Source organism: Macrotis lagotis, chromosome 8 (assembly GCF_037893015.1).
Source record: "Macrotis lagotis isolate mMagLag1 chromosome 8, bilby.v1.9.chrom.fasta, whole genome shotgun sequence".
Lineage (NCBI taxonomy): Eukaryota > Metazoa > Chordata > Mammalia > Peramelemorphia > Peramelidae > Macrotis > Macrotis lagotis.
The window spans coordinates 187,772,625-187,826,494 of NC_133665.1; the positions used below are offsets into that span (position 1 = coordinate 187,772,625).

Consider the following 53,870-nt stretch of genomic DNA (forward strand, 5'->3'; position numbering starts at 1 on the left):
CAATTCAACGTGTAGGAGATATCTTGGAGATATGAGATTAGAGACCAACAACAAAGTTGGGACAGGATAGGAATAGTAGAGAATCATCAGCATAGAGTTGGTAATTATATCCATGAGAGCTGATGAGATCACCAAATGAAATAGTAGAGTGAGAACCTCCTTGAGTTTGGCCTTAAAAACAATAATTAGATTAAATATGCATTTGAGTTTGTCCTAATAGGGTACAAACATGGACCTCCAGAGTTTGGCCTCAATAAAAAACAAAACAGAATTAGGCTAACATAATGTTTATTAATGTTGATTATGCAGGTGTACATGGAGGGCCCAGCTGGAAAACCAGACCCCCAACATGGAGTCTTGGAAAGGGGTTCTTAATACATTTGACTATCAGAAAGTGGGATCTGAGAAGCTACTTCTGACTTGACCATAATGGAAGACAGTAGCCCTCAACTCAGGATGGAGTAGAGGATCTGGATAGAAGGATGCCTTATCAGTTATGCTACTGACCTCCACAAAGCAATACGACCCTTGGTACAATGGGATTTGTTGTTAGGGATCAACAATATTAAATCAAGAGGAAAGGACCCAGCACAGAGGGTCACCATGATTGAGAAGAATGGTCAAACAGGAGAAAGAAAACTGGCAGTAGAGTCCCAATGACCCAGAGGGAAGAGAGAATTATGGAGTGATCTACAATGTCAAAGGCTACAAGGAGAATGAGGATTGAGAAAAGACCAGTGAAAGGACTAGTGACTACATTGAGGGCTGAGGGGCAAATATAGAAGAAATACATGCAAAAATACTAACTTCATAAATGCACATACCTCATTTGATCTTCTTTTACAGATGAAAAAATTAAGGTAACAAAGGCAAGATGACTTACCTAGAGACACACAGAGAGTAAGTGTCTAAGACCAATCCATTGTACACCAGCTACTTCGAGATACTGATTTATCAAACTCAGGTATAGGCAATGTTTGGATGAGAACTTTGGATGATAAGCCAGGTCTGATGTTCTCTGCATAATGTCACACTCTTGATCAAATAGCTATGGAGAGGCGTCATGACTTGGACCCAGTTTGTAAACACAGTTTTCGACTTGGAGTCAGGAAGACTTGAATTCAAATCCCTCCTCTGATTATTGCTAGCTGGGTGACAGCTGAGTGAACTCCTTCTTCAGTCTATACCTCAATTTCCTTACCTGTAAAGTGATAATATTTATACTTACCTCCCTGAACTCTTGCTTAGATTTAATTATAACATGCATGGGTTAAAATTAAATTTTGTTCTGCTCCTTCTGGTCACCTTCCCCTTTCTAGATAAGTCCTTTGATAAGTAGCCAGCATCAAGGTACAAAAGCAGGAAGTAAGATCTCAGAGGGGAAAGGTAGAAGCCCCTCACACTGTCCCATAGATCAAAGGAACACAATTTGCAGAACATGTGATTAGTTATAAGTTCCATCCTGAGACTGTGCTGAATCAGAGTCTGTCATCTAGGTCTTGCCATCAGATACTTTTGATCCCGATTAACTGCATCTGCCATGCTCTGGAAGCTTCAATCGAGCTCCAAAACCACATGCAGTAAGACCAGAAGAACACGAAACGGTGTTGAGAACTTTGAGATGATGTAGCTATGTTGCCTTCCCCACTTAATAATTTCATAAATTAATTTATTAGGTAATGCATTTGGAAATAGTGATGAAAAATTATTTTAATGTTCCTGTTCTCCAGGTCAAGAATTCCTAATCTTCTCAATACCCATCATTTATAGACGATGAAAGAGAGATTGAGAGGGGTTAAAGAGAAGAGATAGCAGAGCTTAAATTTCAATTTCAATTATGATAACAAGGCTCCTCTCTCATCTGGAGACATTTTGGAGCTTTCTAGAATGGGAGTTGAGACAGCTAGGGGATGAAGCAGATGGAGTGCTGAGTTGGAAGTCATGAAGATTGTTCTTTCTGAGTTCAAATCTGGTTTCCGACATTTATCTGCTGTGTGACCCTGGATAAGATACTTCACTCTATCTGCCTCAGTTCCTCATCTATAAAATAAGCTGGAGAAGGAAATGTTTGTGCCTCAATAAAGTAATTGAGAGAAGGAAATGGTGGGGTGGCTAGGTGGCGCAGTGGATAAAGCACCAGCCCTTGAGTCAGGAGTACCTGGGTTCAAATCCGGTCTCAGACACTTAATAATGACCTAGCTGTGTGGCCTTGGGAAAGCCACTTAACCCCATTTGCCTTGGAAAAAACCTAAAAAAAATATAAAGTTGAGAAGGAAATAGCAAAATCACAAATGGGGTCATGAAGAGTTGGACATAATTGAAATGACTGTACAACCACAACCAGAAGGGATTTGACTCCAGTTCCCATCCCTTTTCTAAGTGAGAAAACTACTTGTCTTTGCATGCTTTTTCTTCTCCCTGAGAAGCCAAGTATGGCCAGAGGGTTCTCCTGGTGTCACCAGTTTTAGGTGGAGTCCTGGCTCTGGTCCCAGAGCCCAGGATCTCAATTTGCAAACCATGATGACTAGGCATTACAGGTTGGGCTAGGTAGAAGGGGGCCAAAAATGAAAGAGGATCTCCTTGTGCTAAGATGTCTTATAAGGAGGTAGGGTTTCTATAAGAGGGAGAATTCCTGGTGCATCTCAATGAAGATGCATGTTCAGACAATTGACTTCTTCTGGTGGTGCACAATCGGGCACCATGGCAGGGCTTACCTCAAAAATGGCTGCTTTCAAAAATAAATCAACTTCTCAGCTGCCTGCCCAGATGTGCCTTTATCCCTGTATGCTTTGACATGGGCGGTTGAGATGTTTACCTAATCTTAATATTTTATGGCAGCATTCCCCTCTTCCAAGGTGCTCGGAGAATGGGGAGGGGTAGACTGTTCAATGGATTTGCAGGCTAGAAGTTAGAGCTTCTAGCTCCTTCATTTTACAGAAGAGGAACCTGAGGCTCAGAGAAGTATGACTGACCCAAATTCTACAATAAATCAAACTATGGAACTGAACTTGAACCCATGTCCTCTAAGCACTGATCTGATGCTCTTTCCATCCAACCACAGCTTCATCAGACGGCTAAGATATCTTGCCTCTCAAAATCCCAATTTCTTTCTCTGTCAAATGAGGGAAATAATTCATATTTCATCTACTTTGCAGTGTTATTGGGTGTAGTAGAATCTTTAAAGGAATATGAACTATTATGCTTCATGGAAAGAGAAAAGATAAGACCTGGGGTTGAATTGTGATCCTATAGATATTGGATTACTATTTTGTTGGGAGATATGTGGGTACCAACAATCAAAAAGTGAGAGCAAAGGGATATCTTTAGACTTACTAAGGGACTAGGTAGAGGAACGTAAAGCAGTGTTTTTTATTGTTTTTGTTTGGTTGGTTCTGTCACGTCTGACTCTCCATGACCTCATTCAGGGATTTCTTTGGAATGATACTGGAGGTTTTTGCTATTACCTTCTCCAGCTCATTTTGTAGATGAGGAAATTGAGGCAAATAGGGTAAACTGATGGATCACACAGCTAGAATGCAAGCTAGTAAGGCCAAATTTGAACTCAGGTCTTGTGACTCCAGGCCCAGGATTCTATCCACCCAGAATCCCACTCTTTAATGATAAGAGTTGTTATTTACTAGTGCTCTATAAACAAGATGTTTGGTGTAGATGATGAATAATAATGGGCTTCAAGGACTGAAGTCTCTCCACTTTTTAAGGGACATTATATAGACCACTCTTGTAGGGACAGAAGATAGAGAAGCAGATTGGCCTTTGTGTAGACACAGAGCCCAGACAAAACATGAAAGTCCTCAGAACAGGAGGATCAAACCTGGGGTCCCAATCACTTCCTTTTTTTATATATTCTATCAGATAGCCCATCAGGAACATACCACCTTCTATACATCCTTCCTTATGTATGGACCAAGGGGTCCAAGGACAGATGCGGAGAAGGGCACAATGAGCTCCAGTCAAGAAACAACATTTCTAGTTTTATGAGCTTCAGGTTGCTTTGAAACACCATGGAGTTCATTTTCTGTATTTCAAATTCAGAGAAGAGGTCCATGGGTGTTACCAGACTGCTGCCCAAGGAAATCTAGAACACAAAAACAGAAGAGCCCTTGACCAAAAACAATCAGTTCTTGTCTTCCAGACTTTCTTTGGTTTGACATTTTCAAGGCAGAAGGGAGGATGTCCTAATTATTCCAGTGGTGTACCACAGTTAGACTAAAATGCACAAGCCACAGTGGATCAAATCATCAAGCAGCAATAAAAATAAATGAATCTGACATTTGGCTCTTGTGTGTGTGTGTGTGTGTGTGTGTGTGTGTGCACATGTGGGAGAAGGACAGGATCTACCCATCCTGCTTTCCACATGCATTGGCAATCATCTTTGCCTAGTGAATTGTCCCTGAGCATTGGGCATACTCCCAATGATGGGACTGCAAGTTGCAATCTGTTTGTTTTTTTTTTAAATGTGAATATTCAATTTATTTGTTTTTCCAATTACATGCAATGGTAGTTTTTAACCAATCATTTTTTTTTAGTGAGGTTTTCTCTATTTAGTTTTAACTAACTATCCTTTATGTTAAACTCAGCTGGACCCATTTTACCAATGTAGAAACGGAAACTAAAGAAGTAGTAATTTTTTTGGGGAGAGGTGGGGGTGGTTTATTATGCAACAGATCCAAAAGCCCCTTTCTTTTTTTTTTTTAAGGCTTTTGCAATGCAATGGGGTTAAGTGGCTTGCCCAAGGCCACACAGCTAGGTCATTATTAAGGGTCTGAGGCTAGATTTGAACTCAGAATCATGAGTTTACTCATGATTTCTTATAAAAGATTTCTCATTTCTTATAAAAAATAATATTCCATTGCATTCATTTACCACAACTTCTTCAGCCATTCCCCAATTGATGTGGATCCCCTCAATTTCTAATTCTTTGCTACCACAAAAAAACTGCTATGATTATTTTTGTACAGGTGGGTCCTTTTCCCTTTTTTATGAGCTCTTTGGACTATAGACCAAACAATGGTATTGCTAAATCAAAGGATATGCATAGTTTTATTGTCCTCTGGGCATGGTTCCAAATTGTTCTCCAGAATGGTTGGATCAGTGCATTAGTATCCCAGTCTTCCCACATCCCCCCTGACACTGATCATTTCCCTTTCTGTCATTGTAGCCTATCTGATAGGTATGAGATGCTACCTCAAAATTGTTTTAATTTGCATTTCTCTAATCAATAATCAATTTTTCACATAACTATAAATAGTTTTAATTTTTTCATCTGAAAACTACCTCTTCATATCCTTTGACTGTTTATCAGTTGGGGAGTGATGTGTTTCCTTATAAATTTGACTTGGTTCTCTCCATATTTAGAAATGAGGTCTTTAGGTAAAAACATCACTTGTACAAAAATATTCACAGTAGCCCTGTTTGTGGTGGCAAAGAATTGGAAATTGGGTAAATGGCTTAACAAACACTACTGTTCTATTAGAAATTAGGAGGGATGGGAATTCAGGGAAGCTTGGAAGGATTTGCGTGAACTGATGCTGACCAAGATGAGCAGAACCAGGCAAACATTGTACACCCTAGCAGCAACATGGGGGCGATGATCAACCTTGATGGACTTGCTCATTCCGTCAGTGCAACAAATCAGGGACAATTTGGGGCTGTCTTCAATGGAGAATAGCATCTGTGTCCAGAGAAAGAACTGTGGAGTTTGAACAAAGACCAAAGACTATTTGTTACCTTCAATGTAGGAAAAAACTGTTATCTTATTATGTAATTTCGCTATCTCTTATACTTTATGTTTCTTTCTTAAGGATATGATTTCTCTCATCACATTCAACTGAGATCAATGTGTACTGAGGAAACAATGCAAAGACTAATAGACTGTCTTCTGTGGGGGGTGGGGGGAAGGAAGCAAGAATGGGGGAAATATTGTAAAACTCAAAATAAATAAAATCTTTCCTAAAAAAAAAACCTGGTCTTAATTCAAAGATTAGTACTCAAATTCCAAAAAAAAAGAAAAAGAAAAAGAAAAAGAAAGAAGAAAAAAGAAAAGAAAAGCTTTTTATTGGAAACACTAGCTGAGAAAAATGTTTCCCATCTTTCTGCATACCTTGTGTTCTTAGTTGTGTTGGTTTTATTTGTGCAAACCTTTTTAAATTTAATGTAATCAAAATTATCCATTTTGCATTTCATTATGTTCTTTGTCTCTTGTTTGGTCATAAACTCCTTCCCATACTAGAGTTCCGACAGATGAATTATTCCTTGTTTTTCTAATTGGTTTCTGGTATCACTGTTTACGTCTAAATCCTATATTCATTTCAGTCTTAGCTTGATCTTTCTCTAATTTCTGCCAAACTATTTTCCAGTTTTCCCAGAAGTTTTTGTCAATGGGTGAGTTCTTATTCCAGAAGCTGGAGTCTTTGGGTTTATCAAAGAGTAGATTTTTATAGTCATTTACCACTGTTTCTTTTGCTATCTAATCTGTTTCACCAATACACCATTCTGTATAGAATCCAAACAATTTTGAAGACTGCTGCTTTATAATATAGTTTTAGATCTGGCTGGCTAAGCCACATGCCTTAGCATTTTTTTTTCGTTAATTCCCTTGATAGTTTTGATCTTTTCTTCTTCCAGATAGATTTTGTTATTTTTTTTTTAGCTTTATAAACTTTTTTGGTAATTCCATTGGTATGGCACTCTTTTTTTTTTGTAGGTTTTTGCGAGGCAAATGGGGTTAAGTGGCTTGCCCAAGGCCACACAGCTAGGTCATTATTAAGTGTCTGAGACTGGATTTGAAACCAGGTACTCCTGACTCCAGGGCTGGTGCTTTATCCACTATGCCACCTAGCCGCCCCAGTGTGGCACTCTTAAGTTAGGTAGAATGGTCATTTTTATTATATTGGCTGAACCAAACCATGAGCAATTGATATTTTTCCAGTTATTTAGATCTGGCCTATTTGTGTGAAAAGTGCAATTAACTGTATTCATATAATTCTTTGTCCTGATAGGTAGATTTAATATTTTATATTATCTGTAGTTAGTTTGAATGGAATTTCTCTTTTTATCTCTTGCTGCTGAACTTTGTTGGTAAGATAGAGAAATGTCAATGATTTATGTGGATTTGTTTTATATACTGTAACTTTTCTAAAGGTCATTGTTTCAAATAGTTTTTTAATTGATTCTCTACCATTCTCTCAATATGCATTATAATATTTATGGAGAGTAAGAGTTTTGCTTCATCTATTTTAATTTTTTTAATTTCTTCTCTTATTACTAATGTTTATAGTTCTAATACAATATTGAATAATAGTGGTGATAATAGGCATTCTTTTCTTTACCCCTGATCTTATTGGAAATTGCATATAATGTAACACATCAGAATACATCCTTTCCTTCTTAGCAGGAACTATCTTTTGCCTCTTTTTGTAGTGATTGCTTGATAGCAGAACACATTCCTCTCTTACATGCTTTCCCCATTCCATCCAAACTGTCCCAATTGATGTTTCCCATACATGACTTGATATATCCCACCTTATGTCTTTGCACAGGCTCTGTCTAGTGTCTGGAATGTTCTTTCTCTTCTCCAACTTAGATCCCTTCCAACTCTAAATGAAAACTTCTCTGTGATGCCTTTCCTGATGGCCTAAATTTTTTGTATCTCCAAACTCCCATCACCCCTCAATTATTTTGTATTACTTATTTCTATGGAAAGAAAGGGTCTCCTCACATACCTTTATGTGTGTCGTCTATGTAGTCATAAAATGTAATAATAATAACAATAATAAAGACCTAGCATTTGCATAGTTCTTTTAAGATTTACAAAGTGGGCCAGCTAGGTAGCACAGTGGATAGGGCTCTGGCCCTGGAGTCAGGAGTACCTGGGTTCAAATCCAGCCTCAGACACTTCATAATGACTTAGCTGTGTGGCCTTGGGCAAGTCACTTAACCCCATTGCCTTGCAAAAACCAAAATAAATAAATAATGAAATTTAAGGAAGATTTACAAAGTGCTTCAGATTTATTATCTTATTTGATCTCCAGGAAAACTCTGTGAGGTAAGCGCTATTATCCTCATTTTCCAGATGAGAAAGCATCAGCTTGCAAAAATCAATTGAATTAATGGTTAATAATAATGCACATTTATAAAGTGGGTTGCAAAGTATAGTGCCCTTGAATATGGGAGGATTTGAACTCAGGACTTCCTGATTCTGGTGTTCTATCCTCTGGGCCACTTAAAAGCAATGAGGCAGCATCAATACCTGCTGATCCCTTTATGATACCCCAAATACTTTTCTCTGATGGAATTAAAGGAAGCAGACTTTCTCCTCTATTGACCATGAGCAAACACCATATCTAGCAATTTTAGAATTTGTGGGGTTGAGAACTTGAAACATAGTTGAGGGAATCAGAGAGTGGTACAGAGAAACACCTGAGGGAGGAAGAAACATCGAGGAACAGAAGTCCTGATAGCCAAAAAGAAATCCAAATATGAGTTTAAGAGAGAACTAACCCTGGCCATCAAGAATTGGACCCCAAAGATGAGTTCTCAAAGGGAGAAAAGATTTCCAGGCCCTTTAATCCTTGAGTGGTGAATTTCCATGATAGATGGTTCCCTGGAGGCAGCTGGGTGGCACAATGGACAGAGCATTGGGTCTGGACTTAGGAAAACGTGAGAGAAGGAAAAGTTAAACCATTCCAGTGTCTTAGCTAAGAAAATCCCATGGACGGTATAGTCCATGGGGTCATGAAGAGTCAGACATAGGGCAACTAGGTGGCGAAATGGACAGAGCACCCATCCTGGGGTCAGGAAGACCTGAGTCCAAATCCAACCTCAGTCACTTCATAATGACCTAGCTGTGGGATCCTGGACAAGTTACTTAACCCCAGGGTCTTGCAAAAAACAAACAAACAAAAGAAATATCTAATCCTATATATATGTATACATTATACACAATTTGTTTACATTATATATAATTTGTATGCAATATATATAATGTATATCTGTTTAATGATACATTATACATAATTTATATTTGTTTAAATATACTATATGTGAATATTATTGGGAAATATATTTATATATTCAGTATATAAAACAGCCATAAACACAAAGCAATCATGATTTAGTTTTGTGAAGCACTTTCATATCTATATCTATATAAATATATATATATGATATCACTGGATATTCATGACTTTCTAAGGACCTAGGTTTCAATCAATGATCACCATGATCAATTTTTTTTTACAGTGACAGGATATTTATTAGTGTTTACAACAAACAAGCTACAGCCACTAACTCCAAAATTAAATTTTAATTCCAACAAGGATGCATTTTTCAAAAGGATCATACCTGGCTAGAAATTCCATAGAAATGAACAGACACTACCTTGACAAAACAGGAAAGCAAGAAACGATTACATAATACAGAATAGACATTCAGTTGGTTCAATCAAGATAAGATATCCCTTGAACAAAAACTTTATTTCCAATATTATGAGTGTTTCAGTCAGTCCAGTATAACATTTGGTGGTAGTGTGTGGCTCTTTTGACTGTTCCAGAAGGGATGTCTGATGTCACCTTTACTGTGGGAGGCTACTGCCGGCTCTTAGAGGTCTCTACTAACCATTCCATTGCCTCATCAAGGCCAGTGCCTTTAGTTGCTGATGTTTTGAAAATCTGCCATTTTCGGTCCTTCAAGTCAGGGAGCCCAAGTGAATTTGCCATCTCTGTGGGGGTCATGGCCTGTTCCATGTCCTGTTTGTTTGCAAACACCACTAAAATCGCTTTCCTTAGCTCTTCTTCCTCTAACATAGCGACTAACTCTGACTTGGAAACTCCAATGCGATCTCGATCACAGCTGTCTTCTACATAAATGACTGCGTCTGTGTTTGAATAATAACATCGCCAGTATGGCCTGATGCTTGTCTGTCCTCCTAAATCCCAGGCTTGAAATTTAAGATTTTTGTATGTTACTGTCTCAACATTGAAACCAATGGTGGGAATAGTAGTAACAACTTCTCCAACTTGTAAACTATACAAAATGGTTGTTTTTCCAGCTCCATCTGATTCCCAAAATTAAAATTCTCATCTCCCGAGTTCCAAACAGACTGGAAAAAATAGTTGAGAAAAAGCCACCCATGGCACCGCTACGGCTGCTGCGGCCTCCCCAGGCCGGGTCCCCGGCAAAGCCTCCCCGGCGGTGGCCACTTCCACGTCAGACTCCTGGCTCCCACCATGATCAATTTAAAGGGATCAGATGCAATGCTAGATTCTGAGCTTACAAAGACAACAATGCAAGAGTTTTGCTCTTGAGGTCTTCCCATACGCGAGGAGGGGAAGCAAGACAACATCTACACATATTAGAAATATAGAAAAAGAAATGGGATGTAGGGGCGGCTAGGTGGCGTAGTGGATAAAGCACCGGCTGGGTTCAAATCCGGTCTCAGACACTTAATAATGACCTAGCTGTGTGGCCTTGGGCAAGCCACTTAACCCCATTTGCCTTGCAAAAAACCTAAAAAAAAAATGGGATGTGTCGAGGTCCTAGTAGCTGGGGTTTGGGGAAAGGAATCATGTTGGAGGGACTTTTTAGATTCATTTGACAGATGGGGAAACTGGGGCTCCAAGAAGTGATGTGATAGCCCAAGGCCAAGTTTACTAGTGATACAGCTGGAACCACAATGAGTTGAGAATCTTTATTCCACAACACAGAAAAGAGAAATAATCTGTCATCCTATGAACAGTTATATTTAAGGACATTTCTGAACTGAAGTCTACCACTTTTGAGGGCAAGAGATAGATCACAAGAAATGTGGGTCCAGCCTACTGTCCTACCTTGCAACCTTGCCTGGGCAGTGGCCTCTACCCCCTGACTGAAGGCTGGAGTCTGAATTGGAAAACTTCTGTTTAAGGAGGGGGCTCAGACCTTCCTCTTCATTTTGCTCTCAGGCTCTACATCTTTTGGAAAGACTAAAGATTCTCAGATTTCCAAAGGTGAGAATGAACCATCTCATGGTCTCCCAGCTGTTCTCCAACGGCAACCCAATGAACTTTCCAGAAACATGGCCCTCTCCTGCCCTATCAATTTCAAGGGCTTACTATGGTCTTCAGAAGGAAATATCAACTTGTCCCAAGTTGGTCTCAAACCGATCTTTTCAGCTTCACTGGTCACCAGCCTCCCTCACTTTGAACAGGCCAGATAGGCCTTTTCTCTCTCCTTACTTAGGCCTCTCTCTATTTACTGTTTCTTTGTCTTTGCTAGGGCCCCCCCAAGTGCTGAACCACTCTTCTCCCTGCCCCAGTGCAGAGCCCTTGTACCTTCTCATGCAGGAGGCTTTTCCTGATGCTCCCATTGACTCATTCTCTCCCATCCAAACTATGTCATATTTCACAACTTTATGTACAATCTGTCTGTATTAACTACTTTATGTGTGATTGGTTGGATACAGTAACTTTGTGCTGTCTATACTCCAGGGGCTTTAAAATATAAGGAGGGAGCTGTTCATTCTTTGTTTGTCTAATTCCCTGTCTAGGGCTTAGGCCCTACTAAGTGGGTTTAAGAAATACTTGCTCCAAAGCAGCTAGGTGGGGCAGTGGCTAAAGCCCTGGAGTCAGGAGGACCTCAGTTCAAATTCAGACCTCAGACATTTAATAGTTTTATGATCCTAGGCAAGTCATTAAAAAAAAAGAACAAGAGGAAATCAAAGCGATCCATAGTCATATGAAAATTGCTCTAAGTCACTACTTCAGAGGAAATGGAAATTAAAGCTTCTCTGAGGTGCCACCTCACACCTCTCAGACTGGCCAGTATGACCAGAAAGGACAATGATCCATGTTGGAAGGGATGTGGGAAATCTGGGACACTGATACATTGGTGGTGGAGCTGTGAACTCATCCAACCTTTCTGGAGAGAAATTTGGAATTACAGCCCAAAGGGCAACAAAAATATGCATCCCCTTTGATCCTGTAATACCACTCCTGGATCTATGCCTTGAGGAGATGATGAAAAAGAGTAAAACATCACTTGTACAAACATTCATAGCAGCCCTGTTTGTGGTGGCAAAGAACTGGAAACTGAGTGAATGTCCTTCAGTTGGGGAATGGCTGAACAAATTGTGGTATATGAATGTCATGGAACACTATTGTTCTATTAGAAACCAGGAGGGATGGGAATTTGGGGAAGCCTGGAGGAATTTGCATGAACTGATGCTGAGCGAGATGAGCAGAACCAGAAAAACACTGTCCACCCTAACAGCAACATAGGGGTGATGATCAACCTTGATGGATTTGCTCATTCCATCAGTGCAACAATCAGGGACAATTTGGGTTTGTCTGCAATGGAGAATCCCATCTGTATCCAGAGAAAGAACTGTGGAGTTTGAACAAAGACCAAAGACTATGACTTTTAATTTAAAAAAAAAAACCTCACTATCTTATCATGGAATTTTGCTATCTCTTATACTTTATTTTTCTTCCTTAAGGATATGATTTCTCTCTCAACACATTCCATTTACATTAATGCATACCATGGAAACAATGAAAAGGCTAACAGACTGGAGGGTGGGTGGAGGGAAGCAAGATTAGGGGGAAAATTGTAAAATGCAAAAATGATTAAATAAATTTTTAAAAAGAAAGAAAAAGCAAGCAAGAAAGAGAAAGAAAGAAAGAAAGAAAGAAAGAAAGAAAGAAAGAAAGAAAGAAAGAAAGAAAGGAAGGAAGGAAGAAATACTTGTTCCAGAGCAGCTAGGTGGGGCAGTGGCCAGAGCCCTGGAGTCAGGAGGACCGGAGTTCAAATCAGATCTCAGCCACTTACTGGTTGTATGACCCCGGGGCAAGTCATTTTAAAAAAAGAAAGAGGAGCCAGATGCCCGGCCTTGGGAGCTGGGGCCTTCCGCGCCTCCTCCGGGACTGGCTGCGGTGGTGGCCAGGAGTCTGTGCGCGTCGCGGGCTGGATGAGGGCACTGAGCGAGCTCTGCGACCTGGCCATCAGGGGCAACCACTGAGAAAGAAAGAATGCAGAAATCAGAGGGTCATGGAAGCCTACACTTGAGAAACAGAGTGACAGGGCCCTGTGAACAAAGAACCTCATCAGCTAGATGTGTAGCACAACAAAACAAGTCATTGTCCTCCAACCATTCTCCAGATGTTGTGAAGAAACCTCGCCCTCCGCCGAGTGATAAACTCAATCCTGAAACTATTGACCCGTATGGAGATCAACCACGTGCCCCTTCTGCTTCTGCTGCTATTTGCTCCAAAGGAGGTATTGCTTGCAGGCTGGTACGTGGTTCAGAACAGCACAAAGGACAGTGCGACTGTCTTCCTGACTCTTCCATTTGATCCTCTTATTACTTTAGCAGAGGGTTTAAGAGAGACTAAACGTCCATATACATTGGTATCCAAAGAAGGTTTTAAAGAATTGCTTTTGGGTGAAGGTGCTACTGAAAAAACTGCCTTTGCTACCTAGACTGATTCCTGTCTGGAAGGCAGCTCTGACTCATCCACACGAAGTATTTGAAAGGGGATTGAATGCTCTCGTACAGCTGAGTGGTATTGTTGGGCCTTCTCTAAATGATCAACTGAAGCATGTCTTTCCAAGAGACTAACGAGAAGAAATTCAAAGAGCCAATCACCAGTGCTTTAGAAAAGCTAGAACACCATGGTGGAAGTGGCCGCCTAAGGATCATCAAAGCTAAAATTCCAACTTAATTGTTCCATCTGCTCTTAAAAGGAATGATAAAACCATTTGACATGGTGAGAGACGTCAGAAGTCTGTTGGTGAACATCACAGGATCCCTTTTGAACATGTTTCATATTTTTTATCACAGCTACTGATTTGTTATTTACATTATAAAAATTAATACACAAAATTGATTCTACTGAATCATAGCAAATAAGCATTTATCAGCCTGGGAAAATGGTTAATTATGGAAAACAATTGAAAAGACTTCTTTAGTGCAATTTTGTAAGGTTTATCAAACAATTCTTTTTCTGCTACAGCTGGTCTGTATTAAGAACCACGGTTTTGTTTACAGATTTAATATTTATATTTTAGTGCCTGTTGGTTATAACATCACTTACGTGATTCACTAATTTTTCATAATTACTGTCATACTTTTGAGTCTTTAGACTTATCAGAGTCATAGAAATTAGTAAGTGTTGTTAAACTGTTTAGTAATTCACTGATAAATTATTGCTTATAAAGAGGTATTTTTGTAATATGGAATACTTGGTAAAACATCCAGAACATTTAAAAGAATGAGTTTTTCAATAGTACATGTAAATTATTATTATAATTTGCTAAAGCTGTACATGAGTTTAGGTGTTGTAATATATAAGTAAATGTTATTTTTTATATTTCCTTACCTAAAAGAAATATACATTGTAAATTGAGATATTAAAGAATTAAATGCTTGAAAAAAAAAGAAAAAGAAAAAGAAGTATTTGTTTCTTGATTGAACTTCCAGAGAATCTCAGTGTAGCCTTGCAACTCTCTTAGAATCTATTTATTCCTCTAAAAATAGGGGGCCTAATGGCACCTCACCCTAAGTATTAGCTGGGAATAAGAAGCCTGTGCTTTCTAGAGAAACTGCTGATAAATATGACTTTGTTCCCTCTTTTTTAGTTTCTGAAGCTCTTCATCTCATTCATGAATGGCAGTCATTCCTTCACATGTAATAATTAACCAGATCATAGCTTCCTTTAGCTTTATTTTAGATGATCATTTCTCAGATGGGACTTTAGGAGATGCTCAGGTCTCAGCAGCAACTCCTTTTTCTCCTCTCTTTTTTTTCTTTCCATGTTGTACACTGATCCAAATTGAGTGTGATGAGAGAGAAATCCGATCCTTAAGGAGGAAACGAGAAGTATAAGAGATAGCAAGGTCAGACAATAAGATAACAGATTAAAGGGAATTAAAGGGAATAGTCCTTGAACTTTGCTCAAACTCCCCAGTTCTTTCTCTGGATACAGATGCTATTCTCCATTGCAGACAGCCCCAAATTGTCCCTGATTGTTGCACTGATGGAATGAGTGAGTCCTTCAAGGTTGATCATCGCCCCCATGTTGCTGTTAGGGTGTGCAGTGTTTTTCTGGTTCTGCTCATCTCACTCAGCACCAGCTCATGCAGATCCTTCCAGGCTTCCCTGAATTCCCATCCCTCCTGGTTTCTAATAGAACAATAGTGTTCCATGACATACATATACCACAATTTGTTAAGCCATTCCCCAATTGAAGGACATTTAATTGATTTCCAATTCTTTTCCACCACAAACAGGGCTGCTATGAAGACTTTTGTACAACAGATGTTTTTACCCTTTTTCATCATCTCTTCAGGGTATATACCCAGGAGTGGCATTGCTGGGTCAAAAGGTATGCACATTTTTGTTGCCCTTTGGGTGTAGTTCCAAATAGCTCTCCAGAAAGGTTGGATGAGTTCACAGCTCCACCAACAGTGTAATAGTGTCCCAGATTTCCCACAACCCTTCCAAAGATCATTATCCTTTCTAGTCATATTTTTCCCCTCTTTTTTCTTTTTCATTTTTTTTTTAGGTTTTTGCAAGGCAAATGGGTTTAAGTGGCTTGCCCAAGGCCACACAGCTAGGTCATTACTAAGTGCATGAGAGGGGATTTGAACCCAGGTACTCCTGACTCCAGGGCTGGTGCTTTATCTACTCCAACACCTAGCCCCTCTATTTTAAAGCATTTATTTTTGGGATTTTTTTTTGGGGGGGTTACAGGGCGATGGGGGTCACACAGCTAGGAAATTTTAAGTGTCTGAGCTCAGATTCACTCAGGTCCTACTGACTCCAGGGCCGGTGCTTTATTCACTGAAACACCTAGCTGCCCCCTTTTTTTTCACTTTTTCAAATATTTTATATACTCAGAATTTTTCAAATGAATGGTAAAAACAAATGTAAGGGGCAGCTCAGAGGTGCAGGGCAGAGGTACAGGTCCTGAGTTCAAGTCCCTAGCTGTGTGACCTTGGGGAAGTCACTTATCCCACTCCCTTCACCCCCCCAAAAGGCCCCCAAATATTTTATTGATGCTCTTTTTTATGATAATCCTTATCAATTCCCATTGACTTTCCTATATAGTCACAGAGCCTGTCATAAATAAGTATGATGAAGCAAATCTAATCAATGTACATATGAAAAGGGGCAAGGCAGCTCCTGTTCAGGCCCTCTGGAGTCCTGCTGTGAGGCTAGGCAGCCTGGGTGTCCTCTCCAGGGTTTTCATTTAACCCTCAGCTAGACCTTTCTGAGTAACTCTCTTCTGGGAAATGAGGCTTTTGCTTGGACAAGTCCCTCCCAGAGTGCCAGCTAGGGGCTTCTTGGGCAGCTCATTCATCTCCTCCAGCTAAGGCCCATTGCTTTTTCAGAAGGGAGGAATAGTGTAACCTTGCTCCAGATGGAGTGGGAGCCTTCAGATGGCAGTGGGATGGCTGATATGGCTTCTGCTGCCCTGGCTAGCCCCCACACAGGGGAGCAGCAACTGGAGATCCTAGCTAACCAAAAAGCAAGGGCTTTTAGTTAGGAGGAGCCTCAGCGTTTTGCTAGGGAGCACAGTGGAGAGAGCCCAGGCCCTGGAGTAGGTGAGATCTGAAGCTGTGTGACCTTAGGCAACTCACTTACCCTTGTTCGCCTCAGTTTCCTTACCTGTAAAATGAGCTGGAGAAGACAATGGGCAACCCCTTCCATGTCTCTGCCAAGAAAATCTCCCCCGAGGGGTCCTGAAGAGTCAGACTTGGCTCGCCCTGCCAGTCCAGGTGGTAACTGAGTAATCACTTCGGTTTGGAGATCCCTCAGGGCCGGGGAGCCTGCCTCCTTGTGGGGTCTGGGAATTTTTAAAAAAATTCTGTATCTGGGGCGGCTAGGTGGCGCAGTGCATAAAGCACCCGCCCTGGAGTCACGAGGACCTGGGTTCAAATCCGGACCCAGACGCCTAGCTGGGTGACCTTGAGCAAGTCACTTGACCCATTGCCTTGTTTTAAAAAAAGAACAATTCTGTATCTCACTATAGATGTTTTGCTTCTTAATCTGTCCTGTTTTTGGCTTGTAAAAACATGGCGGGGAGCAGGGCCGCCCCCCGTGGCTTCAGCAAACCCCGGTCTGGGGGCAGTTGTGCAAAAATGAAAACACAAGGGTGGCGCCTGCACCCCGGCCTATCCGGCTGTTGTAGGCAGGGAGACTGAGGCTGAGTCCCAGCTCTCCCGGGCGCTCTTTGAATGGTCTTGGCCCGGTGACTTCCCTGGTCCAGGACTCGATTTCCCCTTCTGTAAAAAGTAATGCGCAAGAGCCTGGGAGGCTTCTGAGGGTCCCTCCCTCCGGGGGACGGGCGGACATGGGGGTGCTGCACTCGGGGCCAGGCCTCCCCTCCCCCCAGGGTGGCCCGATGGGGCGGGGCGGGCCTGGGGGCTGGCCCCGCCTCCTGGCAGCCTTCCTCCTCCTCCTCCTCGTCCGGCTCCTCCCGCAGGTAGGCCCGGTCATAAGAGGGCGCGCGGAGGCCGGCCTCCCCCTCTCGCAGCGCTCGGCCTCCCCGCTCGGGCCCCCGGCCAAGCTCGCTTCGCCATGGAGGATTACCACAAGCCGGACCAGCAGAAGCTGCAGGCCCTGAAGGACAGTGCCAACCGGCTGCGCCTCGGCTCCATCCGCGCCACCAGCGCCGCGGGCTCCGGGTGAGCGCCGGGGGCCCGGGGCCGGGGCTCCGATCGGGGTGCGGTGGGGTGTTCCGTCCTCCGGGGCCCCCGGGCGCTGGAAGCGCAGAGTTGGGGCGCGGGGCGGGGAGGGGGGCAAGGGTGGGTGCAGGGTTCGGGCAGTGGGTCCCGGGCCGGGGCTCCGATCGGGGTGCGGTGGGGTGTTCCGTCCTCCGGGGCCCCCGGGCGCTGGAAGCGCAGAGTTGGGGCGCGGGGCGGGGGGGGGGCGAGAGTGGGTGCAGGGTTCGGGCAGTGGGTCCCGGGCCGGGGCTCCGATCGGGCTGAGCCGGGGGACGGCCGTGCGGGGGGCCCGGATCGGGAGGAGGTGGGGTGTCCTGGCGCCCTCCCAGGGGTGCCCGGCTGTGGCACTCCGGGCCTGCAGCTGCCGGGGCTGCCCAGAGGGGAGGCTCTCGGGGTGCCCCGGCGGCCACGCGAGCGCGCCCGGGCCTTCCCGAGCCTGAGATCCCCGACCGGAACCCGAGGCTGGCCCCGCCCCTCCTCCTCCTAGTCCCGGGTCACCCCGCCTTGGGGCCGAGGAGCCCCCCCCCCCCCCGTCTGATTCCTCGCCGGCCCCGGCCCGGGGTCCCCCGCTCCGCTTCAGGGGCGCCCATGCGGTCCCCCGGCTCGGGATCCCGGCTTGGCCCGCGCAGGCGCGCTCCAGCCTGCGCCCTCCTGGGGCTGAGGTGGCAAGTTGGGGGTGCGGAGGCCAGCCCAGCCGCCCCCGGGGTGCCCAGGTGGAAGCAGACTTCCCGGGGCTAGGGAGGGCATCACTCCTCTCCTGGGGGAGGAGGGCAAGAGGTGTAGACCAGGAGCGTGGAGCCTTGGCGAGGCTCCGGGCCGGATGCAGATGCGATGGGGCCATGAAGCGGACTGCAGAGGCCCGAGAGCACTGGCATGGCTTCCATCTGGGCAAGCGAGGGACTGCCGAGTAGTTCGTGTTGATTAAAAATGCACACACGTGGCCCGAGGGGCACCCGAAGCCAGGGGCACCGCCGTAGGCAAGGAGCTTACAGACCCCAAGCTAAATGAGTTCTCCAAAGCTCCAAGGCAATGAAAGGCCGAAGGGATCCCCACCCCACTCCAGAACCACCCACGAGGGAGTGGCAAAGAATTTGCCGGGGTGGAACCCAACTATCCCTTCAGTTTCTTTTGTAGTGTTCTTTTCCAGCTACTAACGTTTGCTCCTTCCCTTTCTCTGCTTTGGAAAACATCAAAAGAATAACAAAGCCCTCCAGCAAACTTAGAACTTCCTCGTTCCTTGTTCTGGAACCTGGGCTCCAAATGATGAAAGCATTTAGGCTGGTGGGACCTTGATGGAAAGGAGCTGTCCTCTGAAGAGGTTACCCAGGATCAGGGTGGTGCCAGCCTCAGGCTGGAGGGGCACGGGCTTCAAACACTTAATTAGCCAGCTGTGTGACCTTGGGCAAGTCCCTTCACCCCACTGCCTTGCCAAAACCAAACCAAACCAAATTCAGGCTGGGCCATACCCCTTTGCCCTTAGCTTTTCTTTTCTTATTTCTTGCAAGGCAATAGGGATAAATGGCTTGTTGGAGGGTCATGCTGCAGGTCTCTCAGGGCAGCGCAAAGGGGAAGATAATCCAGCTCATGTCTAGGGGCCAAGGAATGCATTCCCTTGGGGCCTAAGCGATCCTGCTTTTTTGTGTGTGTCCAACAGTCAGAACTAATTATCCACAGGATTTCTAAGCAATGCAGGGGGAGATGTTCAGTAGAATGTAGGTCAGTCCCTCAGGTCGGTGGTGAGTTACTCATTTATGAGCTGTGCCCTCACCTGCTCCTCAGGGAATCTGAGCTGACCTCCAACATTAAAGAGAATGTCTGTCTGGGAAGTGAAAAGGAAATAGAAAAATGATCTCCACCTAGCTCCAATTTGTGTGAAATGGTCTTGAGGACTCTTGGACTTCGAATCAGGATGACCTGAGCTCCCTTGTAGCTGTATGATCTTGGATAAGTCACTGAGATTCATGGATTGTTAAGACGAAGTTAGAATGACTCATGGAAATAGTATGATTGAACATCTAAGAATCTATGTCAAATGACCATTTTACGAAGGAGGGAGGGAAAGGATGGAGAGGAAAAATTTGGAACTCAAAATGAATTAAAAATTGCTGGGGTGACTAGGTGGTGCAGTGGATAAAGCACCTGCCCTGGAGTCAGGAGGACCTGGGTTCAAATGTGACTTAATAATGACCTAGCTGTGTGGCCTTGGGCAAGCCACTTAACCCCGTTTGTCTTGCAAAAACCTAAAAAAAAATTGCTGTTACACATAGTTGGACAAAATAAAATACTATTTTAAAAATAAGTTATGGTGGGGCAGCTAGGTGATGCAGTGAGTCAAGAGGACCTGAGTGCAAATTTGACCTCAGGCACTTAATAATCACTTAGCTGTGTGGCCTTGAGCAAGTCACTTAACCCCATTTGCCTTGCAAAAACCTAAAGAAGTTATGGTTTAGCTCTCCCAGAGTTCTTATACCTGGGAGATTGACTTGGGTGACCTGGGCTAATGCAGAGGGCAGCCAGGAAGAGCTGGGCTTCAATTTTATCTTTTGGGGATTCTGGGCAAATTTGTTTTAACCTCTCTGAGGCAAAGCTCCTGGGAATTTTGGGGTTTTGGAGGAGTTCCCCAGGACCATGAGAATCTCGAAGTTCTTATGGCATTTGATTGGCCTCAGAAGATTTTCTTAGCTCCAATTTTCTACTGAAAGATTTGAACCTCAGGGGGACCTTCGAGGTCCCTAATTTTTTCTACACTGTCTTCTGGTGCAAAGTCCAGAGGGCTTGTACTTCTGCTATCTGGCCTCGCTTGGGAGGAATGGACCAGCTCTTGTTTATTTAGGTCTCATTGTGTGAGAGCTGATCAACACCCAAAAGATGAAGGGTCCTTTTTGCCTCCTTGGGCCGTAAGGTCTCTCAAAGGTTGAGAATAGCCTCTGTCCTTGATCTGCAATGGTCTCTGTGTGACCTTGGTCAAGTCACTTGCATCCAGGACCATCTTGTCTTAGATCCTACTGGTCTTAAATGGCTCCAGAGAAGAAATTGGGGCTGGCGGCTTAGCACAGGTCCCCCAAATCCAACTCACCTGCATGCCATGGCGTCACCTCCCTGATGTCAGGTTTTGAGAAGGACAGACCATGACTATCCCCTCTGTCCTAAGTGATGGGGTCTAAGAAAAGGCAAAAGACTACTTTGTTCTCAGGGACAGCATAGTCCAAAAAGAGTGTGGCTCCAGGGGAAGAGGGAGTGACCTGCTCAAAGTCATCCAGTCAGACCAGAGGTTCATTAAGTGTCTGAGACTGCATTTGAACCCAGGTCCTCCTGACTCCAAGGCCTGTGCTTTAGCCACTGCGCCACCTAGCCGCCCCTATCCATTACCTTTAACTGCTAACAAGTGAAGGAAAAGAATGAGGCATTAAGTCCTTGGATGTTGAGTGTCAGATCTGTTAGCTAGAACCAGGCTATGGTGTAGATAGATTTATCCCAGAGGCAGGAAGACCTGAGTTTGAATTCTGCCTCACCCCCATACCAGCTGGGGGAGTCACTTAACATCTTTAGGCTTCAGTTTTAGGAGGCTGGTTCCTTCTGCTTCTAAATCTAGGATTCTATTTCCTAGTGAAGTGTTTCACTAGGCCGCACTGTCCTCCACACAGTGCTCTGAGGATGACAGTGGCCCAGGAGAATTAGGCGGGTCCAACACAGATGGTTTAGACACACACAGGGCCTGGTAACAACAGATCCACATTGCAAGCACCGGCTCTTCACTCTTTCTTAAATCCCAGCTCTTTGGCCAGATACTTTTTCCTACTTTGTCTTGCAACTACGAGTTGTGCCAAGGGACCCAGAGAACAGAACTCTTAATGGACCCTGCCCAAAGGCAGTCTGGATGCAGGAGAGAACTGGGGTCCTGCCCAAGTGGAGGGCATTTTATATTATTGTAAAATTTTTGTATTTTCAGCAGTCTATTTTCAGATCTCTCTGGGCCCAGATGGTATTGTTCATCCTAAATCCCTCAGACTGCACATTTTTCAGAGGAAGCCTTTCCCAATCCCTCTTAAATGAAGTCTTCTCATTTGATGTCTGAATCATTTGTGCATGGTTACTGGCTTGTTAGATTGTTCCAGTAACCCCAGACTGAACACCTTTTTGGAAGGGATGTCTTTACTAGTCTTTTTATCCCCAACACTAAGCACAGTGTTTGGCAGATAAGGGGTGCTTAAGACACCGGTTTGGGATGAATTATTAATTATTATCTAGCCCTTTGCTAAGTGCTCATGTCTTACTCGATCCTCTCAACAACCTTGAGGTAGATGCTACAATCCCCCCCTCCATTTTGTAGATGATGAAATGGATTCTACAACTAGTAAGAACCCAGTTTGATTTGAACTCAGATCTTCCTGATTCCAGGTCCAGTTCCCTAACCACTGTGCTATGGATCATGTATGAAGCACTTGGCCAGGTTGGAGGGCTTTGGTTTGGGGTACGTGCATTGAGGCAACTCCAGGTAGACCCTTTACCAATGCAGATGGGCATCTCTGGATTCATTTCAGAGTTAAAATAAGGGGCATCAAAGTCCAGCTAGTCCAAGTCTGAGGATTTTTTAGAGTCAGCGACAATGACTTACCCAAGGACACAGGAGTGAATTTGAGCCCACATCTTCTGACTGCAGAACCAGTGTTTTCACAATGCCAGAGGCAGGACTTGAACCCACCTCTTTCTGATTTTGCTGCCTCTCTTGATGGGATGATCAAAACACCAAAAAGTCCTCAGAGCTTGCCATTCTAGTAGGAAATGCAATTTATATAGATTAGGGAATACAAAGCATTTCCAGGAGGAATTGGTCACCAGACCCTAGAGTCTTTATTCCCCTGGATGGTGAGGACTGTGTGTGATCTCAGAACTGAGCTTAGTCAGGTTGAAGATTTCCAAGAATCAAAGCCATCAACCAACATCCAAGCGGACCAATCACGTGCCAGTTTGAGCTGCAGATTCCTAATCCATGAAGGAAAAAATTCGAGGTAAACTGTGAGGGACAAGAGAAAGACAGGAAATGGAAACAGTTCAGTTGGAAAGCTGCCGCATAGAAAGGGAGAGAAGAAATGACTTGAGGAAAATCTGAACTTGGAACTTTGCAGAAGGAAGGAGCATTGCTAATTAGTTGCTAACTGATGTTGTAAGCTACATTAGGAAATGCAACTGGTCATTAATGGATCTTTTTTCCCCCCAAGAGAACTGGAAAAAAGTAATGCTTGCCAAGTCCTCTGTACCCATGTCCCTGTAAGATGTTTTTATTTGGGGTCTAGTTACCCAGCCTGTGAATCCTCAGCTGTTACATGAATTAAATTTGAACCCACGCAGGTGGACTCTTGGTTAGAGTAATTCAGAAATCTACCTCTGAGGAGTTTTCTCAGTCATAATTTATGTAATGCTCTGGGAGAGATGGCAACTGCCATGCCTCAGTTTACATCTTTATATTCTGACCACTGAAAGCCAGCAATTATGGTTAAACGTAAACCTTGATACTGACTTTCAAGTTCCAGCTAATAGTTTCTCAAAATAAAAAATGGGCAGGAGGCCATAAAGAGATGACTGAGGGTGTAATCAGGCTTAACTTGGTATTTGCCTGTAGTGGTTGACTCTAGTTGATGCATTTCTTCTGCATCCGTCATCTTTTAGGGTTGAAATAATTTTTTTTTAAGTTTTATTTTCGGTCCATTTCTGTCAACTTTTAGTGTCCTAACCCTTGAAGTTTGGATACAGAGGACTTGTACTTGAATCTAGGCTTTACAATTTGGCCAAATCACTTAAGTTTCCCCATCTGTAAAATGTGTTTTGGGGAAGAATGAAGTTTCCAAGCTCTCTGGGATACCTTCTAGTCCTAAGTCTTTGGATCCAGGATTGCATAATGTTATAACAAATAAAATACTTTAAAAAATGGTGGCACAGTGGCTAGAGAGCTGGCCTTGAAGCCAAGATTTGGATTTAAATCTCACCTCTGACACCTACTGGCTAGGTAACCATGACAAATCATTAACTTATCTCTCAGGGCTCCAGATAACTCTTTAAGACTAAATTACAATGGGATAGCTAAGTGATAGTGGATAGATCACTGGCCCTAAATTTAAGAGTACCCAAGTTCAATTTTCCTAGCCTCAGACACCTAACACTAGGTGTGTGACTCTGGGCAAATCACTTAACCCTGATTATCTTGCAAAAATTTTTTTAAAAGGACTAAATTTGAGGTGAGGTGGCAATGTGCCACTAATAGTAAAATTAGTCTATCCCAAGCCTATTGGTGCTTGAGTCTAAAATGGGACAGATTTGGATGTTGCATTTCCTCTGCCACCCCACCAAATAGTTCTTGAAGGCAAAGTCTTTTGGAGGCGGGTGTCTGACTTTGTATCCCTCACCCCTTTTCATAAGGGAGGAGGGGAGTAGAACCTCCATTCACTAAATAAAGACCAGAAACTTCTCCAACTAAGTCTGGAATTTGGTTAAATGACTTAAACCAGTTTCTTCCAATAAGTCCAGAATCTCCACTTGACCACAGCCTTTTTGGCCTATAGAAGATGCTTAATAAATATTCCTTGGAGATAAGAAAAATTATCACTAAGGAGCAGCTAGGTGGCACAGTGGATAGAACATTGGCCCTGGACTCAGGAGGACTTGAGTACAAATCTGGTTAACCCTGCTGCCTTAATAAAAATAAAATCAAGGGGCGGCTAGGTGGCGCAGTGGATAAAGCACCAGCCCTGGAGTCAGGAATACCTGGGTTCAATTCCGGTCTCAGAAATCAGGACTCCTGCTTCTCCCATTGTGCCTGGGATGGGATTGGCAGGGGGGAGACATGTAAGAGTTTCTGTGCTCTGGAGAATGGAGGCCAGTATTTGGATGTTTCACTCGGGCATAAACACTCCAAAAATTGCTACTGAGGAAATGACCATCTTCGGTTCTCCATACCTCCACATCAAAGCAGATTGTGGTGGTGTCTACACTAGCAGCAGCCCACAGAGGACAGAAACAAATTCAATATTAATTTGTCCTGATGGGTCCTAGGCACCCTCTTGCACATCTTGTTGAATTTTTCTTATTCCCAAGGCTTACTTGGCTTAAATCAAAATGAGGGAAGGGTGAACTTGCCCAGATTTCTTCCAAATAGGTGAGAGTTCATTTCTTCTTGCGAATGGAGCAAGAGTGATTATCTGTCCAAACGTTTATTGGTCAGACCTTGGTGAACTGACTTGGCTGGGTAAGAGATAAGGGATCATCCTGAATGCACCCTCTCCTGGGATGAGAAGCTGCCGTGAACCCATTTGAAATCACAACCACAAAACATGGAAGGTTTTTTGTGAGGGTGTCAGAATCCAAATCATGTTTTTATTGCTTCTGTTCACTGACTTCCCTGGTACTAAGTCCTCACTCCACCCCCACCTGGGGTAGGGATATATCCAAAGGGAGCAGGTAGGGAAGGTAGTCAGTCACTGGCTCTGGATATGGGGTGGGGTGGGGGGCTTGGTAACAAATCTATTTCTGTTTTGATCTCCCTATAATAAACTTTGAAACACTTCCTCATCTGTTAATAAATGAGGGGGTTGGTTTTATTTGGTTTTGTGTCTTAAAACTGACCCCAAGAATATATTGAGGGAGTCCATTCTTCCTCACCCATAATTCTCTGGACAGGATCTCAATGAAGTTAACTCCTTCCCCAGCCAAAAAAAACACGCCCACTCAAGGTCACTGATACATGCACAGCCGCACACATAGTCTTCTTTCCTGTCCTGTTATAGACCCAATGTGAACACTCTGGTGGACTATAAGTCTCTTTTCTGTCCTTTTAAAATTCCTGAGCCCGGTGGGTCAATGTCATACTCTTTGGTACACAACACTTCTCTTTTAACACAGAGCCTATGTGTTGGCTTATCTTTCCTGCAGACAGGACTCTGCAGAGTCCCACATAGAAAGTAGACACCCTGGGGTGTGCAGCCACATTGCTGCCCCTACAGTATGGCTCTATTAGTAGTTCTTTTTTCCTACTTCTTCAGTTTCCATTGCTCTGAGTCTGACTTGGGTAATGACCCAAACCTCAATATTTAAACCTTCACACCTAAGGCTTGTTGAAGTGTCCAGGCTTCTCTCCAAGCAGTCTTCCAATTTGTGGAAATGTCAGCTCTTCCAGAAAACACGCAAATCAACTCCTTGACCTGTCACTCAGCTTTGTGGGAACTTGAACAATTCTGGGACTTAGTTTCCTCATCTGTAAAATGAAGGAATTGTGCTCATTTGATACCATCTGGCTATGCTATGATTCCATGCTGGAGAAATGGAAGGAAGGAAACAAAAAGTCCACCAACTATTATGGTATGCACCTTCGGGAGGCTCAGCCTCAACCTCAACCTTAGCCTTGGGAACTATAATTGCTTTGGCCATATTTCCCTACCAGGAGCTTTGAAAACACTGGGTCAGAGCATGTGGTGGTGATAGAATAACAGAATGGTCAAGAATAATATATAGTATTGTGGGACCAGAAGTCTTTGTATTCCCAACTGGAAATTTTTTCCAACTAGTCTAACTGTTCTCCCCCCCCACACACTGTTGGAGCTTAAATGCTGAGTTTCATATTCTAATCCGGAGTCATATGTAAGCAACCTGATAACCCTCTCCTGATGTGCTGGAGCCTTCCTCCCAACCCTAAGAGGTTCCTCTATTTTCCTCTTGCTCAAGAGAATGGGGTTGGATTTGCAGAACAGACACCAATGCAATAGCTTTTGTAAATGATATGTGGGCTAACTGGTCTGTTTCCTCCTTTGAGCTCTGGGGTAATTACTTCAGATTTTTGAAGTAATAAGATAGTTCCTTCTGCCACCAAATAGCTGAATGGCCTTGACTGAGTCTCTGTACCAAATCTGAAACAAGGGGTTTGACTCAGTGATTTTTTAGACTTCTTGCTGCTTAAATAGATCCTTTCTGTGCTTAATACCAGAGATACTTTCTTTTTTGGTGTATTCCTCAGGCATTTCCTGATTCTGGTGGTTACAGATGGTCCTTCCCAGTTGGCCTGCCCTCTGGTACCTTTTAGGGTAAACTTGGGGTTAGGATGGATTAGAGACATCTGGATAATTTCCGAGGAAAGACTTTATAAAAATTGCATCTACTGTCTTGGGAAAGGAAGGAGTGGATTCAGAGATGGAGCCATCCATATTCCTGTCCAGAAATAAGGAATTTCATTTATTATTCCCATCACTAAACTTTAAAATTTATAACATCATATAGAGAATCTTGTCACACATGTCTATGAGGGGAAGCATTCTTTTGTCTTCATGTTTAGTGTGTCTCATAGATGGTTATTTGCAGATTTTTTTTACTTTGGGTTTAAGAAGGGGAAGATACATGGCAAATCTTACATTCTAGTTAGGATAGCCCTGAGTTCAAATCCTACCTCAGACATTTCATAGATTTGTCCAAGACTTACCCTTTGAGTGTCAATTTTCTCATCTCAGAAGTGAGGGAGGTTGGTCTCTAAGGCTCCTTTCAACTTTAAATCAATGGGAACTTGGCAGTTGACTGCCAGGTTTTCTCCAGGATCATTGCCTCGGATAAGGGAAAGGCTTGATTCTTTTCCCCATTTTTCCCCTTGGAGAATTTTCATAATATTTTAAATTCTTCATTGGAATGCTGCCAAGTTGGAAGACTTTATTAGCTGAAAAAGTCTTCAGGGGCCCATCTAGACCCACCTTTAGCCCCTTACACACTGGTCACTGTCTGATCCTGCTGGAAAGGTAGGGCATTCTCTGCAGTTGAGAAGCACTTTCCCTCTCACAGTTTGGGGGCTCTTACTTTGTTCGTATGTGTTATAATTTGGGGAAATGACCCATCTAGCCAAATCATTTCACTGGAACACCTGTTTACTCTTTTCAGGTTAAGCTTGTTTCCCCCCCAAGACCAGGAATTCATAGAGAACGGTTAAGTATAAAGTGATGTGATGACAACATTAAACACGCATGTGCTTGGGTTTTGTAAATTAACCCCCATGAGAGTGTTACCCCCACTAATACCTGTTGACCCAATAGTAGTAACTCAGACCTCTTATTTTGTGGGGTTCCTATGGGGTGAGGACTGACCAGAGAGGGAAAGGATCCCAGCTTCCATTATCTGTAAGAAGGAAGTAGTTGGCATTTCTCTCAGATATGGAAACTCTTTTGTATGTTAGAAGGAAATGAGCAGTGTTTCCCTCCAAGGACCAGTCACCCAAGTGCTAACATGCATGGAGAGTGGGGGGGGGGACTTGTGTGCTGGGTTGTGCTCAGAAACAAATTGTTGCCATGTGGCAAACAAGGCTTTGGGTCTTGGTCAAGAATGACTCACATTGAAGCAGCAAAGAGATCGATGAAACCCAGAATTGTTGGAATCTGTCCTGGAGGAAGATGGAAAATAGTGGAAGATTGAGTAGAAATCTTGGGCACAGTGGGGAAGTGTATTGGAGCCCGTCCTGGAGGAATCCAATGACTGAAGACAACCGTGAGAATAAACTTGGGGAATCCAAAGCCATGGTTCAGGTCAGGTTGTTGGGCCTTGGTTCCCCTGTGGGTCCAGGGAATCTTAAAAGTGGAGAATCTTGGGCAATTAAAAAGTTTCAGGCTCTTGATAGTAACTGCCCTTTTGCTCTTGCCTCTATTCCCTGCTCACCCACATAAACACCTCTAGCGCCACCAAAACAAAAGTTATCCTAGAAAGGCAAAGAAGGAAAAACTAAGAACACTTATTTCTTGATGACAATTGGCTTTCCAGTCTAGTGAGGAGCAGCAACTGCTGTGATGGTGGAGAAGATTCTGATTCTCTTGGAGTGGTCCTCAAATGAGAGAATCTCACCACTACCTTCCTTGGTTTTATTGATTTTGTTTTTGCATCACTTGCATCTATTAAATTTCTCTCCCACCTACCCTTCCCAGCCCCCCAGCTATTTCTTGTAATAAAAAATTATTTTCATCACTTTTATTTCTCTTGTTAGCCTTCCTCAGCAGATCTAGGTCTCTTAACCAAAGAGAGGAGGGGAAAATGTTTCAACAAAACCTGAGTCTCATATGTTCCTTACCCTAGGTTCCTATCTCTGCATGCAAAGGAGGAAGGGACAATGCATTATCTTACTATCCTGTTTTTTCTTAGAAATTTGGAGGCATTTCTTCTAGAGCCCTGTGGAGGGCAGAACCCCAGCTTTGGGGCAGCCAATCATCTTTGGATAGTTGAGCTCCCCTGACATCTTTGGAGAGTCATTTTGGCTCCCCTGATAAAGCCCTGTCAGGGGCCTCCACCATCCTCAGGTCATGATTCAAACATTTCCTTGGCGTCAGGGTAAAAAGAATGGTTCTGAAGGTTGGCTGGACTACCAGGTTGGGGCTCCATGAGTTGGGAGCAGCTCATTGACCTCTGGGTTTCTTTTGCCTGCAGTCACCCCACATCATGCTGCAGTGCGGCCGAGGTCATGGCAGTTCTCTTTTTCCACACGATGAAATACAAACCCCAGGATCCCAGAGACCCCAGTAATGACCGCTTTGTGCTCTCCAAGGTAAGAACCAGCTGCTCCAAAGCAGATGGATCAATGATACTCCTCCAGTATTCTGTCACCCATCACCCTCATCTCTGATGGATCCACACTGTAGTATCTCTTCCCAGTTTCTCTTCTATGAAGCATAGTAAGTCATATTTGGATTGTCTGTCTCCTTTTCCCAATTATCACTCACCTAGTCTCTGTGGGTCGTAACTCCTCAAGAAGCTACTCCACGAATTGTAGATGGAAAACAGCCCCAGGGAAACCTGAGTTCAAGCCATGCCTCTGACATAGACTGTGTGACCCTGGGCAAATTAGAAAAGTGACTCACTTGCCTTGGAGGGAGTTTCCATCCCAGCAGTTCTGATGCCAGTGAAACCATGGGATTGCCCTTCTTTGCCCCAAAGTATGCCTGTGGTGGTGGGCCCTTTCTCCTAAAGAATGACTCAGTTGGGTCAGTGTGATTCCTTGGCAGGCCTAAAGACAGGTTGAGAGGGTCTTCAGTGACATACTGTAGTTTGAAGGTGGCCTTGCATTCCCCTGACACCTCCCCAGAGGAAGACTCAAAGGCTTCAGAGTCTTGCTCGGAAAACAGGATTAGAACTCAGTTTGTGCAGAGGGTTAGAGGCACTTCCTTGGTATTCCCTTCCTTGGCATGGCCCTGAAGACTCCCTTCCCCTTGAAAGAAGTCTGCCCTGAGTGTGACCCTTCCCTCCCCTTTTATCTCCCTCCTTTCCCCTCTCCCCACCTCCTCCCTCTTCTGCCCTCACTCGTTCTTTTCCTTCCCAGGGTCATGCGGCTCCCATCCTCTACGCGGCCTGGGCTGAGGCTGGCTTCCTGCCAGAGGCTGAACTCTTGAACCTCAGGAAGATCACTTCCGATCTAGATGGTCACCCAGTCCCAGTAAGTGGGGAGGGGCAGTGTCGTGGGGGTGGGGGGTGGGGGGGAATGAGTGGCCCACTGACTTCTGTTGAAATGTCCCATTTCCCATGGTGCACTCGATGGCATTGCCATTAGTTTGAAGGCTACTATCCATGGCTACTGGCTACACTTACTCAGGCTGGATCTTACCTTTTTCTTTTTTTAAGAAAGATTTTATTAATTTTGACTTTTATAATTTCCCCCCCTAGTCTTGCTTCCCTCCCCCCACCCCCCCAACAGAAGGCAGTCTGTTGGGCTTTCCATTGTTTCCATGGTTTACATTGATCTCAGTTGAATGTGATGAGAGAAAGCATACCCTGGGTCTTATCTTTTAAAGGAAAAGGTTAAAAATCCCGAATCTAGTAGTTTAATGTTGCTGTTTGCCTTGCACCTCTACTTCCAAGGGCTCATAGTCTTCTCCTTGCTACTAAGCCATGCAAGGTCCCTTAAACAGATCTCTGGGACTCTCTTCTGTCAAATGAGGAGAATGAGCCAAGTTGAGGGCTCCCAACTTCCTTTCTAGTGTCAGTCCATGATCTTTGATTCCCATTGTCATGTGGTCATCATAGAGGTGATCTTTTCACTAGAGAATGCTAAGACCTGGATTCGAATGCTGGTGCTCTTCCTCACTGAACTGAGAATCTTTGCATCTGCCAAGAGGTGAGAGGAGCTTGAAGATGACTCAGATTCTTTATACAGGACAAGTTTTTATTCTTGGGAAATGGGAAAGTTTCAGTGTTTCAAAGGTGAGGCCATTGGGGAGCAAAAAACTATGCTGGGTCAGGGTACCATGTTTGCTGCAGGTGGCTCCTGCCAGAACTCCAAATGCTTGGATTCCTAGTTCATTGTTCTATTTCCGCCATTTGTTATCCATGCCAAGTCCCCATGGGCAACTCTTAGCTACTGCAGGCACATGTCATCTCTTGGAGTTGAATGGTGTTTTCACTCCTGCCAATAAACACCAACCATATGCAACTACCTGCCACTAAGGGGGCTGATGAATGGAGCACTGGGTTGGGAACCAGGGCATTTTCTAACTGTTTGACCTTGGATGAGTCTCTTAACCCTGCTTACCTCAGTTTCCTCATCTGTAAAGTGAGCTGGGGAAGAAAATCTCAAATCACTCCAGCATCTTTCCTAAGAGTCAAGATGACTGAAAGGATTGAGCAATAAATATGCAGGATCTAAAGAAAATGAAAAAACTTCCCATTGTAAGGGGAATAGTTGCCCTGAAGAAATCCAAGTTCTATTCTTTCCAGTTCACAGATTATAACCTTGATTAGCATCCAGATCTGGGCTATCAGAGGTACCATTTTAACATTTTTGGTGATGCCCTTGTTTTTTCCTTCTAGAAAACAAAAAAAGGGGAAAATTCCCATGTTCCAAAATATTTACAGCAGCTCTTAGTGGCAAAGAATTGGAAATTGAGGGAATGTCCATCCATTGCAGAATGGCTGAACAAGCTAAGGTCGAGGAATGTTATGGAGTGCTATTGTTCTGTAAGAGCTCCTGAATGTCAGGCTTTAAAGCAGCATGATGAGAATTACATGAACTGATGCCAAGTGAGGGGAGCAGAACCTAGAGTGCATGGGACCCATTTAAACATTGTGAACTGGTCAGCTGTGTTGGCTACAGCTCCTCAGCAGTTCAGAGATTACAAACAACCCTGAGAGATCTGCTAGGGACAAGGTCATCCACATTGAGAGGGGAAAACATCCTGTCTATTACGTTCACTTTTTCCCTTCCTATCTCATGGTGTTCTTTCCTCCCCTAGTCCTAAAGCCTCTTCCCCAAAATGACTAATTTGTACAACTTTGACCAGACTGTTCAGAATTGGGCTCCAGTCCCACATCTGATACACTGGCTGGGTGATTCTGGGCAAGTCACTCTGTGACTACCAGTCAAGAGATAGAAGGGAGGTTCCTTTACCTCCGTTTTTCTGTATTGAGGATTTTGGACAAAAAGCAATGCCATCTGACCCCTTGGAGATGACGACTACTGGTTGTAGTCCTTGGATGCCATCGCGATTCTTGGGACTCCCTTTAGTCAGGATAAGGTAAAATATAAAGGCGGTGCCCCATGCTTGGGTGTTTACCTGCTTCTCAGGTTGAATGGAAGTTGATGGCACTTGATAAGTGATCATGGTATCAACCAAGGCAGTGGTGCTAGGCTGGGGCAGAGTCAGTATTTGGAACGCAAGTAAGCATCTAGTCCAACCAAAATCCATTGTAGACCCAGTGCCATTTCCAATGCACCACACTGCTTCTACCACTTCTTATAGCCTGTTGCCTTTTCTAATTGTAGAAACAAGCCTTTACAGATGTGGCTACTGGATCCCTGGGTCAAGGGCTTGGAGCAGCTTGTGGAATGGCCTACACCGGCAAATACTTCGACAAAGCCAGGTAATATGCTAGTCTCTTTCTGGGGTGAATGGGTCAAAATTCTTTCCCTTCCCCTTTTCCTGAGGCTCCCAATTCCTGAGTCCTTCTGAAGCCAAATATTCTTCACCTGAGGTCACAGGCTAGATTGACAGCAATATTAATTCTCTGTCCAGATTGACAAAGACAGGTTGGGCCACCTGGAGATCTCTTCTCCAGTGGGCCCCTCACTAATTCCTGCAATCTGAGGTCAGTAACTGATGAGCTTTTCCATTGGCTGGCGTCAGTCCGAGAAGTGACTACAGATCATAGCTGCATTGCCAGAAGTAGGCAAGGTCGCTGTCTCTGGGATGGTGACAGCATCCATTAGCCATCTCTTATCAGTGCAGAGAAAAATGACACATTTTTCCATACTCTTACCCCTGAGCATGGAGAACATGGGTACCAGGGAAGAAGCATTATATGCTCTAGTTTCACAATGGGGAAGTTAACTTAACCCACTCTTTTTTTTTAGGCTTTTGGAAGGCAAATGGGGTTAAGTGGCCTCCCAAGGCCACACAGCTAGGTAATGATTAAGCGTCTTGAGGCCGGATTTGAACCCAGGGACTCCTGACTCCAGGGCTGGTGTTCTAGCCATCCCTGGGGAAGTTATTTTAAAGAAAAACTAAACTGCAAATTGGTAAACTCAAGATCAGTCACTGAGTGAATAGATAGCATGAGGTACCTTGGACCATGTACAGTTATGATGCTCATGGGCTAGAAGTGGCAGGGTTATAGGAGAGAGAGGGCCAGCTTTGAGGGCCTGGACCCATAAATGCCTGTCCTGTCTCTCTGTTCATTAGTTGCAGGATCTCACTGTCCCAGACAACTCTTAAGATTTTTGAATTGCTGATCTGAAGAAGAGAGATGAATGAATGATATTCCTCTTCCCCCCCCCCCCCCCCAAAGTACACTGGTAGTAAATGGGAGAGTAAGAAGACTAGGCCAGGCTCTTACACTTCTTGTTCAGTCCTTTTCTCACTCAACCAAGCTGGAGTGTCTTAGCTACTGAGCTAACAAACCTCAATGGTCTGAAACTGGCAGTCAGTGGATGGTGTATGGGCATGGCAAGTAGTGTGACCATTATAGAGTAGGTACTTAACCCACAAGTGACTCGGTTGGTCAGGCCAGGGGACAAGGAGTTGGCAGATTGATTTGTGTTTATGTGGGAGGTGCCTTTTGCTGCCCCTAAGTTCTCCCCATTCTATACTTATATCAACCCAGGCTTGAGCTTTTAATTTTCTGCTGTCTTCCTGGGAATTTTCCATGAAGGATAGCTGACTTTGAAACTCAAACAAGAGACCTTTGAAAGGTGTGTCAAAGAAACGATCAGCAAGTGTGACATTGCACAAAATGGTGGCAACTGGCCAGACCTGGGATTGCACCTGGATCCAGAGGCCACTCAAGTTCAGACAGGAGATCTCCTGGGACATCTGGACCCTTTGCAATCGCCCTGGGACAGTTCTGACTCTTAGAGTTACTTTTCTGTTCAGGGAGTGACTGTATGCCTCCAGGAAAGGGGGTGGGGGCTTGGGGGCTCATGTGGAAAGGGCGGGCATGGCCATCTCACAGTAGCCTCTGATAGAGACTTCCATTGGTCCCTTTCTCAGACACTCCACTTTTGGGTTGAGCCCATGTCCTGGGAGTGGGGGCAGCTGTCTATCAGTGAGTTTGAGCAGAGCCCGAGCTGCCCCTTCAGTCCCTCTCCACCATGAAAGGGCACTTATGGCTTCTTATCAGGGCCCCCATTAAGAGGAAGCTGTTGGCACTGGAACCAACTCCTGATAAGAGGATTCTTAGTTAATGGATTGGAGATAATGGAGGCTGAGCTGTTACTGGGTGTGCCAGTGGGTGGGATTAGGGCTTCCCTGCTTGCCCTGGCCTGTTCCTGGACCCTGAACCTGCTCTTGAGAAAAGAGAACGTCCCAATGGGTTTCCTGAAGTTTGTGTGAAGGACACACCCATGAGTCAACTGGCCCCTAACCCAGCCAGTACTTGCTGAATCACCGTGACTGTTGAGAGTTGTGTCTAGGCCTTTTCCCTTTCCTTGAGTCCATCCCAGGGCTCAGCCGGCCTTCACAGGGTTTGACCATCTTCCTAAACAGGACAAGGACTCAGAATGTCTCCTTTGGGATTCCAGACAAGCTTATCTGGGTCTCAGTTTCCTCATCTGTAAAATGAAATGATGGGACTTGAGCCACTCTGGAATCACCTCCTTCCAGCTCCCATATATAGATATAGATATAGAGCCCTTCTGATTCTGGGCATTATTAGCTTCAAGAGAGACAGAAAAGAGCTGTTCTTACTGGCTCCTGCTTAGCTGGTAGAGGAGCCTTGGAACCAGGTAGACCATTAAGGCTGTCTCCCTGGGGACTCCTGGGCCTTGGTCCAGGCTAACTGAAGGAGAAGGTGGCTTTTCCTTGGGAAGGAGCTAGTTCGATTTAATTAGTCTCATATCCCAGGCCTTGGCTGGGCCTTTATGTAATGAAGGAAATAGTTAGGCTGCTTTCTCCTAGAGCCTCCTCCTCCCCGGCCTGGTCGGGCATACCATCAATTCCTCAGTTTGTTTCAGCAGGTTTCTCTGTGGTTTCATTAGGACAGAGGATCAACTTTATTCCTTTGGCTAAAGAGCAGGTATTCTGTCTAGTCTCTTCTAGCTCCAATGTCCAGTTACTCAGCTGCATGTGAAAATGTTGCACCCTGGGGGGGCTAACACATTCTCAGGAATTGTGATCTCATGGAGGTGGGGGGGGGCGAAGGGGGTTATTTTAGATCATTTCCTGAAAATCTGTTCTAATAGCCAAGAAGGAAGAGAGCATGAAGGCACTGAAAAAGTGGTTATTAGAAGGCTATTTATACTCAAATCCGGCCTCACTTAATTACCTAGCTGTGTGGCCTTGGGCAAGCCACTCAACCCCATGGCCTTGCAAAAATCTAAAAAAAAAAGAATGTCATTTATAATAAAGGAAATAAATAAGAAAAAAGTGGCCTCACTCGGGGGGGGGGGGGTATATTTATATTGGATTGAATCAGGAAGAGCAGAATTCACCTGGCCTGTGACCAACGTGTTGTCAGGAGGCCATTGAGCAAGTCACCATCTCTGAGTTCCCTTTCCTTCCTCTGTGAAATAGTGATGGCAACATCCCCTGACCAGAGTCTCAGTGGTATTTGCTTTGTAATTTTGAGGTTCTATCATTCCTTCTGTAGAATGATGAGGGCTTGGGCTGGGTGAACCCTGAACTTTCTTTACGCTTATCTATTATGCCACAGCTTGGTCCTGCCTGGGAGAGCCTGGCTCTGGATCAGAAAAGAGGGGCAATGTGTTGACCTGGCAGTGGATTCCTTATCCACCCCCCTTCCTCTGGGCTATGATGGCTCCATCCTTTTGTTTTCCAGCTACCGCGTCTACTGTTTGCTGGGCGATGGGGAGGTGTCTGAAGGCTCCGTGTGGGAGGCCATGGCCTTCGCAGGATTCTACAAGTTGGACAACCTAGTCGCCATCTTTGATGTTAACCGGCTGGCTCAGAGCGACCCTGCCCCATTGCAGCACCAAATGGAAGTATACCAGAAGCGATGTGAAGCCTTTGGGTGTGTGCAAAATACCATCTGCTGGGGACCTGGGATGAGGGCGGAGGGGGCGCTCCGAGTCACAAGTCTCACCTCCATGTCAAGTGCTATAAAGAGCAAAAATTAGATTCAGGATGAATTTGAAGAGGGTTGGGCACTCAGGAAACTAAAAGACCCTCTCCTATTTCTCTTGGGGGGGGGTGAAAAAACATGCTCTGGGGCTGGGAAAGATATTTTCAGGGCTCCCCTTTTCTCATGCTTGGTCAATGAAGCTGTGAACCAGAGAATCAAGTGGGGGCCAGATCATATCACTCATCTATGAAATAACAATACTGAATGGCTTCTTTCCCAGAAGCATTAGGGAGAGTCCTCAGGCTCCAAATTCTGTTGCTGCTATTCTTATCCCACTGGCTGTTGGCCTGTCCAGGTCTTCTGTTCCAACTCGGGTCCTTTAGAGAGTCTAGAATAAAGGTACCAGAAGGATGGGAGTAGAGAGCCCATTGTCTGAGGTTACATTTGGGCAGGTTTGAGTCTTTCCTGGGCTTCTTAAGAGAGACTATTTGGTCACATTCCCTCAGGGGAACCGTTGGTACATAAGCTTCTTAGGGAAGAAACATCTTTTTCTTGTAGTTTCATGTCCTGCTCCTCCATTTGCATCATGGGCCTCCACTCTCTGCTTTTCTAGGTGGAACGCAATCGTCGTGGATGGCCACAGTGTGGAAGAGCTTTGCAAGGCCTTTGACCAGGGCAAGCATAAACCACTGGCTGTCATTGCAAAGACATATAAGGGCAGAGGAATCTCAGGTGAGGGACAAGCTCTTTCCCTGTGCCAATGGCTTCCTTTCCCTTGGGGATCTCTGGGAAGTCAAGATTCCTCTGGGTGGGCAAAGATCCTCTTTTTTTTTTTTTGTGGTTTTTGCAAGGCAATGAGGTTAAGTGCCCATGGTCACACAGCTAGGTCATTATTAAGTGTTGAAGTCAAATTTCAACTCGGGTCCTCCTGACTCCACTGGGTCACTGAGCTGCCCTGGCAAAGATTCTCTTGGTAGAGAAGAGTAAGTGGGATTCCCTCAGGGAACTCATAGGTCTAGTTCTCATCCCATAAACACATTCTGGAGTGTGCGTGTACCCACATGTTCCACCTTTCCCTACCCACAAGCCCAAGCAGTTTGTGATCAGGCACCAGGAGACTTGGGGTTTTAGTCTGAACTAACTGGCTATGGGATGCTGACCATTACATTGTCTGGACTTGTTTTCTCTTCTGCACAAGGAGAGGGTTGAATGATATTTTGAAAGTCACAACTCTCAGTCAAAGAACCGCAGCAGATACAGAGAATGGCATGGAATTTCTCCTGGCCACTAGACTGCATGTTTAGTTGACTATGACTTGGGTTCCCACAACTCTTATTGTACCAAGTCAACTGGGTGATGGAGTAGATAGAATGCTGGGCTTGGATCTGAAAGACAAGAGTCCTGTCTCAAACATTCCCTTTTTTCTGAGCCTCAGTTTCCTTGTCTGTAAAATAGTGACAATAAAACACTTAGGGCTGCTGAGAGGACCAAATTGAATACTATGAGACAAAGTACTTTGCAAAATCTTCCCATACTATTGTTATTTCCAAGAGGCCACAGTTGTCTCCTTGTGTTGGAATTCTCTAGCTTCCCCTTCATCTGGTCTTAGCAATGCAGACTAGGAGTCTCCCTCCTCATTGTTCCTTTGAATTCCTGCCCAGCTCCTTGGCCAGCCCCCTCAGGCCATGCCCATTGGGCTGTTACCTAAGCTTCATCTAGAAGGTGACCATGTAAACCAAAATTCAAACCAGAGATTGCAAGAGAATGTGATCCAGGCAGGAGTGCCCACCTGTTCAAAGGCCCAGAGGTGAGAGATGAGAATCTCCAGGTTAGAGTTTTGTTGATTTGCTTGTAGGGTCTCTGGGCCAATAAAATGCACCCTCTTCACCACCTACACACCATTAAGCAGAACGCCCTAAGCAGAGCTAGAACAAGTGTGCTCTCTTTGCTGTTTTTTAAAACGTGAATTGATTTATACCCACAAGAATTTTCAGTGAATTTAGATGAACAATTTTCATGTATCAGAATGCAAATGCCATTTGGAGACTTGCCATTTCCCTCTCATTTATAACATTTTTGGTAGAGATGTTTCTTGAGCTGACTGGGAGCCAGAACAATGGGGTGCCAGCCTTGAACCCCTGACTCAGCTCTATTCTTTGAAAAATTCCTGAAGCTTCCCAGGTCTTCCCTAGGGAACCAGGGTCTTCCAGGCTTCCCAGGCCATTAGCCTTCCTGGGGCTTTGCTTTGCCAGCTCAGCCTTGGACTTGTTCTTGAGGCTGGCATCATTCGCCAGGCCATGGCAATAATAGGAACAGCATTATGTCCCATCTTGATTAGCAAGCAAATGGTCCAAGTGAGAGGAAGCCATGTGCTCACTGAGCACATGGGAAGCTGTCCAGTAGTGAGTGGGGCCTGGGATCTGGGAAGGAGTTGATTTCTGTGTTTGAGCAGGCCATTTACCAGTTCCAGTTTCCTCTAAATGAAGAGGGATGGTGATTCTCAAACTCTTGGGTCTTTTCTAGTTTTCAGTCCTCTCATTCAAGGCCACTTTCTCCCCCATCCCGTTGCCCAGGGCAGCTTCTATAACTGCAGCAATCATTGTCCTTTCTAATTTTTAAAAATTGGTTTTCAAGCTCCATAACTGATTTCTTGTGCTCCATGTTATCAGATGCAGACTGATGCCCATCCTCACTGGAGCTAATTTTCTCAATAGTTTGTTTTGAGTAATGAACCCTTTCCCTATTTTTCTATCATCAAGGAATTTAGCACACAATCTATCCTGGGCTTTGGGCCCTTGTTCTGAATTGTCTTATTTTTCTCATTAATCTAATTAGAACCTAGTGGATAAAGGTCTGGGTTGGAGTTAGCAGTCCTGTGTTCAAATCCCAGCCCTGCCATGGGTTACCTGGGTAAGCTTGGACAAGTCACAACTACTCTGGGCCTCAATTTCCTCATCTTTGATAATGTCCAGCTTTAAATTTACCTATTAAGCTGATGCCATAGAGTTCTGAAACAGCTTAGTTTGACATCTAGGAGTTCGAGGCTACCTTTTCATAATTCCCCTCATCCATTTTATGACATTTTCAAGTATCCTGTTAGTGTTTTAGCAGATCAGGGCATAAGCTGGTGATTTCACTGATATCCAGGTGAATAAAGACCCTTCATAGGGGCAGGTCCGGCATTTTCTCTGAAACCTACTCTTGCTGAGTTGGCACAGTGGACAGACCACCGGCCCTGGAGTCAGGAAGACCTGAGCTCAAATCCGGCCTGAAGACACTAAAGATATTCTTAGCTGTGTGACTATGGGCAAGTCACTTAACCTCATTGACTTGCCAAAAAAAAGGACTTATATTGAGTTAGTTTCCTGGGGTGCTCCTACTCTATCCTTCCCTATCCCCTAATCCACATTGATTTCTCTCTGCTGAATTCCTAGAATAGCATGTTGAGATTCTCATCTCTCACCTGGGCCTTTGAACAGGTGGGCACTCCCGCCTGGATCACATTCTCTTGGAATCTCTGGTTCTAATTTTGGTTTACATGGTCACCTTTTAGATGAAGCTTTCTTTGACACCCCCCCCCCCCAAGTGCTTCTATTCCTCCCACACCACCCCCCTGAACCCCAGACTATCCCTGATTGGGTGATTGATGTGTCTGTCTGTCTTTCTGTCGTTTATTGTTTCCTAAGCCCTTCTGGAAGCTCTTTGAAGGCAGGTAGACATCTCTCTCTTTCTTCCTGTCCTTCCTCAGGAGAGTGCTATCTAATCCACCAAATGTTTATTAAGGGAGCAGCTAGGTGGTACAGTGAATAGAGCACTGGCCCTGGAGTCAGGGGTTGAGTTCAAATTCGACCTCAGATAATTAATAATAAAGTGGCTGTGTGACCTTGGGCAAGTCACAAACCGATTACCTTAAATTCCAGGCTCTGGGGTTATAATGAGACCTTCAATAATGTTTTGGTTGATGATGACCATGCTCCACAAATCTGGAGTGTAAAAGCACAATTCTGACTATATCTCTTATTTATCCTTAATCACAGGTGTGGAAGATAAGGAATCCTGGCATGGGAAGGCCCTTCCCAAAAACATGGCAGATCAGGTCATTGAGGAAATCTCTTCCCTAATCCAAAACAAGAAGAAGATTCCAGCTACCCTCCCCAAAGAGGATGCCCCTGCAGTTAACATCACCAACATCCGGATGCCATCTCCCCCAAGTTACAAACTCGGGGACAAGGTACATAGGGAAGCCTAATTTATAGTAGAGGAATATAGAGTCCAAATCTAGTTCAGAGATAGTGCACCTGCCAGTATGGTGCATCTACCAAGTGGGAGGGTCCTAAATTGGCCATTCAATGTAACCCCACAAACAACTGATCCTATATGAGCTGAAGACAACTTAAAACAGTCTCTACCCTTAGAGGGCTTTCATGCTACTGTCTTGGCAGAATAATGTAACTGCATTTCTGCTCTCAGAACTCTGCCTTCAGAGAATGAATAGTCAGGGTCACCCAAGCTAGGTAACTGGAGGAGATGCAAATATTAGAGAGAAAGCGAGGATTTGGCAGAGGATAAAACTGAACAGAGAAGATGGGTTGACTCATCATGTCTCTGGGTCTTCTCATGTACAATGGAGATGATTATTGCTGCCATCTTCCTCCTTGTACCATAGGGATCAAATGAGGCCATGGATAAGAGACCAGTTAGGGCTCTTTTGAGTGCCATCAGTCCTCCCCAAACATTTTTCTTGTAGACTGGCTTGGACACCTTCCTTACACTAACAGACTGGAACATTCCTCAAGGTAGATCATAATAACCACTCTGTATTCTTAACCTCCTACCAGCTAGCCACCCGGAAAGCCTATGGCATGGCCCTGGCTAAACTGGGAAAGGCTTGTGACCGTGTGATTGCCTTGGATGGGGACACCAAGAATTCCACCTTTTCAGATCTATTCAAGAAGGAGCATCCTGATCGTTTCATTGAGTGTTTCATTGCAGAACAGAACATGGTAGGTCTGGGGAACAGCAAAGAGCAACCAAGGAACCCAAGATTGCTCTGGGGAGAGAATGACTCAGGGAAGGTCATGGGCCATAGTCTGAAGGTCTGGGAAACTGAGGAAAGGGTGGAGGAAAAGCACAGGGGAAGTGAATGAGGTTGGATGGAAAGAAGCTATTAAGTGTCTGAAGCTGGATTTGAACTCAGGTACTCCTGACTCCAGGGCTGGTGCTCTATCCACTGTGCCGCCTAGCTACCCCCTTTTTTTAAAGAAAGATTTTATTTTGAGTTTTACAATTTTTTTCTCCCTATTCTTGCTTCCCTCCCCCCACCCCCCCACAGAAGGCACTCTGTCTTAACATTGTTTCATGGTTATATACTGATCTAAGTTAAATGTGATGAGAGAGAAAACATACCCTTAAGGAAGAAAAATAAAGTATAAGAGATAGCAAAATTACATAATAACATGAATTTTCTAAATTTAATGTAATAGTCCTCAGTCTTGTTCAAACTCCAGTTCTTTCTGTGGATTCAGATGGCATTCTCCATCCCAGACAGCCCCAAATTATCCCTGATTGTTGCACTGATGGAATGAGTAAGTCCATCAAGGTTGAACATCAGCCCCACATAGCTGTTAGGGTGGACAATGTTATTCTGGTTCTGCTCATCTCACTCAGCATCAGTTCATGCAAATCCTTGAATTCCTGTCCCTCCTGGTTTCTTTTTAATTTTTATTAAAAATATTATTTGAGTTTTACAGTTTCCCCCAATCTTGCTTCCCTCCCCCACCCCCACCCCACAGATAGCACTCTGTCAGTCTTTACTTTGTTTCCATGTTGTATCTCGATCCAAATTGGGTGTGATGAGAGAAATCATAAAGAGAACAGAATTCTCAGAGGTAACCAGATCAAACCATAAGACATCTGGGTTTTTTTTCCTGAATTAAAGGGAATAGTCCTTGTACTTTGTTCAAACTCCACAGCTCCTTATCTGGATACAGATGGCACTCTCCTTTGCAGACAGCCAAAAATTGTTCCCAATTGTTGTGCTGATGGAATGAGCAAGTCCTTCAAGGTTGAACATCACTCCCATGTTGCTGTTAGGGTGTAAGGTGTTTTTCTGGTTCTGCTCATCTCACTCAGCATCAGTTCATGCAAATCCCTCCAGGTTTCCCTGAATTCTCATCCCTCCTGGTTTCTAATAGAACAATAGTGTTCCATGTCATACATAGACCACAGTTTGCTAAGCCATTCCCCAACTGAAGGACATTTACTGGATTTCCAATTCTTTGCCACCACAAACAGGGCTGCTATGAATAGTTTTGTACAAGTGATGTTTTTACCCTTTTTCATCATCTCTTCAGGGTAGGATATACCCAGTAGTGATATTGGTAGATGAAAGGGGATGCACATTTCTGTTGCCCTTTGGGCGTAGTTCCAAATTGCTCTCCAGTTAGGTATGATGACTAATGTCCCAAGAATACAAGTAGTAAGTGGCAAAGCCAGGATTTAAACTACATAGGCAAGACAGACATGCATGTCCACATGCATGCTAATACATGTGTGTAGGTGCATTGGAGCACATGACTAATTATATAGTCTTAGTGGTATTTTATTTTTCCCCAATGAAATGCAGAGTTTGAACATTTCATTTTTGTTTCGATTTTTTTCTGCCTTTCCCTCCATCTTCCCCAAGACATGTATTATACATATATCATGTAAAATCCTTCAAATATTTCCACATTGGACATGTTATGAAGGAAGAATCCATTCAAAAGGAAAAACAGGAAAAGAGAAGTAAAGGGGCAGCTAGGTGGCGCAGTGGATAAAGCACCGGCCCTGGAGTCAGGAGTACCTGGGTTCAAATCCAGCCTCAGACACTTAATAATGACCTAACTGTGTGACCTTGGGCAAGCCACTTCACCTCATTGACTTGAAAAAACAAAAAGAAATGACCTATCAGTAAATGATTTGAATCTGTTTACTGATAGGCCTGGCCCTATGCCAACCATATTGGCAAATGTGGTACAATGGGTTTCGGATCTTGTCTGGCACAACAGGAAAATAAGGGTTGTCTCTGAAGCACTTTCCAGGCAGACTAGGCTGGAGTGATGAGCTCATGTTCCCTTTCCTTCTCAGGTGAGCATCGCTGTGGGATGTGCCACACGGGACAGGACTATACCTTTCTGTAGCACGTTTGCTGCCTTCTTCTCCAGGGCCTTTGACCAGATTCGCATGGCAGCCATTTCTGAGAGCAACATCAACCTGTGTGGCTCCCACTGTGGGGTCTCCATTGGTAAGCCTCTCACCCACATTTGTCCTGGGCTTTGGTGGTGGTTTTAAAAGCTGCCCTGAAGCCTTTGTTCTCTTACAACCATTTCCTTGTATGCATGATGAGGAGGTTCATGTCTTACCTCTGATACATGCTGGCTGTGTGATTCTGCACAAGTCACCTCACCCCTCAGGGCTGTAGCTGACTTGGCTAGAAGTTTCAGGGCATTTCTGATGTGCTTCTGGTGAAAGGAGTTTTCTCCACAAAAAATTCCTGTACTAATAAAGGCCTTATCTGGATTAAAAAAAAAATCAAAGTCAAAACAATTTTTAAAACTCAGTAATGACATCCACCAATATAGGCAGCTGATAGAATGTGGTCAGACATACCTATGCCCTAGGAAAATCATTTTGGTAACTATGGATATTGGACTGGAGAGAGAGGAATGCAATTGTGTGAGGGGATAGAGAGGTGAGAGGGATTGAGATAGGATTGACAGACACAGGAGGAAGGAGAATGGGGATCAACCAACTAGTCAGTATGGTCTCCTAGCCTAGGTATGATGGGCGAGGTACAAAGAAAGCTACGCTTGGAAGGCAAATGAGGTTGTTGAGAATGACTGCTAGTTGAGAGCCCAGGTTCTGTTTTTTTCAGCCATGATTTTCCCTTCACAGGTGAAGATGGTCCTTCTCAGATGGCCCTTGAAGATCTTGCCATGTTCCGGAGTATTCCCAATGGGACTGTCTTTTACCCAAGTGATGCTGTAGCCACTGAGAAAGCAGTAGAGTTAGCTGCCAACACAAAGGTTGGTTATCTATGGATTGCACTGGGGGAGATTAGAGTAGAAGGGGAGTTTAAGACTTTGTTAATAGACCCTGAAGAAAAGTCTTCAGATCCTGGAGAGAATTGCATTCCATAGAGCTTCTGGTCTTTCTGTTGTTTGACCCTAGTGGAGAATGTTCTCCATCATAATCATCTCTGAATGCAGGGAGAAATGGATCTTTCAGGGCCCTTTGGGTTACATGTTTGAGAGTCAGGGAAAGTCATTAGCAGCAAGTAGGGGCATCAAGGGAGCCCCTACTCCAGAGGAGGCAGGCTCTGAAATGCACTCTGAAGCAGATCCAAGACTCTTATCTTGGATCCCTTTGGCACTATCACAATATTTTCTTTATAACCCATCTTTTATATCCCCCCAAGAATATAATTTTAAAATAATTTCATGGTCTCCAATTTTGAGCCCTTGATTTTAAATTAAATGTGAATAGACATTCACAGGTATAAGAGAAAAAGGAAATGATAGTACACTAGGTTGTGGGGAAAATGCAGGGTGTTTGTGGGACAAAGGAGTCCAGTTGTGTGTGGGGGGGGCAGGGGAGAGAGAGAGGGAGAGAGAGAGAGAGGACTGTTGCCCTTGGAATCTAAAAGCCCTGGATTTGAATCCTGTCACAATCACTTCCTAACTGTGTACACATAACTTTTGCCTGTTACTCTATGAAGTCTGAGGGGGAAGCTCATAACCGGGAGGATCAGACAAGGCTTTCTGAAGGAGGTTCACTGTTGAAGGATGTGTAGGAATTAATTAAGCAGATCAAAGGAAATGATAGTCTAGGACTTTGGTTATAACTGGAAGAGATCTTATCATTTAGTCCCAAATGTTGACTTTGCTGATTAGGAAAGCCAGAGTCCCATAAGTAGTACAGACCCACCTCCTAGTCTGATCTCATCTTGTGACAAGATTTTCTTTGTTCCCCAACCAGGGCATCTGTTTCATAAGGACCAGCCGCCCAGAGAATGCAGTCATTTACAACAACAATGAAAACTTCCAGATTGGCCAGGCTAAGGTCAGTATTGAGTCTCTTTCCTTCTAACTTGGGGTGGAATGCAATGCATACACTATAGCTTCACCCCCCTGGGACAACTCCCTGAATAATCTGGCATCAGATCTCAGCCAGTCAACCGGACATGCAGTCATTCGCTAATAAATGTGCCCCAAACCTGCTGCTCATTCTGCTCCCGCCATTGTCCTTCTCAGGTGGTCCTGAAGAGCAAGGATGACCAGGTGACTGTGATTGGTGCTGGCGTCACCCTCCATGAAGCCTTGGCGGCTGCAGAGCAGTTAAAGAAAGGTGAGATTGACTTGGCACATTGGGTCTCTCTGAAGCCAATCTCTGGCTTCAGCCTAGGCCATGGGGCCTAGGGGAAAGACAGAAGCAAAATTGGTAGGACAAATGTAGCTAGTTTCCAAGGCAAAGCAGCACCAGTCACAGGGCAAGATTGCAAATTTTGAAGACATCTGGGAGGAGAACACATGTCCCAACTTCAGTGGGGCAGATGCTGGGAATAGGAAATGGTCTTGGAGGAGGGTCTGCTCTTAGACCAGTTTTGAGAAGCTTAATTTGAACTGAACAGAAGCCAGGCTAAGCCAGAAATGAATGAATGATGGTAGTGTGTTAGCATGTATTAGCTCATTAGCATATTATCTTGTTTGGATTTATATAAAGCTAGTAGAAGATACACTGCACTGCTGAGCTTTGGGCCAGAAGACCCAGGACTGGCTCTCACTCCCCAGCAGCTACATACTGGTCCTTAAACTTGAAGTCTTCATGTCCTCATTGGTGAATAGGGACCAGTGGGTGTCAGAAGCTGACTTGAACTCAGGTTATTTCCATTTTAAAAAGGTGGGGAATGGACCCACCCAAAGCTCCATAATAAACTAGTATTGAATCAGAGTTGAATGCTTGCTTAGCCCTCTGCCCTCTCCTTTACCCATCTCAGGGGTCAGGAGACAGCCTTTAAGACTGGTCCACTTACAGCCAGAGAAGCCTCAGTTTTTGTCTGGGGAGGACGGGCAGAGGCAGAGGCCGAGGCCTTCCTCCTGTGACTTGGCTGTGTTGTGGCTGATCTTACAGCAACATGAATTCTAATTAGGAGAAACTGAAAGTCAGCCAAGAAGCATTTATTAATCACCCATGTCTGGGGTATTGAGCTGGGCATATGAAGATAGGGACTTTAAATGAGGAAACTTGAGCCCGAAAGAAGTGAATTGACTTATCCAGGTCTCCTAGCTCTGTTCCTTTGGGACAGAGCTTGCATCCCCATCCCCCACTCACCGACTTATTTCCTCTGCTTCCAGAAAAGATCAACATTCGGGTGCTAGATCCTTTTACAATTAAGCCTGTGGATAAAAAACTCATCCTTGAGAGTGCCCGGGCAACCCATGGCCGCATCCTGGTCGTGGAAGACCATTACTATGAGGGTAAGGCTGGGATCCTCGGTGGGGGCAATGCTGTGGGTAGGGGTGAGGGTCTCCAGCCATCTTGGGGAGCAGACTAAAAGCTTGGGAAATGCACTGAGTTGGGGGTCCTTGCCCTTCCTCTTTCCATCCCTCTCCTAATTATCCCTTACTTAAGGGGATCCCCAAAACTACGCCCACTTGGCAGTGAATTTACTTTCCATTAACATGGGTTCCATTTGGGGCCTGGAATCACCAGGAAGAGACAAAGAGAGGGCTCAGAACAACTTCTGATCATAGACTCCCAGACAGAGCTGGCAGGAATCATAACCCTAATCTCATCCCCCTCATTTTACAAAAAAATAAGTAAAAGCCCAGAGAATCCAGAATCCACTTAGAAAAAGTGACACCCTGGAATGTCCCCAGTTCCTTGGGTTCCACATCTGGTCTCTCCCTTGGCCCACACTGGAGTAGCTAGTTGGTGCCTTAGCTCACTTTCCCTGCCTACAGTTTCCAGAGTCAGGTTGTGCTTGGCACCCTAGGCCTCGCTCCCTTCCTCCTTCCCATCTCCTCTCCTTCTATTCTCTCCAGGTGGCATAGGAGAGGCTGTGGCTGCTGCCATAGTGGGTGAACCTGGCATCACCATGAGCCACTTGGCGGTCGCCAATGTCCCGAGAAGCGGGAAGCCTGCAGAGCTGCTAAAGATGTTCGGCATCGACAAGGACGCCATCGTTCAGGCAGTCAAGGCAGCTGTGTCGCAAGCCTAAGGTGCCCGTGTCGCAAGCCTGAGGCGCCTGCTGGCCATTCCAGACCAAACAAGAAGCAGGGAAGAGGGAGAAAAGTTCCTGTAACTAGCTACATTAAGTAACCTTTGTTTCTACTGAAGATCAATTGAAAAATAAAATGAAATGTTTTGAGAAAATGTTGCCAGCCAGGGTTATTTTGTATCCATACAAGGACTATTTCTTAAGCTCGGTGGGCACTAGGGAAACAATGTATTCCCTGCCTTCAAGGTGCTTGCAATCTCTGGGGGTGAGAAAACGAGAAGAAAAACAAATTCGACATAAAAGAGCAAGAACTAAACTCCAAGCTGGTGGCTTTGCATCCATTATGGAAGACAAATAGAGCAAGGAGAAACAAATACGATCTTTATTGGGCCGGAAAGAAAAGGAAGAATCCTGAGGAAAGACTTGAAGCCATGTCCTTTGCCTCCTTCCACTGCCAGCTTCAGAAACCCTTCTGGCCTGGGGCTGACACCTTGTATGGGAGGCTTTCCAGAAATCAGGTTGTCCCAGAGTCATGGCCAATCAAACCCACTCCATCCCACTGGGTCAGAGGCGACTGTACATTAGGGAACAGAAGGCTCAGAAAGGGAGGAGGATGAGGATTAGGGCACAGTTTCTCTTCTGAGAGCTGAGGGCAATTTCCTGGTCTAGGCATCTCCTTTTACCTGATTAGAATCAGGAGAGAATGAAATGAACCTGTTCTCTCTGTCCTTGCTCAGTGGGGGGGGGGGGGGGAATGACACAAGGGGAAGCCAGGGGCAGCTAGGTGAATAGAGCACTGGCTCTGGAGTCAGGAGGACCTGAGTTCAAATATGAACTCAGACACTTAATAATTACCTAGTTGTGTGGCCTTGGGCAGGCCACTTCATCCCATTGCCTTGCAAAAAAAAGGATAGAAAGTCAATTTAAAGACTGGAAACCCCCCAAATGGATTAGCCCCCTAACCTGGACCTTAGTCTACTGAAGTGTAAAATGAGGCATTATACTGGTGAGGGAAGCCTTAGTCTCACTATTGTAGTATGTCGCTAAGTTGTGTGAAATAGTAGATTCCAAGAGTCTTTTCCCAGAGCTGGCTGTGCCAATGAAGAAGGCATAAATCATATCTTGTATCTATGGCTGGGCAGTAAGTGTAAAATCAGGAAGGTGAACTAATAAGATCTCTAAGAGCTATGAGATCATCTCCTTTGATCTGGAAGAGATTTGACTGACATGGGGACAAAGTGTATTGTCTCCTTGCTGGATTTGAAGGCAGGAAGACCTGTTAGTCTAACTTTAAAGAAGTTGTGTGACCTCACCCTTAGAAAATCATTTAACTTCCTTGGCCTCAGTGCTTCATCTGTAAAGTGAAGTTGTAGTAAGACATCCTTAACCTGTTTTGTGGGATTAGACCCCTTGGAAGGGTATTGTGGTGAAGCTTCATGCATTCTTTCTCAGAATGTTATATATAATAAGCACATGGGATTATAAAAGATAGTTAAGAAAAATTTCAAAAATTCATTCATAGATACCCAAGCTCAGAAACTCTTAATTAACTGGGTTCCAATTTTCCATCTAGGACCCAATGAAGAACCTATACTGAAGGCACTACCACCAAGACAGGATTGGCAACCAAGAGAAGAGGGTTTTGGGTGGGGTGGGGGTGGGAAGGAGGAAGGAGCTAAGTCAGCAAATGTTTGGATTCTGTATATGAAGGAAAGTTCAACTGAAGCTGCACCTCCCTGAAGGATTTCATACATCCTGGAAAGGGATCAAGGAAGAAGAAAGGGTCTTTTCATGAGTCCCAACTCCTGACTAGTAGGATCATCTGTGTGGGGAGGAGAGAAGGGGAACTTAGGTTGGTTTTTCCAGGGAACCTTGTTCATTTTCAGGGTAGAAATTCATTTTGGAATTACTCACTTGTGATCACTTATTTATCCTACAGGAAGCCCCAAAATGTGGTAGGAAGGTGCCCAAGATGGATGGGATAAGAGGCTGTTTCAGGGCATGGACATCTGTTGGAATTCCTGACTTCATCCTCACTCCATATTTTGAGGGCCCTTTTTTCCATGATACAACAGATTTATATGAGCTCTATGACCAATAACAAAGTCCACTCCCTATCAAGAACTAAGGCCTCTGGGGCTGACAAGTAAAGGCAGAAGAGTTGTATTTCCTTTGCTGCTCATAGTAAAAAGCTCCCAAACTCTTGGCTCCAGTTCCTCATTCTGTTAAGAGAAGGGGATGTTGGGGAGTCTAATGAGACCAGTGCCCAAAAGCCCAGCCCTTGGACTCATCAGCTCAATCTGCTTCAGACACCCAGGGAAGGAACAGGAAGTCTGTCTTTATTTGCTCCTTGGTCCAGAGAGGAGTGTCTCTTCCTTTTTTGGATCTGACCTTCAGAAGCTCAGCAACTCGGCCTTCCTCCAGGGGTCTGAGTGCCCCTCAATCAAGAAGGGGGTCAATCAGGTGGCAAACTGGGTTCAATTGTAGGAGTTCTGGAGAAGCATTTAGGTGGAAAAGAGACTGGCAGAGAGCTGGTGGTGGAGGGTGACAGAGGAAGAAGGCCCTTCAATTACAGGCCTTGGAGTACGCTCTAGTGGACTCCATTTATCACTGATTTTATCTATGTGACAAATGGCAGTGACAATCAAAATGAAAGTGAGGCTCTTTACTTGAATGGCTAGGGACCCTCTATAATCTCAAGTCTCTCTGCATTTGGAACACAGACAGGAATTGCACTCTCATGATGTTAACTTCCTCCATCTGTGAAGGCACAACTTCCTCCCCAACTAAAGACTGCTAAGGTATCAAGTGATTGTCCCAGGCTCACAGTCAGGATCAGAAAATGAGCATGAGGGTGGCTAGGTGGTGCAGTGGATAGAGCACTGGCCCTGGAGTCAAGAGTACCTGGGTTCAAATTGGGCCTTAGACACTCAATAATTACCTAGCAGTGTGGCCTTGGGCAAGCCACTTAACCCCACTGCCTTGCAAAAAACACATCATGGAACATGGCCTTGGAACTAGTAAAACTTTTAAGATTCATCCTTTTTTTTAAAGTTTTAGTAGTTCCAAGGCCATGTTCCATGATGTGTATACAACCCCCTCCATGACCATGCTGTTATATATAAATGGACACACAACACACACTAGCTGTCCATCCCAGCAATGTCATATCTATCTCATAATCTACGTACTATCTGTGTCTATTTTGTGATAATGTGAATGTAGTTTGAAGTACATGTGTGTATAATGAACCGCAGCCATCATGGTGTGATACACACAAATCTCACATACATTCCTCTGTAATTTTGAATGCTAGAGTGGATAAAAACCGTGGCTTGGCCATCAGAAAGCTTTGGATTCAAGTTTCTCCTCAGCTCTTGGACTTTTGGCAAATGAAAATCTGAAAGCTCCCGAGCTGCATCAGTGGAGGGGGTTTCTGTTCCCATCACAGGACTAAACCACAGTCACACCCTCCCAGGAGAACAATGGGGAGATGAGTTTTCTGTGCACACTTAAGGCTTTTTATCTTTCAGAATGATCTCATAAAGGCTGTGTGTGTGTGTGTGTGTGTGTGTGTAAGAGAGAGACAGACAGACAGACGGACAGACAAACAGACAGAGGCTGTCTAAATCTTTTATTTTCCCTGGTATGGTTTGACATCACCCATCACCTTCCATTAGAAATTGGCCAACTAGAATGGGAGAGCAGCGCCACCTTATGGGCATTTTGCATCAGTGCTGCCACAAGTGATGGATGTAGAGAGAAAGGGCCAAAGAGAGCCCTGTCCAGGATAATATCTTCCTTCTTTTAGAGATGGAGGGAAGAAGACCTGAATGGCCTTGCCTGAAGGACCTTAAGACCACAGAGGCCTCCAGTCTCATCTTTTCAACCTAAGGATGAGGTGACTGGGCTCCAGGGATGAAGCCTGGGGAAAACACAGCAGAGCCAGGTCTTTCCACAGGACTATGCTGCCTCGAAAGACAGGATCCCAACAGGTTGCAATGAGTCATTGCCCAAACAGAGCAGATGCGCAAGGAGGGGAGGAAGAAGAAAACGAGAGTGGAGAACAGTCTGGGTGGGTTGAAAAGAATATAGGACTGGAGGTGTCATTCCCCAGGCAAGCTCACAGGCTACATAGCACCCAAAAGAGATTCTAACATTATTTCCTCATAACACCCACTGCCTGGCCACTCAGGGGGAAGAGATTGGTTCCACTAATCACTCACTCAGGAAACACCAAGTAGATGAAGGTGTGACCTGCACAAAGCATCCCACAGAAGAAGTAAAAAGCCAGTAAAGCAGGTATGTCACATCTGTGAACCAGATTAAAATGAAACTAGGAAATAGTTAACAAATAAATAAAAATACAATAGAACTGCTATAATGTGTGGTTTTCTTTATTTTTAAATTTTTGTGGCAATAGGGTTAAGTGACTTGCCCAAGGTCAAATAGCTCAGCAATTATTAAATGTCTGAGGCTGGATGTGATCTCAGGTCCTCCCTCACTCCAGGGTGGATGCTCTATCCATTGCACCATCTAGCTGCTCCTAATATGCAGTTTTCAAGTCAATATGCCACTTGCACAGATCCTTCATTTCTATTTGAGTTTGCTAGCACTGATGTTGGGGATGGCAGAGATGCAGACATGGGAAATGAGGAGGAGGAGGTTGGTCATGTTTTGAGAGGGAAAGAATGGGGAAGAATGGTTGGCAGAAGAACCTCAGTCCAATGGGTAAAACTGGAAGAGTTTTTAAAAAAATTCAGTATGGGTTGCCATTTGTACAGTTGGAGGAATGGGTCACGGAGCCATCATGGTTGCAAAGTATTATTAGCTCATCTGGAATTAGAAAATCTCAGAGTAGGAAAGGGGACAAAGGCCAGTGTGCTCAGCACGTACCAGAGAGAGCACTGGACCTGGAGTCAGGAGAATCTGAGTTTAAATCCCAGCTCAGACATGTGGCTTCTGTGTGACGCTGAGCAATTCAGTTAGTACCTCTTGGCCTCAGTTTTCTCTTCTGTAAAATGGGTTTATGAGCCATCTCATAGGGCTGTTATAAAGACTAAATGAAATATCACTAAAGTGCTTTGCCAACTTCTCATGTGGTGTGTGTGTGTGTGTGTGTGTGTGTGTGTGTGTGTGTTGGGGCAGAGTAGAGGGAATTCTCTTTGGTTCTAAAGGGCAAAATCAATGAATTTATCAAACATTTATTGTATGAAGTAGCTCCTATTTGTCAGATATAGTGTGAGGGATACAAGGAGAACACAGTCCCTACTTTTCAAGGAGCTGAGATTCTCTCAGGGGAGACAACATGCAAACAAATCTATACAATACAAGCTTTATATAGGATGCATTGGAAATAATGACCAGAGAAAAGACCCTGGGATTAAGAGGGAATGGGGATGGTTTTCTACAAGGCAGGATTATAATTGATGTGAAGGAAGCCAAGAGGCAGAAATGAGGAAGGGGAACATTCCAGGCTAGGGAAGGGCCAGCCAGGAGACAGCCCTGAGCTCAGAGATGGAGGGTCTTGTTGTGGAACAGCCAGGAACCAGAGTCCCTGAATCAGAGAGTACATGTTGGGGTGGAAGGTGGAAGAAAACTGGAAAGAGAGGAGGGTACAGGTTATAAAGAGCTGTGCATGCTAAACAGAGCAATTTGTATTGGATCCTGGAGATGACAGTGTTACTGGAGTTGTTTCTGTGTATGTCTGTGTGTGTGTGTGTGTGTGTGTGTCTATGTGTAGGGGGGGTAGGGGGGGTATAAGGGGTTGGGAAGGTGGGGACTGACATTGGCTTTAGAAGAATCACTTTAGTGGCTGAATGGACAGGAGTGGGGAGAGCCTTGAGACAGGCAGACTGAGCAGTGGCTATTGAAGAGTCCAGATGTGAGGTGAACAGGGCCTCCACCAGGGGGAGTTCAGTGTCAGGAGGGAGAGATTTTGCAAATGTGAAATTGCATACCTTGACATTGGCTATGGTGGTGCAAAAGATAGTGAGGAAGTCTGGATGACTCCTAGGTTGGAAGTCAGAGGAACCGGGAGAAGTTTCTGTTTTGCCTCTTCCTGGCTTAGCTATCAACACCATATTTGAGTCATGAAAGGAATTTGATAGGAACCCTTCTTTGCCTATTTTTCCAAATAGCTTATATAATATTGTAATTAATTGTTCTTTAAGTGTTTGATAGAATGCACTTGTGAATTTAGATTGCCAGATTTATTGGCACACAGTTGGGCAAAATAGCTCTGAATCATTGCTTTAATTTTCTCTTCATTGGTAGTGAATTCACCTTTTTCATTTTTGATATTGGTAAATTGGTTTTCTTCTTTCTTCAAATTAGTCAACAGTTTATCTATTTTCTTGGCTTTTCAAAAAACTAA

General features: G+C 44.4%; 1 protein-coding gene and 2 pseudogenes across 1 annotated transcript; 2 read left to right on the forward strand and 1 right to left on the reverse strand.

The window, feature by feature from the left end:
• Positions 1-9,254: 9,254 nt before the first annotated feature.
• On the reverse strand, positions 9,255-10,167 carry LOC141495087 (ADP-ribosylation factor-like protein 1 pseudogene; annotated as a pseudogene).
• A 2,858-nt stretch (positions 10,168-13,025) lies between these two features.
• On the forward strand, positions 13,026-13,723 carry LOC141496633 (PACRG-like protein pseudogene; annotated as a pseudogene).
• A 3,811-nt stretch (positions 13,724-17,534) lies between these two features.
• Positions 17,535-47,649, forward strand: TKT (transketolase). The gene is made up of 14 exons (XM_074199191.1): positions 17,535-17,685; positions 29,158-29,275; positions 30,047-30,160; positions 32,483-32,580; positions 35,992-36,183; positions 36,848-36,966; positions 40,272-40,465; positions 41,073-41,237; positions 43,363-43,519; positions 44,170-44,300; positions 45,253-45,336; positions 45,528-45,621; positions 46,629-46,751; positions 47,319-47,649. The coding sequence occupies exons 1-14, from the start codon at positions 17,579-17,581 to the stop codon at positions 47,492-47,494; spliced, it is 1,872 nt and encodes a 623-aa protein (XP_074055292.1). The 5' UTR covers positions 17,535-17,578; the 3' UTR covers positions 47,495-47,649.
• The last annotated feature ends 6,221 nt before the right edge of the window (positions 47,650-53,870 follow it).

Coding starts and splice junctions, on each gene's coding strand:
- TKT (XM_074199191.1), top strand. CDS start 17,579: ATGGAGGATTACCACAAGCCGGACCAGCAGAAGCTGCAGGCCCTGAAG. Junction 44,301..45,252: donor AGTTAGCTGCCAACACAAAG/GTTGGTTATCTA, acceptor TTCCCCAACCAG/GGCATCTGTTTCATAAGGAC. Junction 46,752..47,318: donor GGAAGACCATTACTATGAGG/GTAAGGCTGGGA, acceptor TATTCTCTCCAG/GTGGCATAGGAGAGGCTGTG.